Genomic DNA, 69,025 nt, shown 5'->3' on the forward strand with positions numbered 1-69,025 from the left:
TATCTCAGTTGGGGTTCTGGGCCCAGGCTGGCCATCTCCATCGAATGAGACTGAATCTTCTCAAATCTTCTTGTTCAATGTATGTACCAAGGTAAAAAACCTAGCCTGCATAACACTAATTGTATTATTGTATGTAGCTAATAAAAGTATTATCAATTTCATCTCATCAGTCGCTATAGCTTCACAGTAGTTCCCAATTTCTCAAACGCTGCATTCACATATCACATTCGAAAACAGTTATTCATATACATACATGCATGTTTTCCAAAATATCATTGTTACACATGAAATTAACCAATGCAATAACAATAACATATTTCTCTATTTATCTTCAATTCCTTATCAACCCTATGTTTTATGATTAACATGTATCAATCATTTGAATCAAGAAATAATTGTATTACCAACGGGTAGTTGAGTAATTCAATATTCCACTTTAAACTCACATGACATCAAAATGAGCATTTAACATCCAAATGTCATATAATTCACCAAAAACATATTTACACATTCATTTGTCAACCTAAACCTTGCTTTAGAAATACCTTTAAACAAGTACAATCAAGTTTCTTACAGCAAATAAGCAGTATATTAACACTCGAGATTAGCATTAGCTGAACGTTAGCTTCGCGTTAGCCTAGCATTATCATTTTTACGTCTTAGCACATGGCGACTCACCAAGACGACGTTCTAGTATGAACACGGTCGGACTGTCATGGACCCGCAGTCCCCGCTGGGATTCACACTTTTAAAATAAAACATTTCCCAATTAGCATTTGAATATTGGTCACATTTACTTCGACTCCAATATGTTTCTCACTCACCGAGACGGTATATTAGCATCAGCACTCATAAGAAATTGTCACGCAACCTTTCAGTTGAGCATCCAAGCGGAAAAGAATGAAAAAAAACACGGTGAACTTGAGATGGTGTCTCGAGTAGGCGGGACAACTTGACTTTGTCCAATTAGAAAGTCATTATCACCTAAGTGACATTACACAAGGGAAATAAAGTAATGTAGAAGATGCACACTTCCTCTTACCAAAATAAATGTTTTTCAAAGTAAAATGGTGCACTGAAATAAAATATAACGTTTTCTCTACTAGGTTACATTGGTCCATCCCTGGCACTTGACCCAATGTCTCGGCAACCTAAAGCAGTTCATCAGTCCACACCAAACTTTTCCTCTCACTGTCGGCCATAATTGCTTCCCGATTCCTCGCACTTGGTAACACAGTCCAGTCACCTTGCCGTCTCTATCTGTATAGGTGGTTCCCTCTACACAGCACAATCCTTATTGTTCATCAGAGGTGGTGATTGGCACAGATGTTCTCTTAGACTTCATTAGATGAAGCAGCTTGCATCAGTCTGTGCGGCTGGAGAATGTTCCTTTCACCTGTGGCCCTTTCTGTCGGATGTTGCTCCTTGGCTGATCAGGTCACTCCCAGCAAAAGGTATCAGGATCAGTGGATCAGCTTCCGACCAGCAGGTGGTGCTGATCCTGGACGAGCCCCCAATAAACTGTTACAGAGACCGGGATACGGCGCCAAGTAGCAGTTGTGTTCACCTGAAATCAGGCTAAAGTGTTTAGACAAAAGGAGCCTGCGACACTTCTTGACTGTTGTTCGCCAGGTCTCATCGGCTATCTTTATTTACACATTTCACAAAAAAAACACGTACAACAATCAAACATGTACAATTACCTGCTCATCCCATCGTCATCCGGTATCATCCATTCTGTATTATAATTGTCCATCAAGACATTTACATACTTATTCAATTAACACAACATCTTTATACACATTACACAATACACGTTATCTGCAACATAATCAAAACCACACCTTCGTTGTACCTATGTACATTCAAATTCCTCAATCCGTCTGGATTAAAACTATTATGTGCACCTAAAGTGCACTTGTTCACATTAAGATGCTAAAGAAGCATCTATGGGACTATGTAAGAATAATAATGCATTTTATTCTTTATGTGTTTCATTTTTATCATTAGGCCAACTTGCTTGGTGTGCTTTGCTTTCACATATGTATGTTAATTGCACACACACACACACACACACACACACACACACACACACACACACACACATAGACAAAACAAGTTCATAGTGTTCCAGCTCCTTTCGCTCCCCTTTCCCTTAGAGCTGGAACACCTTTGTTATCAGGGACACCGAAGAATAATAAAAAGAAAGGGGGCGCAGGAGCCGGGCAGAGGGTTTTAGGAACTGTAATCGTACACTTCCCTGCGCTCTCCTTGCAAGTAAAAAGACAATATTGTTAATGAGTGTCTTCTCTCCTCATTGTGTGCATTGTTTATGAATGTCTCACTTGGTGTGAACCTGACATTAAATTGGTCCTTCGAGCCGGATCCCTACATGCCGGAAGGTTTCCAGCTGTCGAGTCAACCTCCAGGTAAAGTCCATGGCCACGGCTCTAAGACCCTTTGTGGGACTGGTCTTTGGCTCCACTTTTGGGAACTGAAGGCTGACGGGAAGCCGGAGGAGTGAAGACATCTCTGGGTGAGTAGGAAACTCACGACACTCGTGGATGAGTGAATTGCGCGCTGGTAAAAGACCTTGACAATACTAGTCCCTGGTCAAGTAGTAAGACAGAGTAAGTCTATAAAACTGTAAGACAGAGTTAGTCTATAAAACTGTGAGACAGAGGGCCGTCTGATGTAGGATTAAAGGGGCATTACCAGTCCAAATAAGACCCAAAACCGAATATAGGCCTTGTGTGCGTCAGTATCCATTGAAACCAGACGCATACAAGGGAATACAGCCTGTGATAGACGAATTGATAAAAGCAGGTGTGGTGGTCGAATGTCCAGACTCTCCCTGCAACACCCCCATATTCCCTGTCAAAAAGGCACCTCCTTCTGTTGGATGGAGGATGGTACAGGATTTAAAAGCTGTTAACTCGGCTGTAATTCAAAGAGCGCCCTGTGTACCAGATCCACACACATTGTTAAACTCATTGCGACCTGATGCTGTTGTTTTTACTGTGGTGGACATAAGTAATGCGTTTTTTTCAGTGCCTGTTGATAAGGACAGTCAGTTTTGGTTTGCGTTCACATTTCGAGGAAAAAAGTACACATTCACGCGATTACCGCAAGGGTATTGTGAGAGTCCAACAATTTATTCACAGACAATGGCTGCTAGCATGTCCAAATTTACCCCTCCAGGAGGGAGCCAAATTTTGCTGTATGTTGATGATGTTCTTTTAGCGTCACCAGATGAGGAAACCTGCAGGACAGACACATTAGCTCTACTGCATTACTTAGCCGAAGAGGGACACAAAGTGAGCAAGAACAAGTTACAATTTTGCAGGAAACAAGTAAGATATCTGGGAGATAATCTCAGTGCTGAAGGAAGAACCATTTTAGAAGACAGGAAGACAATTATCTTGCAGGCACCAAAACCACAAACAAAGAAACAACTAATGTCATTTCTAGGTTTGACTAATTACTGCAGGATGTGGATTCCAAATTATGCAGAATTGATTGCACCATTATCTAAATTGATGTATGAGGATAACCTGAAAATGACATCAATGATTAATTGGACATCGGAGGCTGAGGAGGCCTTTTGTGAGGTTAAACGAATGCTTGTGTCGAGTGCAGCTTTAGCGTTGCCTGACGATACCAAACCATTTGTCCAGATGGTGGACTGTAAAGAAAAATTTATGATATCCGTGCTTTCCCAAACACATGGTGACAAATTGAGGCCTGTAGCATACTTCTCGTCTAAACTCGATAGTGTGGCGTGTGCGCTTCCTGATTGTGTTGGAGCTGTGATTGCGGCCTCTATGGCAGTAGAATGCTCTTCTGCTATTGTTTTAAGTTTCATCCGCTTACACTGAAAGTTCCGCACGCAGTGGCGGCCTTGCTCCTGCAGACAAACACGGTATTCTTATCACCAGCTAGACATTTATCATGCATGGCCATACTGTTGTCCCAACCACACCTCTCTTTGGAACGGTGCACAACTTTAAACCCGGCCACACTTTTGCCACTTCCTGATGAGGGGGTCCGACACGATTGTCAGGAACTGGCTGAAAAATCAACGAAATGTAGAATTGACTTGAAGGATTTGCCATTGGGGACGGGACTCACGCTATTTGTCGATGGGTCATCTAAAAAGGATGTTTTTGGGAAAACATGGACTGGCTACTCTGTTGTTACGGAAGAGGAAATTTTAAAGGCAGAATCACTGCAGTCGCATTATTCTGCTCAAGCTGCTGAATTGGTTGCACTAACAGAGGCATGTAAATCATGCCAGAATAAAGATGTTACAATTTACACTGATAGCCAATATGCATTTGCAACAGTACAAATCTTTGCACAATACTGGTGCAATAGAGGCATGATTACATCAACGGGAAGAGAAGTGACACATGCTCAATTACTCCAACATTTATTAGATGCCGTACAGTTACCACGCAACATTGCAATATGTAAATATGCCGCACATAAATCGGGGACAGACAGTGTGACATTGGGGAATGCTTTCGCAGACAAAACAGCTAGAGAAGCGGCTTTAAAGCCCTTCGTGGGGTTTTCAGACCACATTCCTGACATACAAATATTGAATACCCAAACCTTGATAGATATGCAACAGCAGAGTCCACAGACAGAACAAAAACTGATAAGGGGGCAACTTTGCGAGAAAATATTTATGTCAGCACAGAGGGAAAACCCATACTACCAAAAAATTTGTTCAGGTGGGCAGCAATATTAAGCCATGGGGTGTCTCATGTTTCGACTGGGAGAATGGTGGCTCTTGTAAACAGACATTACACGACTTATGGGTTTAACCTCTTCTCAAAGAAATTTTGTAGGGCTTGTTTAACCTGAGCCAGGCACAATTCACAAGGTAACTTGCGTCCAATGCAGGGTCAGTTTCCTGCGGCAACCTATCCTTTTCAGAGAATTCATATGGACTTTATTGAATTAAGTCAAAGTGAGGGAAAAAAGTACTGTTTGGTTATTATTGATGCATTTTCAAAGTGGGTTGAGATTTTTCTGACAAAACAACCATATGCGCTAGCAGTGGCAAAAGCGTTGTGCAAAGACATTATACCGCGATATGGTATTCCGCAGACAATTTATAGTGACAATGGGACACATTTTGTTAACAGAGTTATTGACAAAATAGGTCTGTTATTTCATATTGACTTAAAGCGTCATTGTTCCTATCATCCACAGAGTGCTGGTCTGGTAGAAAGGATGAATGGGACTGTGAAGAATAGGTTGAAAAAATGCATGGAGGAAACGGGTAGACCTTGGACGCAATGCGTTGATCTTGTTAAACTGTATATCAATATTACTAGTATAACTGGGCCTACTCCATTTGAAGTACTTTTCGGTAGGCCCTATAAACTACCGTTATTTACTAAACTCTGGGAACTGGATGATGAGGCGAATTTGGCTGATTACATGAGAAAGACTTTAGAGAAACGTGATGAACTTAAATTACTTGAGAACGATTGTATTTCCCAACAGACACAACAACTGGTGAAGCCAGGAGATTGGGTCCTGGTCCGGAGCATTAAGAGAAAACACTGGCACTCTCCCACGTGGGAGGGCCCATATCAAGTGTTGCTGACAACTCCTACTGCTGTGAAGCTTGCAGAGAGGAGCACGTGGGTTCACTTATCACATTGTAAGAAGGTCATATCTGCTGATTTCTCCTCCGGGGAAGGTGAGCAAAAGTCTGGCAAGAAGGTGGGTGCAGATTTATAGTATCTGAAAATACTTGAAGGTCAGTGAAGAATTTGACAGACACCAACCCCTTTTTAGTGGAGTTACAGCAGAAATGGCGATGCCAAAATGGCTTAAAGATGCTATTGGGTGTTTTGCAGCTGTACTGATGGTTATTTTTGTATTTTTATTCATTTGGCACCTGTGGGGGCCCTCGAGGGGGGGGTATTTGAATACCACTATGACAATTCCTGCGGATTTACATAGAACTAGGCGTGGCTCTTTGGCTTCATCCCACTCATTTGTTCCTTGGATTGTTTCCTGGGCTTATATTAATTCCATCAGAATTACTGTGGCACCCAATAGCACGACAGAACTGAAGCTTCCAATAGCAACCCTGCGGGGGTTCAAGAAAAGGTGCGGTAGTGTAATTCAAACGACGGGGAAGGGATACGAACAGTACTGGTGGTACCTCACTGGACGTGTTAGATTCGAGTTGGGATTCTTTGATCACTACACAACAGGGTGATTATTGGGTTCCAGGACAGGGCCGTGAGGCTAGATATTTTCATAATAAAATACTTCTTTCAAAGACGGGGTCGACACTCAATCTCAGGGTCACTGTGGGGGTTGGGCCTTTCAGGCCTCCTACTGCAGTTATTTTTAATTCATCTTGTTGGGGGTTTCTTTTGTGGGCTTATTCATCAGGTTTTGATCCATATTTTCCTATTGTAATTTGTGAAGACAGTACTATGTCTCCTTCTGAGATTCCTAGAGTAAGTTCATATGTTAAACAAACTAAGATAGTAATGAAACATGTTCCTCAAACTGATTTTGGCTGGGAAATGCAACAAATTACAGGTGTGATAGTTCAACATAACAATTGGATGTTGTTGGTAGAAAACGCTGCAGGTCGAGTCAATTTTAGTTGCGTTACGTGTCTAGGACCGAGACCGTTATTACGTATCATACCTGCGAAAATTGATCACAATTGTCTTAGGGAAGTTATGACCAAAACAAATCCGAATTACACTTGCACTTCCTGGGATTCAATTTATCCGCTGGCAAGGGCTGTGCGGGATAAACCTATATTTTCTGCAATAGTCGCTAAAAACAACTTTTCTTGTATGAATCTCACCGGTACAGGCCCAAATTTGGGGTCGATCAACGCCGCCTGGTGTGACACCTGGTGCGCCCACCCGCGCTTGGATGCTACACCTCTCATTCCGCGCAGTGACGTGTGGTGGTGGTGTGGTGGTAAACAATTATATGACACATTGAGAAATGCTTCAGGAGTTTGTGCACTTGTGTCATTGCTCTTACCTGTTACTATTTTTCCATCTACAGTAGAGGATATCCAGAGGGCAGCTCTGACGCACATTCCGCGAGACAAGTTCTTTAGGAATCGGCGTAGTGCTTCCTGGAGGGATGGAGATCCGACCTATATTGATGCTATTGGCGTACCTCGAGGTGTTCCAGATGAGTATAAACTGGTTGATCAGATTGCAGCTGGTTGGGAGTCCATTTTTATTTGGATCACGCCTAATAAAAATGTTGACAGGATCAACTACCTCCAATACAATGTGCAGAAACTGAGTAACTATACTGAAGCAGGATTTCTTGCTATCAAAGAACAATTGGCAGCCACCTCTCTCATGACGTTCCAGAACCGCATAGCGGTTGACATGCTCCTGGCGGAAAAGGGTGGGGTGTGCGCCATGTTTGGCGACCAGTGTTGTACATTCATACCTATAACAACACGGCCCCGGAGGGGTCCCTCACCAGGGCCATCGATGGCCTCCGCGTTCTCAACCACAAGATGAAGGAGCACTCTGGAGTGGACACGTCTCTTAAGAAGGAGTGGTGGGAAAAAACATTTGGTAGATACAAGGACTTGGTTTCCTCTGTCCTGGTTTCTGTTGCTGTGTTTGCAGCTATCCTCACGTTGTGTGGGTGTTGTTGTATTCCTTGTCTTAGAGCACTGCTAAACCGGTTGATCACTACAGCTATTGCACCTACGACGTCCAAATTAAACGATGTTTATCCGTTGTTGCTTTATCATACAGTTGAGAGAAATGATGACACTGATGACACTTGTTTTGATTCTCCTGTTGACATTTCGCTTTCTTTTCCAGATCTCTTTCCAGGTCTTGGAGATCATGAGTAAAATTACATTAACAACCTCGGGTGTAATTACATTTGTTTTCATGAGAGTGATTCGGTAGATTAAAGCCTTTGTGGAGGGTCTATTCGATGATATGAGGATTGTGCAAATGTAAGAGAAACAGGGGGGAATGTGATTAATGTTGTATATAATGATTCGGGTGTTGGATTTTTCAATCAGATTTTGCTTTATATTATAGTTAGTTTTATAATATAATAAACATGGGGGAAATGTAAGAATAATAATGCATTTTATTATTCATGTTGATTTTCATGATTAAGCCTGTTAGTTTTGTAGGTTTAGCTTTATACTATACACGAATAATGATGTATTTTAAGAATAAGAATGCCTTTATTGATCCCACAGTGGGGAAATTTTCATTGTTACAGTAGCAAAGATATAGGTCACACAGGGGCGGCGGCATAATGTGGCCATTAATGTATAACATTGACGGCAAACATTTAGAATCAAACCTATGTAGATATACGCAGTAACATGTGTATATACACATGTGTATACACACCAACCTACATCTACATAAAAAATATGAGGAACACTCATTTCGGCCTGTACATAGTACAGAGGAAAAAAATACTCTAAGTGACAGTGCTGCAGTGCTGTAGTGAAATGTAAGGAACAGCATTGGATAAAAATAAAACTAGACTAACAGTAGTGGGGAATGTTGAGTATTGCACGGTATTACAGTAGTGGGGAATATTGGGTATTGCACGATACGAGCTCAGGTGCAGGACTGCACAATTGCACTAATGACCGCCAGTTTGTAGAGACTACACAATGTTCTTGTTAAAGAGTCTGACAGCAGCAGGCAAGAAGGAACGGCGGAATCTCTCCTTTGCACAGCGAGGGTGTAACAGTCTGTCACTGAAGGTGCTGTGGAGTGCTGTTAGGGTGCCCTGGAGGGGGTGGTCCGGGTTGCCCAGCATTGATGACAGCTTGGCCAACATCCTCCTGTCCCCCACCGAGTCCACAGAGTCCAGGGAGCAGCCCAGGACAGAGCCGGCCCTCTTGACCAGTTTGTCCAGCCGCTTCTTGTCCCGGGCCGAGACGCCGCCTGCCCAGGTGACCACTCCCTGGAAGATGACCGATGCAACCACCGAGTCATAAAAGTTCCTGAGGAGTGTCCCCTGAACCCCAAAAGACCTCAGTCTCCTGAGTAGGAAGAGTCTGCTCTGACTCTTCCTATAGAGGGCGTCTGTGTTGTCGCACCAGTCCAGTTTATTGTTCAGATGAACACCCAGGTACTTGTAAGTTGAGACTCTCTCAACATCTGTTCCCCGGATATTCACTGGTGCAGGTGAAGAGTGCTGGCGCCTACCGAAATCCACCACCATTTCTTTGGATTTCCCCGCATTGATCAGGAGGCGGTTCTGCTGGCACCAGTCCACAAAACCCTGAGTAAGTTCTCTGTACTCCCGATCATCTCCGCCTGTGATGAGGCCGACAATCGCAGAGTCGTCAGAGAACTTCTGCAGGTGACAGGTAGGGGTGTTGTAGTTGAAGTCCGAGGTGTAGAGGGTGAACAGGAAGGGAGCCAAGACAGTTCCCTGTGGGGCCCCCGTGCTGCAGAGGAGCACGTCAGACACACAGTCCTGTGTCCTCACATACTGTGGCCGGTTTGTGAGGTAGTCCTGGATCCATGTGGTGAGGTGGTGCGCCACCCCCGCCCGCTCCAGCTTGTCTCCCAGTAGGGTGGGCTGGATGGTGTTGAAAGCACTGGAGAAATCAAAGAACATGATCCTCACAGTGCTCCCCGCCTTCTCCAGGTGGGAGAGTGAAGTGTGGAGGAGGTAGATGATGGCATCATCCACACTGATGCCAGGCTGGTATGTTCATGTGTTTAGCTTTATATTATATAAAAACAGGGAGGAATGTAAGAATAATAATGCATTTTATTCTTTATGTGTTTCATTTTTATCATTAGGCCAACTTGCTTGGTGTGCTTTGCTTTCACATATGTATGTTAATTGCACACACACACATAGACCAAACAAGTTCATAGTGTTCCAGCTGCTTTCGCTCCCCTTTCCCTTAGAGCTGGACCACCTTTGTTATCAGGGACACCGAAGAATAATAAAAAGAAAGGGGGCGCAGGAGCCGGGCAGAGGGTTTTAGGAACTGTAATCGTACACTTCCCTGCACTCTCCTTGCAAGTAAAAAGACAATATTGTTGTTGAGTGTCTTCTCTCCTCATTGTGTGCATTGTTTATGAATGTCTCACTTGGTGTGAACCTGACAGACTAACACATAGCAAAAGTATACAGACACGTTAATACAATGACGACACACACCGCAAAGTAGACGCCATTACACTGCTCGACGCTCGGCAAACTCAAGACGACGATACAAAGCAGCAATATGCTTATCATACACCTTACCGTGATTCAACAATGAAACAAAGCTATTGAACATACAACGTTGTTGTAATATTGATTTATAAATACTTTATAAAGTCTTACCCACCTGAAATCAGGTTAAAGTGTTTAGACAAAAGGGGCCTGCGACACTTGTTGACTGTTGTTCGCCAGGTCTCATCGGCTATGAGAAAATGGCTGAACTACAGTCGCAGGTGACTCAGGCTTCCCAGTGGTCTTACACTGCCATCTACTGACCAAATTGAGTACTCGTCGTCTGACATTTAAAACCAAAACAATGAGACGATAGATTTTAAATAAAATACTATCAAGTCTTGGCAAAATAAATAAAACCTACATCACTGTGATCACATCAGCGTAATGCTAAAAATCCATTACATATTCGGTGATGTGTATCAATTTGAGAAACCACTCATTACAACATGGATACTTTGTTTGATACATATTAAAATCTGTAAAAAAGAAAAAAAAAGTGTCCCATACACGAAGTTCAGATATCTGTGAAAAGTACAGCTGAGTCCAAACCTTTGTTTCCGCATTAATGGTTTATTTGAGTGTAGAAACTGTTGACAATACATTGTCTCTTGCACCAAATTTTGCATATCGTCGCTGTCCTGTGAAAAACATCCATCCATCCATTATGGATACCGCTTATCCTCACAAGTGTCGCGGGGCGCGCTGGAGCCTATCCCAGCTGTCTTCGGGCAGTGGGCACACTGAATTGGTTGATTGGTTGTCAGCCAATTGCAGGGCACACAGAGACAAACATCCGCACTCACAATCACACCTAGGGGCAATTTAGAGAGTCCAATCAACTTACCATGCATGTTTTTGGAATGTGGGAGGAAACCGGAGTACCCGGAGAAAACCAACGGAGGCACGGGGAGAACATGCAAACTCCACAGAGGGAGGCCGGGGCCGGGATCGAACCTACGACCTCTGAACTGTGAGGCGGACGTGCTAACCAGTCGACCACCGTGCCGCCCCCTGTGAAAAACACTTATCTCCAATTCTGGAAACTTTTTAATTTTCACTTTAATGTGATTTCTGTAACGCGGAAACATGATTCAGGTAAAAATAAGAAAATGGAAAAAAAAAATGGAGATAAGTGTTTTTCCCACGACAGCGACGATATATAACATAAGCATCTGTGAATCTCCATTTTCAATGAAAAAAGTGGTCTACATTTTTCAATGAAAATGGAGATTCACAGATGCTTTGTGAAAATAAGAGCTTTAAATTCTAACCATATGAAAATAAAACCTGTTCACCTTTGAACAACTTCATGTTTTTCATGTTTCACATTATACTTAAAATTAAGACAACAATTAAGACAATGAGTCTTTGAGGTGGGTTCCATACTGTCAGATGAATCCCAACAAGGTTAAAAACTAAAAAAAATTTGAGCTTCATTAACCTTGCTTGACAAGTGTAAATACGGGCCCAGCTGCCACTCACACAGGACAAACTCCTGTATCGCAAGTGCAAATACAGGCCAAGATGTCATGTTTATGTGTTTTCCTTGTAATTACGTTGAATAAAAGATGAGCCGCCACCTTGATGGGGAAGTCAACCCAAACCTTTTTTTCAAGAACATGTTGTATGCAGGCCCATGAGTTTGCGGAATAAGAGTTAATCCACCCGTTTATAGCCATCTCAGTGGGCGGCCATTTTGTCACTTGCATCGACTGAAAATGACATCACAGTTTCTCAGGGCTCAAGTAACCACCAATCACAGCTCACCTGTTTTCTGAAGCTGAGCCACGATTGGTCGTTATCTGATCCCTGAGCAACTGTGATGTCATGTTCAGTCAACATAAATAACAAAATGTCCGCCCCCCGAGATGGCTAAAAACGGTTGTTTCATTAAGATTAACTCATACTTCACAAACACAATATTAATCAGAATGGCTTGTGTCAACTAGTGGGCCGGTATAGAACATATTCTTGAAAAAAATGACAGCTATGAACTGTCGCAGATAGCCCAATATGGCAGCATTTGGGTTTGGTGAAATCGTCATCGCTGTCATCTTCACAAGGCCATGTAAGTTGCTGAAGAAGCAGCTGCATTGAAAAAAATTGTATGAGAAGGACTGTGTTATTCTTGCATACTTTTTGCATTCTTTGATCAAAGGTAACAGATTGATACTCATGATGTCACCTGTCGCAAGTGTCATGTAGGAAGTTGCAGTATAAGAACAAGACTGAAAAGTTAATGAACCCTAAAAGCAGGTGACCAGGTATGAACCATAATATTTACTACACTTATAAAATTAAAATATCAGAATATCTAAAAGTAACGGGAAAGGATCTATAGACAATACAATACAACAAAACAAAATACAACCTCATTTGTTTTGTAATCATCTTGTAAGAGTTACTAAATCCTACTACATTTTCATTGCGTAATTCAACATTAGACTTAAGTGAAAGGCTAACAATATACAAAATATTATACTATGACTGCTCTATCATCAGCAACACTAAAAAAAGTAACAACTCTACCACAAACCAGCTACGGTACTGGCCTTAAATGACTGTTTACTGTATTCTGATTGACAAAAATGAGGACACTTGAAGTACGCCTCATCTGATATACAATTTTAAACAATTTTAGGCTTAGTCAACATCCTTCATATTACTTGTTTTATGTTGACATCCTTGACGATGCCGACATAACAATAATCTCTCGTACTTTCAACTTTACAAACGTTAGGAATCACCCCGTCGCCCCGGAATGGGACAATAATTCATTTTTAACACTTCTGTTTCAAATGTTTGCCATTGAGTGAGAACGAAGTCGAATCTGGATCACTGCAGAAAGCCGAGGTGACAGCGTAACTAACAAGTGAGGTGTGCTACCGACGTACAGCATAGAGTTATTCATGGGGAGAGCTTGTACTAAGTTATGCAGTTTTCACGAACGCCACCTCGATAAAAGTTCAATGCCGCTATTGTTCACTAAGTCGGCTTACTGTGCAACGTGTCAAGGAATGACTATTACTCAATTTTAGGAACACATAGGGCAAATAGAGTAAACAAACTCACCGCGGGAGCACCAGTTGCGTTGGGAGACATTGTACGACCTCTTTTTCCGGTCGGCAAGATGAAGGATCAGACAAGCTACCGTTTCTAAGCTCTCGCGTCAAAGCCCCGAAATTTGCAAGGGAAGTTATGCCCTTTTTTAATTCTAAGTTTTCATTAATTTCTCTTAATGCTAGGGGTCTCAGAAATTCTATGAAAATAAAATCAACATTTCTGTTTTGCAAAAATGAAAAAGCACAAGAAACACATTCGAATGATATGGATGAAAAATTCTGGTTGAATCAGTGGGGAGACAAAATTGTATTTAGTCATGGTACAAATAAGTCGGCAGGTGTGGCTTTACTTTTGAACAACTTCCCTGGTAGAATTCTATCCACAAACAGGGACCCATTAGGTCACTGGTTAATTTGTGTCTTAGAAGCAAATGAAGATTTTCTAATTCTTGGAAACATTTATGGGTACAACAGCCTTAACCAAAACAAAAAAATGATTTCTGAAATTACTCAGTTCATGAATGATCTTTACCAGAGATATCCTACTAAAAATCTTATTTTTGGTGGCGACTATAATATGGTTATTGATTAATGGCTTGATAGATTTCCTTCTAAATACCAAAGTCATTTTTATAATCCTGTTTTGTTTGATTTTTGCAGTGTGTTTAATCTGAAAGATGTCTGGTGCTTTGCTAATCCGGATTCCCAAATTTATTCGTGGTTCAAACCTAATACCTCAGTTAAATCCAGGATTGATTTTTGGCTAATATCCAATATTGGCCCTGGATTTGAATCAGCAGTTTCAATTTCAGCTGCTCCTCTAACAGTTCATAATATGATTACGCTTAGTTTTATATCTTCAAACACACATTTTAAAAAAAAGTTTTTGGAAATTTAATTCAAATTTACTGAAAGATGAACCTTTCTGTCAAGAAGTAATTGATGCCATAAATGATGTGATTACAGACAATAATATTGAGACTTATATAGGAAAATGGGAGTACTTGAAATATAAAGTACGCCAGATTTCTATCACAAAAAGTAAACAATAAGCAGAACTAGTAAGAGAAAAGAACTTGAAATCATCAAAGAAATAAACAATATTTATAATAAACCTTCTATAAATGATTATAGCAGACAAAAACGTTTACTTTGGCAATCTTCATGAGATAACATTTACATATCTAAAGCCAAAGGAGCATATATTCGATCGAGAGCAAAATGGATAGAAGAAGGGGAAAGAAGCTCATCATACTTTTGTAGGGTAGAAAAGAGAAGACAAGAACGTAATTCTATAAGGACCTTACTGATAGATGATCAAGAATGCACTGACCTAACTTACTTAATTTCTAAAGAAATCTTTCAATTCTATAGTAAACTGTATTCATCCTCTTATTCATCCCGAGATGCAGATTCTTTCTTTGCACATGTTAAGGAATGGATCCCCAGAATTGATGAGTGTTTCAAAAATGTTTGTGAGGCGGAGATTAACATGGCAGAAGTGGAAAAAGCTATGAAGTGCTTAGCACTGGATAAATCGCCAGGATCAGATGGTCTAACAAGTCATTTTTATCTGCATTTTTGGGAACATCTTAAAAACCTCTGTTTACATATAATAAGAGAAATATCTGAATCCCTCACTCTCCCAACTACTATGAAGCAAGGAATAACTCATCCCTAAACTTGAAAAAGACCATAAAGTAATAGATAATTTTAGGCCTATAACATTAGTCAATAATGATTATAAACTTTTTACTCGTATATACGCAAAGAAATTGAAATCTGGCATTACTCAAATTATCTCAGACACACAATCGGGATTTATAAAAGGACGATCGATTCATAATAATTTACGATTGGTGTTTGACTTAATTGAATACAATTATTTAATTGAAGAAGAGGGTTTTATTTTATTTTTAGATTTCTTTAAAGCATTTGACACGATTGAATATCAATTCATATTCAGTACTTTAGAACTATTTGGTTTTGGAGAAAACTTCATTAACATAATGAAATTAATTTATAAGGATACGAATAGTACTATCATTCTACGAAAAGGTGCATGTCCAAGATTCTCGATAAATAAAGGCATTAAACAAGGTTGGCCCATTTCTCCCCTACTCTTTATCGCAGCAGCAGAAATGCTATCAATTCATATTAAAAATACAGAATTTGGAAAATTGACAGTACTCTGTAGACAGCTGGTGATTAGCCAGCTTGCTGATGATACAGCCATCTTCATGAAAAATAGTGACCAGGTCTCTAAAATTATCAAGGCGATTGATTTTTTTTCTAAAGCATCTGGTTTAAAACTGAACCTTAAAAAATGCACTCTATTTCCAATTAATGAGTCTCCTCTTAAAACAATAAATGATATTCCTGTAAAATCAACGGTTAAATACTTAGGCATGCACATTACTAAGGATAGTGACACTCTGAATAATCTCAATGTTTGGAACAATTTAGACAAATGTAAATCGCTTTTAAATCTGTGGTCTCAAAGGGACATCTCTATCATTGGTCGAATTTTTATTACAAAAATGGAATGCCTATCCAGGTTCATTTACCCGGCCTATTCTGTCACTATCAAAAAAAGCAATTAAATCAATAAATCAGGCTAACTTTAATTACATTTGGAAAAGAAAAGTACATTACATTAGAAAAGGTACGTTGGTTAAAGAGTATGAAGAAGGAGGCATTAAAGCCATTGATATATATTGTATTAACAGTACTATTAAAGTTAATTGGTAAAGATCTTTTTTGAAGAATGAAAACAGCTTGTAGTTTCATGTCCCAAATTATATTTTTGACCAATTAGGAGGTATTAACTTCCTCCTGAGATGTGACTTTGACATAAATAAACTCCCTATCAAATTGTCCACCTTCCATCAACAGGTTCTTTACTGGAGAATGATTTATAAACACAATTTTAGTCCCCACAACACCCCATTATGGAATTGTAAATACATTTTGTTTAGAAAGAAATCATTGTTCTATCAGAACTGTTTAGAAAGAGGAATTTGGTCAGTGATGCACCTCTTGGATAATACTGGAAACATTTTACCCTTTGAGTTTTTCTGTAATAAGTATAACGTGATTGACAAAACGCAATATAATAATATTATCAAAGCAATTCCTCAATCTGTTGTTGTGATGTCTTGGAATTTTTTTCAAAGTAAGGTGAACCCCTCACTACCTTTGCTTTTGGTGGATGGACACAATATCAAGGATCCTAATATACCTAATGTCATAATCCGACAATTCTTTGTTAAAGAACTGTATCCATTCTCATCAAACCGAATTTCAATTTTACACATTTTTTTTTCCAAAAAAGAAGTTCAAAGTTTGAGATCAATTTTTTTAAATTCCCCATTCCCCCCAAAGCAAAGAAAATTCATTATAAAATTCTCAATAGGGTATACCCATCGTCTGAATTTTTAAGGAATCGCTTCAACTTGGACCACAACTGTGTATTCTGTGATGAAGACATTGAAACAACTGAACATCTATTTTATGACTGTAAATTTGTTAATGCCTTCTGGGAAGATTTGTATGACTGGTTGTTCCCTAAATTGCCCAATCTTTCTACTCCGTCAAAAGAAAATGTTTTGTATGGTATTTCTGTCAAAGAGTCAACCCATGACCTAATAATTAACACACTTTTAATTCTCTGAAAATATTTTATACATAAAAATAGATATATCAAATCTCAACCTAAATGTTTTGTTTTTCATAAAGAACTGTGTCATTACTTTTCATCATTGAAATGTATGGTAAAGAAAAATGCTGTGACATTGTGTTAGATTAGTAGAGGAGCTGAACCTTGCTGAAAACCCCTTGCGTGCCCCTTCCTCTCTTCTTTTATTTCTTTATTGTTTATTCTATTTATTTTAATTTTATGATGGTGTTTTGTGACCCTTCTTGAGGCTTGTCTGTTACCTTTTTTGTTTTATAATAACATTGTACTACGCCAATACGTTTTGTACATTTGAAGTTCAATAATAAAAAAATAAAAAATAAACCCTTTTCTTCCGTGTCGAGAGTCACTTGACCAGCGGCGCTAAACCTGATTGGTTGGACGTTGGATGACTGGACACGGGAATCGATTGCTTCTCCTGAAATACCCGGATTGTGCATCTGAATTCTTATGACAGACTATTTTCTGACGGCAAATTTTCATGACGGCGTATTTTCTGCAGGCGAATCTTTTGCAGCTGAATTTTTTTTTGCTGACAAATATTTTGCAGCTGAATTTTTTTTTGCTGGCAAATATTTTGCAGCTGAATTTTCCATTAGAATTTTTTTAATGTTGAATTTCAGTGCTGAAAAATTCAGTGTTCGGAATTTTGATGGTAAAAAAATTCAGTGTTAGAAATTCAAATTCAAACTCCGATGGCACAGATTTACTTCCATACATTGCTTATTGCTTATAACGTTCAAAAATGGCGATCAATTGGCACCAAAATTTATGTGGACATCTATACTAATGCCCACTTCCACAAATCAAAAGGATTAACCTCTCCGTGGCTGATTTATATGAGAATGAGGTAATGTGGAAGTCAGCAGAGCTACATAGATTTAATTTAGGCTGGGACGAGCGCACACTGCTTCTTTGCTTAGAAAAAAAAAAAAAAACCTGCTTCTTTGCTGGTCACGGTTAGGACAAGGCATTAAATACCGGTCAGGTTATTTACAGAGACTGGAGTGGAAATGAGACGTGCACATTTATTTGGATGAGAAATGGCCCCAGATTTTCGACTTACAACACGCCGTCCAATTTGGAAGGTAACAGCCGAAATGGCACGTTTCAATGCAGCCATACTCGGCTGTGCAGTCAGCCTCGCTAGAAATTTTTGTTCGCTGTTCGATGAGGGCTTTCGTCACTCTCACGCCGCTTCACTCGGGCAGAAGGTGGTGGCTACAAGCAAGCAGGGACACTGCGCGCTACTGCTTGTGAGGCGACATGAAGACACAGGCTCATCTTCACCTCCACATGCTGGTCGGACAGTAAGGAGCTAATGTTGTTGTGCTAACGCCTTTTGTTTTAACGGACTGAAGCTAGTTGTTGCTATTAGTTGTCCCAATCGAGGCCGAGATGGCGGCAGAGGGAGCAAACGTGTTTGTGAGCACCTCTGAGCAGTGTTCCCTAAAAGATGGTATAAATGGAAAATAATACTCTGTAAAACTCACGGTAATTTGTATCGAATACTACTGTATTGGATATACAGGTATGTTGCATGTTGTTATTGTTGTTGGTCACTAGAGGGCATAGGTGCATTGCGAGCTGCGAACTCAGCCGGGAAATTATTGCAGGAAGTGACGTACCGGGAAGCGTTCTCTTGTTGAAATGGTTGCGCAGAAGAAAAGTGTGTCGTTTTCCATCCGAGCCATCCGTTCGTTATAGCCCTTTGAGTGGCAATAAGAGTAAGTTTAAGTTTGTCACTTTATTAGTCATTTTATTTTGCCTAATTATTTCATCGCTAATGACAGTGCTTTCTAATTTTCTGTTTGGATGGTGAATAATACGAACTACATGTGCCGTTGTGCTTGCTATTGCCTAAGTTATTATAATCTTACTTACAAATATTTATATATCTGTATTGCAGTTTTACACCTTTTTGTAATAAATCCTGCCAACTACAACAAACGTCTGTTCCTTGGAGGAAACGTTGCAAGAAGGAGTTAACCTGGCTGTGAATCTCAATAGAGAACAGGAGTTACATTGAGTGCAACAGTACAGTAAAATCTTAGCACTCCGCGAGGGACCACGGTGACGGTTGGTGGAATTTGATGCACATTCAACACTCATGGAACCAACACAAGCTGAAAACCAAAAGAATGAAGAAGGAACACGAAGTGGCAAAATGTCATGCTCTCCTCACTCACCCAAGTCCTCAGTGCATTCAGAAAAACTGTTTGTTCGATCCTCTGCAGGATCAAAACGGTCCACAGCTTCAAGTCGAGTCAGCATGGCCGCAGCACAAGCAGAAGCTCAAGCAGCAAGAGCAAGGCTATCTTATGCTGAGAGAGAGATGGACATTAAAGTGGGAAAGGCACGATTGGAGGCAACTCTGAATGTATTCAACCTTCAAAAGGAAGCAGATGCAGCCATTGCTAAAGCGGAAGTAATGGAGTTGGCTGCAGCACAGCTCATCGTCCCTGACCAAAGCAAAGTGACCAGTTAAGCTTTTTACCTCTTCAACAAACTACGGAATAAAAAGTGAGTGAGTACATAAACAAACACAGTGATACTGATCCATCTAAAAATGAAGTGACTTTTCAACAAAATAGTACCAATCAAGAACAACATTCACCACCAATGTACACACCTCTCCATGCTAAACGAGAGCCAGCTCATTACCCAGTACAGCCACAAGAGGGCACCAATCAACCACAACAAAGAGACTTATTTCAACAAGCTCCTCACACTGTGTTACAACCATAACAGATACCAGTGTCAAATCAGGCTCAAAACACTACCGATGAACTTACCAGATTCTTAGATAGAAGTCAACTAGTAATAGGACACAATTTGACGACAAGCCAGAGAGCTATCTAAGCTGGAAAGCCACATTCCAGAGTACCATCAGAGACCTTGCTCTTACACCCAGTGAAGAACTAAACCTCCTTATTAAATGGCTGGGCCCTGAGTCTTCTGAACATGCTAAGAGATTAAAAGCAGTTCATATCAAGCATCAGCCTGCTGGTCTGCACATGATATGGGTCAGGCTAGAAGAATGCTATGGATCACTGGAAGCAATTGAAAACTCCTTTTTTGAAAGAATTCAAAGCTCTCCAACAAAGAACCACACAAGCTTCGTGATCTGTCAGATCTACTGTGTGAACTGGAAGCAGCAAAACTTGATGGGTATCTGCCAGGTTTGAACTACCTTGACACCGCAAGAGGAGTAAGTCCAATTGTGGAGAAGCTTCCCTTTCAGCTTCAGGAAAAGTGGACAATGGTAGGATCAAAATATAAAGAAGACCATTATGTAAGTTTCCCACCTTTCTCATTCTTTGTGGAATTTTTGAAAAGACAAGCCAAAGCAAGAAATGATCCAAGCTTCACCACAATTTACAGCCCATCTAACAATCCTAAATTTAGTAACAAAAGAGAAAGAACTCAAGGTAACCACATAAAACAGTCAGTAACGGTACACAAAACAGATGTATCAGCAAACACAAAGGAAGAAAATGAAGACATCAAAAAACAATGTCCCATACATCATAAACCACACTCACTGAAGAGATGTAGAGGTTTCAGAAACATGTTGCTGGATGACAAGAACAAGGTAATCAAAGAAAACAACATCTGTTATCGCTGCCTTGCATCCACCACCCACCGAACCAAAGACTGCCATGTCACACTCAAGTGTGAAGAGTGTGACAGTGACAAACACTTGGCTGCTGTCCATCCAGGTCCAGCACCACCAGCATCTAAACCTCCCTCCTCTCCTGAAGAGAACGGCGGGGAGCAAGATCCCGCGCAAGAGTCTGATGTTACAGCTACATGTACAGAGGTATGCGGAAATCAAATCACAGGAAAATCATGCTCCAAGATTTGTTTGGTACAAGTCTTCCCGAAAGGTGAACCACACAATGGGAAAAAGATGCATGCAATAGACGACCAAAGCAACCAATCACTCGCAAAGACAGAGTTTTTTTAAGCATTTGACGTACAAGGCATAGCCACACCATATACGCTGAAGATGGCATAACCCAAGTAACTGTCAGAAGAGCCTGCGACTATGTAGTCCAATCATTGGACGGGAAAATGAACTTTCCACTTCCTACGCTGAGTGCAATGCTATCCCCAACAACAGGGAGGAAATACCTACTGCAGAAGCTGCCCTTCATCATCCCCATCTGAAATCATTAGCTTCGGAAATACCACCCCTTGATCCAGACGCTGACATATTATTGCTGATAGGATGCAACCTTCTCAGAGTACACAAGGTGAGACGGCAAATTAGCGGCAGACATAATGACCCATTTGCTCAGAAGCTTGACCTAGGCTGGGTCATTATCGGCGATGTGTGTCTCGGCTCCGCCCACAAGCCAAGTGAAGTAAACACTCTCAAAACACATGTGTTGGACAAAGGACGCCCAGGTTACCTCACACCCTGCTACAGTCATTTTACTGTAAAAGAGAACTTCACAAACAGTCAAAACAAAACTGTTTGCAACCCAATGCCACTCTCAAATCCATACGCCAGGCCCACACTTGAGAATCTTGGTGAAGCTGTCTTCTCACGCACTAATGAAGATATTCACCAAGCACACTAATTTGAAGACATGATCTTTCTGAAGAAGATGGCAATATTCTTCAAAGATGACACAAACAGTTGGGTGGCCACACTCCCGTTTCGTAGCCCCAGGCGCAAACTCCCCAATAACAGATGCTACGCCCACAAGCGGCTCATGTCTCTTCGACGTACGCTTGACAAGAAGCCATACATTAAGGCACATTTTGTTGAGTTTACGCAGAAAATGCTCAACAACAAACATGCAGAACAGGCACCACCTCGTGATGGAGATAAAGAGACCTGGTATCTTCCCATTTTTGGCACATACCACCCTCAGAAGCCTGGGAAGATCCGTGTGGTGTTTGCTTCTAGTGCGCAGTTTAATGGAGTTTCCCTCAATGATGTACTATTGTCATGACCTAAATAATACACTCATATGTGTGCTCCTTCGCATCAGAAAAGAACCTGCTGCAATCGTAGCTGACATCGAGCCGATGTCTTACTGCTTTAATGTACAGGAAGATCACAGAGATTATCTTCGCTTCCTGTGGTATAAAGATAATGACCTGACCAAAGACGTGGTGGACTATCGGATGAGGGTGCATGTCTTCGGCAACAGTCCCTCTCCTGCAGTGGCGATCTACGGGTTGAGGACAGCAGCAAAAGAAGCAGAGGGTGAATATGGAACTGACGCTCGAAACTTCATAGAACAGGATTTCTATGTGGATGACACATTAAAGTCCTTCCCAACAGTAGCTGAGGCTATCGATGTTCTATAAAGAACCCAGAAAATGCTTGCACTCTCTAATTTACGTCTCTACAAGATTGCCTCCAACAAAGTGGAAGTGGTGAATGCTTTCCCACCTGAAGACAGGGCGAAGGAAATCAAATATCTTGATCTGTGTATAGACAAGCTCGCAGTCCATCGTAGTTTAGGCGTAATTTGGAACACCGCATCAGACACGTTAACATTTGACGTTCCGCAAGAGAAAAAACCCTTTACTCGACGTGGTGTGTTCTCAACCACAAACAGCCTGTACGATCCTCTAGGGCTGCTCGCGCCTGTAACTATCAGAGGAAGACTTCTTCTCAGAGAGCTCGCCAGTGACAATCTTGAGTGGGACAGCCCCTTGCCTCAAGGCATGTATGACGACTGGAGTAAATGGCATGACTCTCTACAGCATCTTAAAACATTGAACATTCCCCGTACTTATGTTTCGTTCTCCATCTCAAAGGCCAACTTCATTGAACTCTGTGTGTTCTCAGATGCTTCAGTTAAGGCTATAGCTGCAGTTGCCTACTTGAGAGTTACACATGAAGATGACCACATCGAAGTTGGATTTGTCATGGGTAAGGCAAAACTAGCCCCCATGTCAGAACTCACAGTTCCGAGGTTAGAGCTGTTTGCTGCAGTGCTTGCTGTGGAAATGTCTGAGCTTCTCAGAGAACAATTTAAAATGAAGATTGACAAGACCACTTTTTACACTGACAGCAAAGTGGTGTTAGGATACATTCACAACCAATGCAAGGATTCCATGTGTATGTGAACAATCATGTCCAGAGAATCAAGCAATCATCACTGCCCTATCAGTGGAAGCATGTCCCAACAGAGAACAATCCTGCTGATCATGGATCTCGTTCTCTATCCACAGAGAAGATCTCCAGTACCACATGGTGGTTAGGTCCAGCCTTCCTGCTTGACAAAAAGAGTGACGATCCTGAAAAAGTTCTATTTGAGCTCATGATCCAGAGTCAGATGTCGAAATACGACAGAACGTAACAGCACTTGTGACCAAAAATAACTCCAAAGCCTTATTAGCTTCCTCACGTTTTGAACGTTTCTCAAAATGGTCCTCACTTGTCAAAGCAATAGCCTACCTATGTCACATCGCTGTCAGTTTCAAGTCCAAAGATGATAACGGATGTAGAAGCTGGCACCTCTGCAAAACAAGTCTCAGAGAGGAAACGATTAATCAAGCAGAATGTACAATTATCAGATGTGTTCAACAAGAGGTGTATGCCGAAGAAATCAAGTGCAACAAAACAACTTGTACTTGTACAAAAAAAACTTGTACACCAAAAGCAGCACTGGGCAAGAAATCGACCTTAAAAAAAATGTTCACAACTCTTTTGATGAAACATTGACTTACAAGTACAGTAGTTGAGTGGGACTTCATGTCCTGAGGGGGTCTGTATCGTTTTTACTGGCACAAAGCAACTTTGAGGAGGGTGGGATCAACTCTGGCACACAAAAAAAATACAATTGTCCTGAATTGATTTACGGCATACTCACTTCCTCCTTTCGCTATAAGGACGGCTCAGGATTTCTTCACGACACTACGCGCTGACACGCATGGGAAATGTGATTGATTTTTTGTCAAAACACTACCGGTTTTATCCACATGGCGCCGCCATAATCAACAAAAACTGACATATGACACAGTGTTGCTTTAAGGATAATTCTACTCATTTTATGTAAGGAAGATATGATCCCTGCTATGTATAAACCATATACTGTAGGCTTTTTTTACATGGGATACTCTGCCACATTTTTAACCTGCATATTTAAAGAATACAATTGGTCTGAATGGAAAATAAAATAAAATAATCTTAAAGTCAAGAACATTCAATTCTCAGTCACCGTCAATAGAATAATCATTTCACACTATAGAAATCAAACGATAATGACAGATCAGTCATTGTTCACCATACCATCCACAGCCGCAATTTCACGAAATAAAATGCACATATGGCCACTCCTCAGTCAGGTTTTGTTCGACTCTGGCCACCCCAGTGAACAATTTCTAGTTACGCCCCTGCTTTCCCAACCCACGTCAAATAAAAAGAAAAAGGACTGGATACTCAAGGGAAGGTTCCCGTTCTCCCAGACAAAATTGTATTTCCAATGTGGTTAATTTAATTATAAGTGTCCAATAGCAACAACAAGTCCGTAATTTCCAAATATCCATAAGTAACATTGTCAATTTGAGAGAAAAAATAAATAAGATATCATATATATAATATATTATTATAATAATAATTGACCTCCAAAAAAGGTGTTCATCATCATTCTTATTCCCACCCTCGAGTGTCTCAACTCAACTCACACAATAGCTTCTAATTATGGCTGTCAAGATTAAAGCATTAACTACAGAGATTAATTTAAATTTTATAATACACTAGAAAATTAACTCAGTTTTATTTACTTCCTGTGACATATTCCCTTTGCTCACTTTGCAGCCAAACTTAGAGCAGAGTTACTGTCACAAAGACGGGCCTTTACGTAGTTTTCCTTTAAACAGTTACTCGATGGCTCATTATAGAAATCCAAAATGATTTGCAAATTTTGCAAAGCCAAATTCAAATACCACATTACTTGTACGTCTTTGGTGCGTTGTATTTTACAGGAAAATAATAATAATCGGTGGCTCAAAGAAAAGCTATTAGAACAGCCTTTTAATCAAACTATACTATTCATTTTTTCATATTAATTCCAACATTTTACTCAAGTAAATATTGGTTCCAAGCCTTGTAGAAAATGTAGTTGAAAAATATGATTCATCGCCATTAATTATAGAAATTCTGCAATGAATTTGTTGTAAGATATTTGTTCTATATTTTACTTGTTTCCAATATGTGTCATTCAGCAAAGCTCATGGCCTATGTGCAAGCCAAAGAACACAGTTCCACAGACTCCATGCAGTTCCAACTCCATAAAAACACAATTATACATAATTTATTCATTTGTCAAATCCAAAACAAAACTATTCTGCTTCCTCTTCACGAAGCAAAAAAAAAAATTGTTTTCTTACAATTGTTTGTTCAATCCATTCCGTATTGTTACAATTAGGTTAATAATATCATGTCCAGGGCAACAAAAATATTCATACCATCAGCAAAGATCATTAGCTTCAGAATCCATGATATTTTGCAGATATCATATAAAAAAAAAAACAAATAACTTGGGCCCAAAAACTGAGCCTTAAGGGGAAGTCCACAAACCTCTATCATTTAATGTGATCAATTAATCAATTGCATTTATAGTGATCTAATGTTCAAATGTCTGGGCAACCAACATTGTGAGAGACCCCTCATACAACATTTCGTGCACATTTGTAATTACATGTTTAACCATATCAAATGCTTCTTGTCAGTAATAGTAATAATACAGCGGTCCTTCGCTACTTTGTGGTTCAGTTAGTGTCGATTCACTGTATCGTGGATTTTCATTTGTGACCATAACTTCATGTATTGCAGTTTTACCTCGCTATTTTGGCACATTTTCGTTTTCACCTTACACAGATGTCAGATGAAAAAAGAATAAACAAATATTAACAACAACAGAAAAGTCGACCTCTATTGTCAACTATTACAGATGCCGATCTATTGGTAATCTCTTGGAATCAGTGTCACTTCTACCCATAATCTGAGTCCGGTTACTTCGGAGTACAGGCGGAGTACCCCCTAAACTGGTTGCCACCCAATACAGGGCCCATGTAGACAAACAAACATTCACAGTTAAAATCATACCTAGGGACAATTCAGAGTGTTCAATTAAACTACCGTGCCTGTTTTTGGAATGTGGGAGGGAATGTGAGTACCTGGAGAATTTCCACACAGGCACAGAGGGAACATGCAAACTCCACATTGGAAGGCCGGGGCCGGATTCAAACACAGGACTTCTACATTGTGAGGCAGATGTGCCAATCTCCACTGGTCCGCCTGTACAAAATATTTGGTTAATAAATAGAAATTGGGAAAAAAAATCAGCAATGCTTTCGTCAACTTTGTACACCAGGTCCTAATGCGCAACAGATGTCATTTCTTCATCAGGTCATCAGTGGTGATTGTCACATCCTTATCAGTATTACATTCTGTCCTCATTTTCACAAACAAACCAATACGTCCACGCCTTTTATCTGCTGTTTTGTCTACATAATCCACCGTCCTCCAGCTCCTTGTCAAGTCCTGAACCAAATCTTGAAGATTGCCACAAATTGAAATGTTAACATTGTCTGTGACTGGTCATGTCCGGTGTGTCCTGCTATTAAAACTAAAAGTGAAAATTGCTATTAAAACTAAAAGTGAAAAGTGTCCTGTCTGTCCATCTCTCGTTTTTCCTTAGAGTAGCCCCCTGTGAAAGATATTTATATTTTTAGCCAAGTACCCCTCACCAGCGCAAAGCATTTTGATAGAAAAAAACACCACAAGAAATTTCCTCAGTGCACCGCGACATGCGCGGAGTGATATAATTTCAAGTGTTATCAGTTCACCTCGACTGCAAATAAATGCCGTTTACGCAATAATAAAGAAGCTGAGCTCCGAGACCGTCTCCAAGTTATTAAGGTATGAAATACACAACAACTTGCACCCGACATCCTGTCCTGTCCTTGTCTGATTATGTCAGGCACCATGGCAAGATCGGCATGGGACAAAACATCATAATCTATAACGCATTACATCGAGACCTTGATTGTATAAAGATTTCCGTCAAACAATGGGTACTAGACGTCTTAACTATAGCAAAAGAAAAGGAAGACATAAAATGATAGACCTGAATCACTGTTACCTCAATTTTCTAAAATACTTGAGAAACCTTTTGTCGTAAAAATATAATTTAGCAAATAACCACCCTGTTAGTCAACATCTGTAGCAGTGATGGAATTTGTAAAAAAAAATAAATAAAATAAAATAAAATGTATGACTGGTCTCCATCTGATTGTATTTTAGAGTGGCAAAGGCTTGTATTCCACTTGACAAGTTTATTTATTTTGGCCTGCGACTACACAGATAAGCAATATTAAAGTAATATCCTCCAATACACATCCATTAATTCACAGCACGCCTAGACTTCTCAATTAACTGTATCCATTTATTAAACAACCAAACCATATAAACAATTCACGTTTACCTGTTTTATCGTCACTAAAATATTAAATTATAAATTTGAAAGGTATAGCGTTGCATGCGCTTTGGGCAATGCAGCGCTTTCAACAGCTGATTCTCTGTGGGTGTATGCGAGATGATGTCATGAGCTACATTCAAGAATAACACCGTCCTGCTGAGTTAAAAATACGTCATTCAATGCTTATTTTTCAAACTGTGATTGATAACCAAAAATATGTAATTTTTTCATGAGTTGTGTGGCTGTAAGAAGAAGGAACGCTGCTGCCTTTAGGCACATTTAAAAAAAAAAAAGAAATGGAAAAATCACAACCAATGGCTCATGAGGAAACAGGCTTTTGTGAGGACCCTTTGCAGAAATTAAAGGGATCAAGAAATTGTAAACTTGGTGCGCTGACTAAAAAAAGGAATGAAATCACAAATTTGTTGGAAAATTATGGAAACTTGGAGTTGGTCCAAGGAAAGATGTTCAATGAATTTGTGAAATTGCTGAGTTCAATGAGCTAAATAAATCTGTGAAATCCATGTTAAGTGAAATATCAATTGGAGATATGGAACAGGATCAGGTGACATGGTACAAACCAAAAGCTGCGTCATTGGATGAGTTTGAAGCACAATTAGCCAAATGGTGTCAAGCAGCAAAGCAAGGGGCAGAGAAACATATGGATGAACCCACTGAACCACAACAAACATCATAGCAATGGCTCAAATCCCATTTGGATGATTCAATCCATCCATTGGACAGCATCTCAAACATGTCTTCAAAGGCCTCTTCAAAGCATTCATTCAGCTCATCAGGTGGACGTTCACATACATCAACAAAGCTCAAATTGCAAGCTGAAAGGGCAGCACTGCTTGTTAAAGCATAAGCATTGCAAATCAAGCAAGCACTGGAAAAGGAAGAGGCTGAAATTAAAGCCAGAAAAGAACAATTGGAAATGCAAACTGAGATAGATGCCGCTACTGCTATATTGGATGTTATTTCAGAGTTTGAAATGACACAGGGGATGGATAACAGACCAAGTGATGGAATGGATGAGTATTTTGAGCAACACAAAAGAAGTCTTAATTCCGCCTCTGATCAAGGGATTCAGAAGGAGATATCTAAACACCCCAGTGACATTACTTCAACATCGACTAGCACTAAACGTGCACATTTCAGCTGCCCAACAGGAAGAGTCACCAGCTCAACACAGAAGTGCTGTCAGTCAAGCCAGCATGCTAACAGAAAGCGGTCAAACCTCATATTACCCTATCACTCCAAAGACAAACAAAACTGAGGACATACCTGTTGTTGTCAAAAGAAAACAAACCCACTTCAAACTGTAACCACAACTGAAGAAGGTACTTCATGGCCAAGGAACATGATGGAGGTCACAGTTGGGCCTCATGAGCAGCGAAAGCAAAGATCACAAAAACCTAAAACTATCATGGTTGGTGGGAAGTCCGATGGAAGAGGCAATGTTGGGCCTGATGGAAACACTGAACCTGCCGACATAAACCGTTTCACAGATGTCTTGCAAAATCAAAATGTTATTACGGAAGTACTGATAAAGCAACAAAGGTTGTCATCATTACCACCTCAAAGCATCCCAACATTTAAAGGGGATTCATTGGAATACCGGTTCTTTATACGTGCCTTTGAACATGGTATTGAGGATAGAACAGAAAACTGCAGGGACAGGCTGCACTTCTTGGAACAATTTACCATGGGGCAAGCAAGAAAACTGGTCCGAAGCTGCCAACATATGGATGCTTCAACAGGATATAAGGAGGCCAAAAGACTCCTGGCAAAATATTATGATGATAAATTTCAAATCGCCACAGCCCACATTGAAAAGGCTCTCAGTTGGCCTACAATCAAGCCTGAAGATGCTGCAGCTCTACAAGCCTATTCAATATTCTAAACAGGATGCTGCAGGACAATGAGCAGCATACAGTATATGGAGGAGATGGATAATCCAAATACAATGAAAGCCATTCTAGTTAAACTTCCATATAAACAGAGAGAAATGGAGAAGAACTGTATTTGAGCTGCATGAGAAAACCAAACGAAGAGCTAGGTTTAAGGACCTAGTTGGTTTTGTAGATCAACAAACAAGAATTAGCTTACACCCTGTGTTTGGTAATTTAAAGGAAAAAACACCAGTTTATCTGAAAAAAAATCCTTCCAACCAGTCATGCACCAAACAAATGCTCGCATACCAAAAGAGAGGAAAAGTGGTTTCACTACAAGTATCACACCCATTAAAGAAGATTGTGGAAAGTGTGCAATTGCTGTTATCAAGTCATGTTTATTCTGTCAAGAAGAGCACAATTTGTAGTGAACTCAACAAAAAACACAGAAGGACAAAATTGAATTTTTGAAACGCAAAGGGATAGCTGCCTGTCACCGGGACATATGAGTAAAGTGTGTACACGGAAGATTTCCTGTCATGTATGCTCTCTGAAGCATCCCACCATACTCCACATTAATGGAAAAGTTGGAAAGAAAAAGTAAGACTGTGACGAGCACATTAGTGGAGACCCCTACATGGGCTGGAATTTCTGACTGCATCTTGGCTAGGTTAAAATGAAGAAAAGCAATCATGCTGTGTTGACCTACGCCTTTCTTGACTCAGGAAGCACTGCTACTTTTTCACCGAGGCACTGCTCAGAGAACTCAAGGTCAAGAAAAACTGACATCCTTCTCAAAACAATGAATAGAGAAGACGTTGTCAGTTCCTTCGTGATATATGGAATGGAGGTATGCAGTGTGAATGACAACTCACTGGTGGAACTTCCGGATGTCCACACACAAAAGAGGATACCTGTGTCCAAGGACAATATCCCACCCAGGAGTATGTGGATCAGTGGCCATATCTACAGCAGGTACATCTACATCGCATCACTACTGGCATTGGTCTCTTAATTGGTTCAAATGTTCCAAAGGCCATGGAACCATGGATGATAATTAACAGCCAGGGGGATGGTCCATACTCTGTGAAGACAACATTAGGCTGGGCCATTAATGGGCCTCTACAAAAGAAGTTTACCTCAGCCAATGGTTAGCCAACCTTCATGTCACACAGAATCCCCATTGGTCGACTCGATGATCTTCTGCAACAACAAAACAGATATGACTTTCCTGAAAGACAGCATGAGGAGCAGCTGGAGATGTCAGTAGAAGACTGTATTTTTATGGAACGTCTTTCCAAGTCAACCATAGTGGCTGACGGTCACTTCAGCATTCCTTTGCCACTTAGGAATGAAGATGTTAAGTTCCCCAACAACCGCTATGTGGCAGAGCAGCGGGCCCTCAGCCTAAAAAAGAAGCTAATCAAGTCTCCTCAGTTCTATGACGACTACACTAAGTTTATGGCTAGCGTCTTGGACAATGGATATGCAGAGAAGGTGAAAGAAAAAGTTCAAGTATACAACAAAAGAATCTGGTACATTCCACATCATGGAGTCTACCATCCCAAGAAGAAAAAACTTAGAGTGGTATTTGACTGTGGTGCATCTTACCAGGGCACCTCACTGAACTCTGAGCTGTTGCAAGGCCCAGACATCACAAATAGTCTCATCTGATTATATGAGATTTCGCCAACAACCAATGGCTTTCATACCCGATGTTGATGCTATGTTCCATCAAGTAAGGGTCCCAGAAGCCGACTCTGATTTAATGAGGTTCCTCTGGTGGCCTAATGGAAAACTGGATGACGAACTTAATGATTACAACATCTTCTCCGAGCTGTGCCAACTACGCATTGAGGCGATGCGCAATGGATTATGGAGATGATTGTTCATCTGAAGCAGTTCAAACAGTACTGAAGAATTTCTATGTGGATGACTGTCTTAAGTCTATGGCAACTGAGGATCATGCTATAAAACTCGTAGATCTCTCGGTACTGTGTACAAAAGGGGGCTTCAGACTCAACAAATGTGTCAGTAACAATAGAGCTGTCATTGCTTCAATTCCTGAGGAAAGGAGGGCCGAAGAGATAAAGGATCTCGATTTGGATCAAGATGTGCTGCCGGTGGAAAGGGCACTAGGGATTCAATGGTGTGTGGAATCTGATTCGCTGCAGTTCAAGTTGGCCATCCAAGACAGCACTTACCCGGATAGTTATTCTGTCGATGGTGAGTTCCATATTCGACCCTCTTGGATTCCTGGCACCCGTCATTCTACCTGCAAAACAGATTCTGCAAGAGCTAAGCAGAAGAAAACTTGGATGGGATGAATGTTGCCAAAAATTGGAACAAATGGCTTATGGAATTGGAACAGCTGTCAAACTTTCAAGTGAGGAGATGCATCAAGCCACATGGCTTTGGAGAAGTACTTTCGGCACAACTCCATCATTTTGCCGATGCAAGCAAAACTGGCTATGGTACTGTGACCTATTTGTTGTTGAAAGACATCAAATCCACTCTTTATTTATCATTGGCAAGGCCCGGGTCGCTCCATTAAAGCCAGTTACCATACCTCAATTGGAGTTGACGACCGCTGCTGCATTAGCTGCTCGAGTGGACAAGATGATGCCGGCAGAACTAGAGCTGTGCTCCATATTCTGGACTGATAGCTTTACAGTGTTAAAATACATCAACAACAGAACTACCAGGTTTCACACTTTCATTGCAAATGGAGTGACTGCCTACAAGCAATCTCTGATATGTCTCAATGGAAATATGTGAGCACGGATTTGAACCCCGCAGACTGTGCAGCCCGAGGCATCAGCGTAAGTACTTACCTGAATGGTAAGGACTAGATTTCAGGACCAAACTTTCTAATGCAACCCGAGGAGACTTGGCCTGTTGTACCTGATCACACACTTGCTACAGATGACCCAGAAATCAAAAGAACAGCTATTGTAAATACAGTGTCTGTGGAGCAGGATGTAATCAATCGTCTTTTAAACCATTTTTCTGTTTGGCACCGACTCAAAACAGCAATCGCTTGGATTATGAGAATCAAAAATGCGCTAAAACCAAAGTGTGCTAAGAATAATAATCCAAATCCAACCAAAGAGGATGCAAACTCTAAGGAAGAAACACTAAAATACCAATCTGAAGTTCAAAGAAAAGAACTGGACAACAGATCAATAGCCGTCAAGGAACTTGCACTTGCAGAAATTGAAATCATAAAGCTATGCCAGCAAAAGGCCTTTTCAGAGGAGGTTGTATCATTGCGTATGAGTTGTATTGTCAAAAGGAGCAGCCACCTCCATAAACTGTCCCCAGTTCTTCAGGATGGTGTGTTAAGGGTCGGTGGCAGATTAAGTAGATCTGCAATGCCATCAGAAGCTAAGTACCCAGCTATTCTCCCCAAGAATCATCCGGTTACATGGCTCATCATCAGAAAGGTCCATGAGGATGCAGGACACAAAGGGCGAAACCACACTTTATCTCGGCTTAGAGAAAAATACTGTGTTCTAAGCGCAAATGCAGCCATAAGAAAGCTGGTGGCTAAGTGCGTCGTTTGCAGAAAATTGAGTGGAATCAGAGGGGAGCAGCGCATGGCAGATCTGCCTATTGAACGTGTGAGCCCAGATCACCCTCCCTTTACTAATGTTGGTGTGGATTTCTTTGGACCATTTGAGGTCTAATGTGGTCGAAAAAATGTTAAAAGATATGGAGTTATTTTTACATGTCTCAACATAAGAGCTGTTCATCTGGAAGTGGCACATTCATTGGACACACACTTATGCATAAATGCCCTTCGAAGGCTCATTGCACGAAGAGGTCAAGTTAAGTTCATGCGCTCAGATAATGGCACAAATCTAGTCAGAGCGGAAAAGGAACTCAAGGAGGCAATTTAGGGTCTCGATGATGCCATCATTTAGGACTGTCTGCTTAAAAAGGGCATCACATGGACTTTCAATCCACCATCAGGTTCCAATCATGGTGGTGTTTGGGAGAGGCAGAACAGGACTGTCAGAAGGGTTCTTGCTGCTATTCTACAACAAGAGACTCTTGATGAAGAGGGATTACAAACCTTGTTATGTGAGGTGGAATGAATCATCAATAACAGGCCTCTCACCACTGCTTCGAACGATCCTCATGATCTAGAGCCACTCACACCCAATCACCTGCTTCTCCTGATACCTCCCGGTATATTCAATCCTGAAGACTGCTATTCCAGACGCAGATGGCAGCAGGTACAGTACATGGCCGAGCTCTTCTGGAAGAGGTGGACAAAAGAGTATTTGCCCGAATTACAGGCAAGGCAGAAATGGACCTATAAAAGGAGAAACTTTCTGAATGGCGATCTTGTTCTCATCATTGATCACACTGCGCCTCGCAACTCCTGGATCCTCGGACGGATTATACACACTATGCCAGACTCCAATGGACTAGTTTGTCATGTTCTTGTTAAGACTCGAAATGCCACGCTATGCAGGGCCATCTCCAAGATTTGCCTGTTGGTGGAAGCCCCTGACTAGAAGATGTACCCCTTCGTACCAAGAGTTGTATATACTGTACATATACAGTATTCCTTTTTTGTTGTTGTTTTTGTTTCTCTTTTTCTTTCCTTCTTTCTTTGTGAACATTAACACTGGTACCAAGAAAGAAGATAGGTTTCCTTGTTATGGATATACAGTATATGGACTTTGAAACTAAGTGTTATTTTGTTGTTTTTGCTAGGTTGTTAATTAACTAATGTTTGTCGTATTGGCTCCTTGTATTTGTAATTGAAAATTATTTTGTTTTCCTACAAGAACAATTAGGGGCCGATGTCCAGGAGCCATATTTCTTGAGTTTTGTATTTTGGATAGCCCCTTTAATTGCTAACACTTTATGTTGTATTTCGGGCATTTATGGTTAAATGTTTTGTTCATATGCACAACTGGGTCTACGCCTCTTCCCAGTATTCCCATTTCCCGACACTATATCCGTCCAAGTAATTGTCACCAGGTGACTCGGCCCTAGCCTGACCCATAATTGACGCACTGATTGGCAACAATTAATCCCAACCAGATGCAGGTGTGCAGCCTGGGCCAAGGGGACTGTGATTGGAGGACAGGGTACATGAGTTGTGCTCTTAAACCCCTCTCTGTCAAACAGCGCGGGAGTGACACAGGTGCAACACGACGTGTGAGAGGGATGAAGTGACTGCTGGGCTGCACTGCACTGTCCATGGGGGAGGGTGATTTTTTTGAACTGAGTACCAAACACTCGATGAGTGGCGGAGTTCTTGCCGACCTGCAGGTTTGAGTCCCCCACTTCCGAGCCGCTGCCCATCTGCCATTCCCTGACGTGCTTGCCTGCCTTGTGTGGACGTGGACTGCGGGTGGTCCCTCATGAACTCTTTTTATTTTCTTGTTTTTAAATGCATGTTGTGGTGTGAGTTTTAATGCGACGTTGCTGTGAGGTCATCACCGCAGGCTCTGGACCAAGGTGGCACTGGACAGGGATGGCAGCTGGATTGATTGGGACCTTAAAGTACCCATTGAGTGAGGGGGGAAAGTGGCCTCCAAGAGCCCGGCAAGAGACTACGGTGCCCAACAGTGCCTTCTATTCAAAGAACTGGTGTCACTAGAATAAATAAAAGAAGCAGATTGCTAATCCTCTGTACTCTATTGACATGTTTCATTCCTTGGGGCAAACGGGTACACAGCGGTTGGCCTGGCACAAGTGGCGTTGTCGGCAGGATTTTGCCCCGAGTGTAGTAACACGCCGTCAGTATGACAGAAGAGGCACCGGCACATTGCTCAGCAGCACTGGAGCATGGCCCAGCAGTAATGCCGGTACTCATGGGAGCCCCATGGGCACCTAGATTCAGTGGCCTGAGTTCGGAGAGGACAGTAGGAGAATGGGTTTCGCAGACCACATACCTGGCCAGCCTTCAAGGACTTGGTGAGCAACAACAAGTTCAGTTTGTAGTGGGCTCGCTGGACGGCGAAGCCAAGAGGGAAGTATTGGCAGTTGCTGAGGGCGATCGCAACACACCTGAGAGAATTTTCGATATCCTCAAAGGGCTGTACGGGGTCAACACACCAACAGCAACCTTGATAGCACAGTTTTTCAACTGTAGACAAGGGGCTAAACAATCACTACGATCCTTCTCATTGCAGATTAGAGGAGTCTTTTCCAGACTGAAAAACCGAACTGATGCTGGCTTGGGCGAGGGTGATGTCCTGGTGCGTGACCAGTTCCTCCTGGGCCTGAGAGAGGGGCCCATTCGGCAAGCCCTGAAGCTGCAGCTCCGGCAGAATCCAGCACATACATTTGAGGATGTCCGGAAGGAGGCTCTGGCACTGGAGATGGACCAGGTGGAAAGTATGGACCAGACTGTTGACTTCTAGTGGCGAGTTCCATGGCTCCAAAGGCAGGTAAACTAGTTGATTGGAAGCAAGAGTTAAGGGAAGAAATTCTGAAGGACGTAAAAGCAAGTGAGTTGTCGAAGACGCTGCTAGCAGAGCTTCGTAGCAGCCGACCGACAGATTTAACCCGGGACAGGTCCTTCTCTGATGATACATGGCGGACAAGAACTCCATCAAGCAGACGACACCACTCTAGATTTCATTGGGATAACCAAGGACAGCCCATCTGTATCCAATGTGGAGTCGCTGGACACATCAGCCGTCACTGTCCTGCCCGGCCAACCTCCCAGGTGGATTTTCAGAGCGCCCGGCCACTGTGAGGAGAGTGTCCGGTATAGCCTCCACAAGTTCCTCATCCCACACATGAAATGCCTTAGTTGGACAATGTCCAGTAGTTGAAATTAGAGTTAACAACCATCTCTGTCTGGTAGACACTGGCTCACAAGTTACTCTGTTTGCTGAAAGTCTGTGTAAAGAACTGTTTGATCAACCGCAAATGCTTGGGAGCCAGACTCCCTGGCTGACTGTACGAGGAGCTAATGGACTAGATATACCATATGTGGGTTATCGATTGGCTGATTTCCAGGTGCGTGGAGTCCAGGTGCCAGATAAAGGGATTGTCATTGCTAAAGATAACTGTTTGGGGGCTCATCGGGCCCTGCTAGGAATAAATGTCCTTGCTGTATGTTGGGAGGATCTGTTTCAGTGAGACAGGCTGACAAGATGCTGCACGAGAACCCCAGAAGACAGTGAGTGGGAGCCAGTCATTGCTGACTGCCGCTATGCCATCACCATCCCAGGTCACAGTGAGTCGCTGATCTGGGCCAAGCTGCCAGCTCGGACTCATGGATCAGAGGACTGGGTGGTTGTGGAGCCACATGATGGATACACAAACGTCCAGGTGGCCTGTTCGCTCTCCACAGTCCACGAGGGATGTGTTCCTGTGAGGGTGAGAGACCTGCACCCACACCCAGTGACAATTCACAGACACCAGGGGCTTGCCTAGGTAACGGCTGTAGGCCTTGACCAAGTGAGAGAGAGAAGAGACATCGATTGCACGCTGGTTAGTCCAGGTGTGGTTGAGGTGGGGGTGATACAAACTGGGCTGGGGGCTGATGTGCGAACTACCGAAATGCCTGGGCATCTATCCTGTGACACGTTACAGGGCGAAGGCCTGGACGCGAACCAACAGCAACAGCTACAGCAGTTCCTGACTAGGTGGCAACATGTCTTCTCTGCCCATGAGGAGGATTATGGGTGCACTAGTGTTGTCAAACATCAAATACTTACTGGTGATGCAGCCCCTATCCGTGAGCGATACCGCCCGGTACCCCCCATCCTCTACAGAGAGATTCGCACATTACTACAAGGTATGTTGGAGGGGGGCGTCATTCGGGAGAGCAGAAGTCCTTGGGCGGCCCCTATCGTTTTGGTACAGAAAAAGAATGGGGCATGGAGGTTCCTGCGTAGATTACAGAAAGCTAAACAATGTGACCCGGAAAGATGCTTTTCCCCTTCCCAGAATTGAGGACTCTTTAACAAGTTTGACCCAGACCGCGTGGTACTCTACCCTGGACCTTACCAGGTCCGGGTGGCAGGTCCGGGTGGAAGATAGTGACCAGGAGAAGACTGCATTTACAACCCCCTTTGGACTGTTTGAGTGGGATCGGATGCCTTTTGGTCTATGCAATGCCCCGGCTACCTTCCAGAGGCTCATGCAGCGGTGCTTAGGGGGGCAACTAGCAGAGTCTACACTCGTATACCTTGATGATGTGATTGTCTTCTCCCCAGACTTTACCACCCATCTGAGCCACCTAGAGGAGGAGTTCAGGGCCATGGAGCGGTTTGGGCTGAAGCTGCGTCCCGAAAAATGTCATCTCTTCCGGAAGGAAGTAAGGTTCCTGGGGCATTGCGTTAGCAGTCAAGGGGTGGCTCCTAACCCTGAGAAGATTTCTGCAGTACAGGCATGGCAGACACCAACAACAGTCAGGCAAGTGGGGTCTTTTCTGGGGTTTATGGACTATTACAGACGATTCATCAAAGGCTTCTCTAAGATCGCCAAACCACTCAATGAGCTACAGGTGGGTACTGGACGCCCAGGGGACGGCGGTCCTCCATGATAGTGTGGAGCTCCGAGTGTGATCTTGCCTTCCAAAGACTCAAAGAAGCGCTACTACAGGCACTCATTTTATCTTATGCAGACTTCACAAAGCCCTTCATTGTTTACACTGATGCAAGCAACTGTGGGTTGGGAGCAGTTCTGGCACAGCAACAGGGTGAGGCAGAGAGAGTCATTGCATACGCCAGTCGGAGCCTTCACCCGGCCGAACCGAATAATTCAAACTACAGCTCTTTCAAACTTGAGCTCTTGGCTATGAAGTGGGCACTATCTGAAAAATTCAAAGATTACCTAATGGGGGCAAAAGTCACTGTTGTGACTGACAACAACCCGCTGGTCCACCTGCGCACCGCTAATCTGGGGGCGGTGGAGCAGCGGTGGGCAGCCCAGTTGGCAAATTTTGATGATCAAATCCAGTACCGTCCAGGCAGACACCATATTAATGCAGATGTGCTCTCCAGGCTTCCATCTGCAGGCGGCGGACCCCTCAGTGTTGCTCCACCACCGGGAAAGACTGAGCTTCTGGTTGGGATAGTTTAGGCTCCAGGAGCAGCGGAGGACGCTGCCCCCACATCCTGGGGCTGGGACTCGAACCATTGGAGGCAAAGCCAGGAAGAAGGTGAAGACCTGATGGCAGTCTGTCGGTACTTCGAGCAAGGAGTGTGGCCGACCACAGCCGAGTGGAAGGGAATGACTCAGAGGGTCAAGCAGCTACTTGGACAGTGGGAGCGCTTGAGTTTGAAGGAAGGTGTATTATGTCGGTTAGTCCAAGACTAGCTGACAAATACAGTGGTTGCTCAAATAGTTGTTCCCAAGATCCAGGTGCAGCCGCTCCTGGTTGCCGACCACTCCCAACTGGGCCACCAAGGCGACATCTGGAAGGGGTGAAGTTAACTATCGTACATCCAGGGGTCATTATTTTATGTGACGTAGTCAAAAGGTCAAAGTAGTAGTAGTATGTCAGGGTATGTTTAAACATTATTTGATATATTGTATTGTATGTGTTAAGTGTTGTTTTATGTTTTAAAGGTTAGAATGTATCATCTTACCTTGGCCGGTGTGGGTAGCAGATCTGATCGGGTCCTTTGCGCCTGCCGAAGACGTCACGCTTTAAAATATATTGTAGCGACTTCAAAGAACACGCCGTCAAACGTAGTTTAATTATGTTTTTATTCGTCCAACCGGCTACTGTGGGCCACATACGACGCCAATACGATAACCGTTCAGTCAAAAAAGAGCAACGTCTCTCCTGTTCGTCTTCCGCTACTGTCGCTCGCATGCCCTCCCATCCAGCGAGCCGCGCGATGCATTCATTAACCTAGGAAACAACACAACTTGGCAAGACACAAATTCGACCACAACACAGATAACCCAATTCGTTACACTATTTCTGTAATATATTTCTTTGCATCAATGTTTGCCACCCCATGGCTGTTCTACATTCTGACTGAAGACTTCCCGTCACTTTTCGTGGCTTTCAGAATCGGATTGTGGTAAAAAATGCTGACTGAAGACTTCACGTCACTTTTCGTGGCTTTCAGAATCGGATTGTGGTAAAAAATTATTTGGAGGAAAACACGCTTTATTAGAAATACTTCATGTTAGAAATCTCACGTTTTATTATTAGTAATGGTTGGCATTTGATAAATTCATTGAGTTTCGACATAGTGCTGAGATGTCCCACACTGTGAGCAGGCATTGAACGCTATTCGAGCGCTAAGTGTTGATAGTAAGTGACTTTTTTTTTCTCTTTCCTCCTTCGACACAGCTCGTAGTTTGTTCGTGCCAGCAAACTCAGTAGTTGCAGATTGCCCGTGTTTCACCACATTTGTTGTTGTGTTTAAATGTTAAAAGGTGACTTTAATCATTCAAGTTCGTGTCAGGTAACTGCTGTACATAATAGCCTGGATATTTTCTCGTGAGTGATGTCACGTTGATGAACACTAGTAAGTTATTTTGGCTCATATGCTAACTATTTTAGTGATGAAACGTGTGAATGTGTATTGTACTATTCTAGTGATAAAACGTGTGAATGCGTATTGTATGTATTGTTTGGCTGATTAATTTCTCAATACAGTGAATTGTAATGTTTAGGCAAATTGTTAACAAATGGATATGCATTGGATGATGTTGCTAGTTTATTCTTTGTCTGTGTTGATACAGACCACAATAAATAAACGTGTCAAGTGGAATACGGGTCTGTGTTTTCTGACAGGATCACCCACATTCATACCTTGCCACTCTAAAATAGGGTCAGCTGGAGACATCATACCAATCATATGATCCTCTCCGTTTTACTTCACATTATGTACAGTTCATACAATCTTGCAGCCCGACTACTACATGTTACTACCAGTAACATGCCAAGCCTGTTTACATTAAAAACACCGTATCGTATGATCTAATGTTTATCCTGAGCATGAGTAGTCAAATGTTATCAAAGTCATAAGATTCCCCCCAAAAGCAAGGAAAAGTATCTTAGGTATAGTTAATAACAACAGTCTACCTATGAAAGATCTATCCACAATAATCCACTAAACAGGATGAAGTATTTTTCATGAATGTAACTGGAAACTCTAAAACTCAGTCTCTAGGGTGACATTATGTACTGGCCTCACAGAACCTTTCTGCTAACCAGCTAGTTAAACACCTCCACACAATAAGTCACTGACGCCAGAATGGGTTTAGACCTTCCCTTTATATGGCGTGTGTGAAACTGTAACAGATAGAGAATGAAAAATGAACGAAATGTACGCAAGTTTACTATTCACAAACAAAATGGCGGCACAATGTAAATAGTTAACTTCTTAATTTGTAATTTGCAAGCTCGACTATCTAACATCAATCGATTATTAATTACTTAAATATACTCACAGGGAATGCTGTTTTATGGACTTAAGCGTCAGACACAACTCAACTTGTTTTGCGTATTGACTGTACTCGTATGAGCAGGAAGCTCTTGTTCTCGCGCCGATTGTTTTCACTCTCTCTTAAAGGGGCAGCGCACCATTCAAAACAAAGGCTTAAAGGGGACTGAACCAATCAGTCTCTTAACAATAAACTACTGAAATAATAAGTAAAAACTCTCGCCGTCTGGTATCTTAAGGATACCACATAACTTAAGTACCACCCGAACATAGCAGCACTATCTCTGAAATTGGTCTAAAATAGGTCTTAACAGTCCCTTGAGAAGCAACTCTTAACTTCAGCCTTTCGTATGATCCCATCTTCACTGGGAACAGTCTTCATTATTACGCCCAATGGCCACTCATTTCTTCTTGTTTGTTTTTCTTTGAGAAGAATGACATCTCCCTTCCTTAATGTTTGTTGTTTTGCGACGCCATTTCTGTCGAGAGTAGAGGCTGCTCAAGTATTCCTTACGCCATCTCCTCCAAAGGTTGTCCGCAAGGAACTGAATGCGTTTCCAATGGCTTTTCAACATTTCCTTCTCACTGACGTTGTCACGGATTTGAGGCGCTGCATGCGTTTTTTGGGTCAGCAGCATTGCAGGTGACAAGACGTGAGGATTTTCTGGGTCTGATGATACTGGCAACAACGGACGTGCATTTATGATGGCTGTTACTTCTGCAAGAAATGTAGTCAGGATTTCATGAGTAAGTTGAACACGACCAGCTTGCATCAGCATGTTGTCAAGTATCCGGCGAGCCACACTGATCATCCGTTCCCATGCTCCTCCCATCTGGGACGAATGTGGTGGGTTAAAGATCCACTTGCACCTTTGGTCCTGCAAGTAATTCTGTACTTTTTCTTCCTCTGAAACATGTGATGTCATTTCCTTGTGAGCACCCACGAAGTTTGTGCCGCAATCGGAACGTAACAGCTTTGCGGGCCCTCGCATAGCAAAGAAGCACCTCAGGCCATTGATAAAACTTGAAGAGCTTATCTCCTCCACGACTTCAATATGGACGGCCCTTGTGCATAAACATGTGAACAGCACTGCCCACCGTTTACTGTTTGCTTGTCCCCATCTTGTTCGTCTTGCAATTACCTCCCATGGGCCAAACATGTCCACACCCACATAGGAGAAAGGGGGCTCTGTTTTGAGTCTATCTGGGCAAATCACTCATTATTTGCTCCTCAAACTTTCCTCTCAGTCTTTTACATGTCACACATCTACTAAGAACTTTGCCAATACATCGTCTCCCTCCGACGATCCACAAGCCACCTTCACGAACAGCACCTTCGGTGAAATGCCTTGATGGTTCACCTTTTCATGGTGATGGCGCACTAAGAGGAGAGTGCCATGGTGCCTGACTGGCAAAATGATGGGATGTGTTTCTTTAACTCCCAGCTCTGCACGAGTAATACGACCACCAACCCTCAATAGCTTGTCTTCGCCAATGATGGGGTTAAGCTTTAGGAGTGCACTGTTTTTAGAAAGATTCCGTTTCTCAGCAATGCATTGCATTTCATCCGCATATGTTTCAAGCTGTATATTTCTAATGATTACAGCCTCTGCTTGTTCTAACAGTTCAGGGGTGATAGCAGTTTTACAGATATGCCATCCAGAGCACACTCCTTCTGGCTGTAGGCTGAGTGAAGCCTTGGGCGGTATGAACAAGGTGTGACACGGCTCTGTTAAGTGACTTCCATGTGGAGAAACGCTCCCAACAATCTGAACACAGTGCAGCTTTAGTGACGCTTGTGCAAAGTGTTTGTCCCTCTGGGCGCACCTCTGTGTCAATGTCAGGGTCCAACAAGTCAAATCGTTTTGTTGCTCCAACTGGATCTCAGGAGAACGCTGAAGGAAGGATGGGCCCGTGAACCATGTTGTGTTCTGCAGCGCAGCGGCTGGGACTGATCGTGAACCATGATCAGCAGGATTCTGGTTGGTTGCAACATAATGCCATTGCTCAGGAGTGGTTGATTCCCTAATACGGCGGACACGATTGTTTACATACACATAAAAGCGCCTAGACTGGTTGTGGATATAACCAAGGACAACTTTACTATCTGTGTAGAAACTGATTATTCTCTATTGAGTGATTAATCTCATCACATATCAATTCTGCCATTTCAACTGCCATTACTGCGGCACAGAGTTCGAGCCTCGGAACGGTTATCTCTGGTTGTGGAGCGAGTCGTACCTTGCCTAGGACGAATTCAACCTCTGTCGTGCCAACAGGAGCTATAACCTTGAGGTACGAGACTGCACATATTGCTTTCATAGACGCATCTGAAAACAAGCATAGTTCTGTGCTGTCAGCTCGGGATAGTGACATCTTGGTATATGGACAGGGAACACGGACCTCATTGAGACATTGTAGGGACCGCTGCCACATCATCGATCTTCCTTTCATGTCCTCTGGTAGGGATGAGTCCCACTCTGTGGTTTGAAGTGAAAGTTCTCTTGGTGGGAGCCGTTCTTGAATAATCACTGGTGACAAAAACCCAAATGGGTCAAATACACTGTTGACAGTTGAGAGGACTCCCCTGCGAGTGTATGGTTTCTCAATGTTTGGCATGTGGAACGTGAAGTAGTCCTCCATTATGTTCCACTTCACACCAAGGCTGCGTTGATCTGGGAGATCATCCTTAAAAAGATCAAGATCCTGAAGATCTTTAGCACGATCCTCCGCTGCAAATGCGTCCATTACTGTGACCTTGTTGGATGCTATTTTCAGGAGACGGAGATTCAAATCTGCCAACATTGACTGTGTTTGTTTTAGGAGGTCAATGACTTCGTGTTCTGAGGGGACAGATTTTAGAGCATCATCCACGTAAAAGTCACGTTCAATGAATTCACGAACATCATTCCCATATTTGGCTGCTCCTTGTTGTGCGGCTCTCCTCAGACCGTAATTTGCCACAGCAGGTGAGGGGCTGTTGCCAAACACGTGGACTCGCATTCTGTAGTCAACAAGTTCATTCTGTGGATTGTTGTCTTTGTACCAAACAAATCTGAGTACATCCCTGCAGTCCTTGCGCACCAGGAAACAAAAAAATATCTGTTGGATGTCAGCAGTAATTGCAACTGGATACTTCCTAAATCTCACAAGCACACCTAACAAGCTATTGTGCAAGTTAGGCCCTGAGAAGAGTACTGCTCTGAATGTGATTATTATAGCGAAATCCAGCAGTATACCATCCCAAAATAACTCATGATGATTCTACACCTCCACACATCCAAACATGTCTGTAAGATTTAGTGACAACATTAAACAATGTCCTGTAGAATATAATTATCCATCCATTACCTATACCGCTTCTCCTCACAAGGTTCGCGGGGCGTGCTGGAGCCTATCCCAGCTGTCTTCGGGCAGTAGGCGGGGGACACCCTGAATTGGTTGCCAACCAATCGCAGGGCACACAAAGACAAACACCCACTCACACTCACACCTAGGGGCAATTTAGAATGTCCATTCTACCTACCAAGCATGTTTTTAGAATGTGGGAGGAAACCGGAGTACCACGAGAAAACCCACGCTGGCACGGGGAGAACATGCAAACTCCACACAAGGAGGCCCGGGGCTGGGATCGAACCCACGACCTCTGAACTGTGAGGCGGACATGCTAACCAGTCGACCACCGTGCTGCCTAGAAAATGATTACATAAAAATGATTACCTTAACCCATCTCAGATGTACTCCGTCCGCGTTCTTTTTTCAAAAAGAAGGTTGCATACAAACTTTCGCACCGCCGGTAACCACACCCCTATCTCTGTTTCCACACCCCTACAGGCTAATTAAATTAATCTAACATTTTAGGTTTTCCTCAGACCAACCTAACATTTTAGTTTAGTCCCTTCACACATTCACACTACCTCGAATTCTATTCCTAATGTTTTTTTAAAGTTCATAAAAACACGCTTTTCACAGTTTTTTCTCCAGCACGCTTTAGACCCAGAGTCCCATCTCATTATCACACCAACCCTCTGCAGCAGAATCACAGGTATGCTTTTTAAATTATTTTATAGATCGCTCACACAAACTATACATACAATTATTCAAGACTTTGTACCTGATTGAAAACTATGTACCAGTTTCTCATTTTTTCCTTCCAACACTCTCTCTATGACCACTCGCTGACCCCTCTCTGACCCTCCAGCATGTGCATGTCCTAAACATGCCCGGACATATCCCTCATGAACCTAAACCAAGGTCACATTTTATGTTTAAAAAAACCTTGGATGTCTGCTTTTTTATCACCTACTGATGTTTAGTAAGATAACCTCCCGTGCAATTGCGCCTCCCATAAAAACACATTGGCCAATTTTAAGTTCAAATCCTGGAGCCTGTATTTTTATCCCTCTACAAAAAAACACATGTTGCTTATTTACTGGGGGTAGACCACCTCGTGTGTGCGTGAAAGGATGCATCTTCTTGTTTAGAATCCTGAACGTTCAAATTCCAAGAGTACCCTTTTTTTACGATCCTCCAGAAAAAACATAGACCGTCCACACTCTTTGACCAAACTCTGTTTTAAAACAGGACAGAAACCTTGCATACAACAAATGTGAACCACATGGAAATACAGGTAAGAAGAAACACTTTATCTAATAAAACAACCGTTGCTCACATAATGCACATATCAAATACATTTTATACCAAACCATTTTCCAAAACCAAAGGATATGAACCCCCTGCTTAAAACAAACGCCCAGCCTTCTAAACACACTCTGCTGCTGCTTACAGTGTGTGTGCGTGTGTGTGTCTGTGCGTGAAAGGATGCTACCTTCACCCCCATGGATGCACGCTCACCCCCTCCTCCCCCTCCTTCACACTCAGCATTCCCCCCATGGATGCGCGCTCACCCCCCGCCCCCCTGCTCCTCCTCCTCCTCCTTCTTCTCACTTCCCAAGGTAAGATGATACATTCTAACCTTTAAAACATAAAACAACACTGAATACATACAATACAATATATCAAATAATGTTCAAACATACCCTGACATATACTACTTTGACCTTTTAAGAATAAGAATAAGAATGCCTTTATTGATCCCACAGTGGGGAAATTTTTGACTACTTCACAGAAAATAATGACCCCTGGATTAACCCCAAAAGCCATAAATCAGGATTAACATCAAAGAGTTTTGAACACAAACCGCCTGATATAGTTTTTTTACGCCATATGTGGCGGTGGGCCGTTTGAAGACGGACATGCTGGTCTACAAGGTGAGATCCGAAGGAAGGCCGGGCCCAGACCGTATGCTGCATCACAACCTGCTTCGCCCATGCCCCAACTATCCGGAGGAAGCCCAGAGAGCGCACGGGGAGGTGACCGCTCCACCCAGACCAATGATGGCCTGGGCCTGGGTTCCAGGGATGAGACATGTGGAACAGGGCCGTGGGCTGGAAGATGGGCCCGAACTCCAACAACCCAGGCGAGCAAACCAGGGAAGACCCCCAGAGAGGTATGGTGAATGGACCTCTTGAACACATGTCCTCGGGACGAGAACATTTGAGTGGGGGAGGATGCCACCAGGTGACTCGGCCCTAGCCTGACCCACAATTGACGCACTGATTGGCAACAATTAATCCCAACCAGATGCAGGTGCGCAGCCTGGGCCAAGGGCACTGTGATTGGAGGACAGGGTACATGAGTTGTGCTCTTAAACCCCTCTCTGTCAGACAGCGCGGGAGTGACACAGGTGCAAAACGTCGTGGGAGAGGGCTGAAGTGACTGCTGGGCTGCACTGCACTGTCCATGGGGGAGGGTGACTTTGAGTGACGGAGTTCTTGCCGACCTGCTGGTTCAAGTCCCCCACTTCTGAGCCGCTGCCCATCCGCCATTCCCTGACGTGCTTGCCTGCCTTGTGTGGACGTGGACTGCGGGTGGTCCCTCACTTGAACTCTTTTTTTATTCTCTTGTTTTTAAATGCATATTGTGGTGTGTGTTTTAATGTGACGTTGCTGTGAGGTCATCACCGCAGCCTCTGGACCGAGGTGGCACTGGACAGGGCTGGCAGCTGGATTGATCGGGACCTTAAAGAACCGCAATACCCATTGAGTGAGAGGGGAATGTGGCCTCCAAGAGCCCGGCAAGAGACTCCCACGGCGCCCAACAATGCCTTCTATTCAAAGGACTGGTGTCACTAGAATAAATAAAAGAAGCAGATTGCTGATCCTCTGTACTCTATTGACGTGTGTCATTCCTTGGGGCAAACGGGTACACAGTGGTTGGCCTGGCACCCCCAACCGGGTCACATAATCACGCGTCAGGTGTGTCTTTGCCAGGTACTGGCGCAACAAACAGTTTTCGAAAGCATCCAGATATTTGAGTTTGCCATATGCTGCCTTTCTTCTTTATTATTTATCACTCAAACGCATGCCATTGGGGCAAGCAAGTTTTGTTTAAACAATGCTGTGCTCGTGAAGATCGCCACGCAACAACATCGATCAATTTAAGTTGGACTATAGGAGGAGCGAGTCAAACTGCTTAAAGAGCCTGGGAGCACCAAGGCGAGGTTAGTCAATTTATTTAAATTTAACCATCTGCCTACACAATACTTGAACAACACACTTTTCCCCTAGCGTTCGCAACGATTTACTTAATACAATAGGATGCCATGCCCAAATATTCACACCTGTTCCCTGCGCCCCCTAATGCAGCACAACCAAGCTCCTGCAATTACACTTTACTACTGGCTAGTATCATATTTTGAAGATACCGGTACTCATTTATCGTACCATTTCTGCTTTGCAAACAATATTTTGAATACTTACCTTTTTTCTTTTAATAAGCCACTATTTATCTTCCTCATAATCTTATGGCCACCGAGGTTTCAAATTATAGCGTCCAAACTTGCTCGTACACACATCAGGGGAAAGAGAGAGAGAAGTGTGTTTGTGTTGGGATAAGCAAGAAGAAAAAGCAATAAAATAATACAACCAATGATTAAAATGCTTTTAATAATTTGAGCGGATATTTACCGGTACATGAATGTTTCTATCGAAATAATGAATACTTATAATTGAGCAGGTTTTATCAGGAGATTTGAGTGGCAAGTGCTTATGTCACTGAAAAGTCCTTCCAAGTCACACATCCAAAATGAAGACACTCTGACCCGAGCAAGGCTCATGGATTGCTTCTGGGGAACATAAACTCCTTTATTGACCTTTATTCATGCCAATGGACCCCTAAAAATGTAACTTAATGCAGCACAATATGAAGAGTCAACTTAACAATAACATACCGAAAGTGGGGAGCAAGAAAAGAAAACAAAGGTTGTAGACCAAACAAATGGCCCCTCATATCAGCTGAAGGGGAACAGAAAGACACAGTGAAATGGCAAGTGGGTGGGGGTGAGGAAAAAAGACAAACTGGTTTGGGAAACGGTTGGTTTGGATAGAAACATAGGGACCCTATGAGGACCCCAATCAGGGCCCCTGTGTTTTTCCACTCCTATTTGTCATTGGGCATTGTCTGCCACCATTTTAAGATGGTCCGCCATTTTGTGATCACCTAACTATGACTCAGCACAAATTTCACTTCCTCATATCAACGTTTACATAAGTATACTGTATGCTTCCCTTCACTATTTTTGGCATCCTTTTACAATTCTTACAGTTTCTCCACTCCTCCAAGGCAGTGGTCCATCTAATCACACTCACTTCAATCATGCGTCAAAGGTGCGTGTATCGCTTTAATAAAAAATCATGTGAGTCAAATTGTGTTTATAAGGAAACAAACTGTATCGACATGTTGTGGGTTTGTTGCATGGAAATTGGTTAGCAAAATCCCATACATAAATTACATGTTATCTCTAAATGCTATTAGACAAATTTGTTATATATTACATGCTCATCTGAGCCTTTACACAAACAAGCAGATTTTGAACTCTTCTCATCAACAACTTCACTCAGCAAACAAATGGAGCAAATACAATATACAAAGATAATATTTTAAGTTGAAAATTAACAATTGAATAAAGATTTTAATATTTCACAAGATAATGTTGGGTCAGAGGCGGCACGGTGGTCGACTGGTTAGCACGTCCGCCTCACAGTTCAGAGGTCGTGGGTTCGATCCCGGCTCCAGCCTCCCTGTGTGGAGTTTGCATGTTCTCCCCGTGCCTGCGTGGGTTTTCTCCGGGCACTCTGGTTTCCTCCCACATTCCAAAAACATGCATGGTAAGTTGATTGGATATTCTAAATTGCCCCTAGGTGTGATTGTGAGTGCGGATGTTTGTCTCTGTGTGCCCTGCGATTGGCTGGCAACCAGTTCAGGGTGTCCCCCACCTACTGCCCAAAGACAGCTGGGATAGGCTCCAGCACGCCCCGCGACCCTTGTGAGGAGAAGCGGTACAGATAATGGATGGATGGATGTTGGGTCAGCATGCATGCTGTTACAACACATTTTCATATTGTTTACCTGCATTTTTAGATCTACAGCAGAGGTCACTATTGAGTGACCAGCGCAGTGTCACAGTGTCAATACAATGTTAACACAGTTTGTTAAATGTGTCGATACACACGTTGAGGCATCATCATCCCATCACTAAACAATCCCTTTGTCATATAGCACAGTCACTCCCCCTCCTTTTATTTCTGTTCTCCTTTTATCACAGCTGTGTCCAACACACAGGCTCGTAGCCTCACCGCAATGCAGACCAAACTGTTATGACGTAGCTCGAAGGCCACAACATAGAAGGGGAACACACCGGGAGTTATGTTAAACAAAGATATTTTACTAACTCAGATTAGACCAAATTATAAAGTGCCAATTAAAGTATATACAGAATGTAAGAAGGTCATCAGTGAAATCAGTAGTGAAGGAGTGCCTAAGTGTTGGTGCAAGTGTTGAAGTGTAGAACAAAACATAACGCTAAATGAACATAACCAGTCCAAGAGCTGAGGAACCTGGGATACCTGGAAGGGGTCACCAAAAGCAAGAGAGAGAAGAGAGCGGGACAAATTTCTATGCAGGCTATTTGAAGGAGAGAACTCCTGGAGGCCACAGGTGCTCTGCATCGGTCATTAGCCTGTTGGAGAAAGCATAGGTGAACTGTATAGCACCCTCAAGAGGATCCCAGGGGCCGTAACAAAACATTTCAAGACGTCCATTCCACGTCTCCCCACCTCAATCTGACACTCAAAATTTAGAATTTAACAAAAAAACGCTTCGTCTCCATGCTACTTGATACTAATAGTATTCTATTATCACACAATTCACAGAAAAGTCAGCAAAAATCAAATACTCATACGAGGCGATTAGAACATAACGATCAAATAAAACACAAAATGACTCAGAAGGCATGCGCAATGTGAATGTAAAAAGCAACTCAAAATAGACAATTTAACATGCAAGATCACAATTATTGACAAAGGCAGATAATCTTCCACCACTTGATTATTAATTATAACTGGCAACCCAGACGGTCCTTGATCGCCCTATCTCGTGAACTCTGTATGTACGTCACAAGCCTTCGCTAAGGGGTCGCCCGCAACACGCTGCTAATCAGCTGTGCGTCCGTCAGAGGCCCTCAACGGCTCTCTGGTGCCCTCGGCACTCCCAGGCCCTCATGGTGGCTACCGGTGGTCAAGCAGTCACAACTTCACTTTCACTAAACTACGTTAAACGAACTGTATAGCAATCACACCAACAAGCGCAAACAGGACAACTGCATGATTAAAGCATTTTATACAACACTGCTTAAGTAAATTACGTCAATAACAACAAGCAAGAAACAAACATTTCAACCAAAACACAGCAATAACTTCCTGAATTTCAGAGCATTTATCTAACATTATTTCAGGCCACGCTCCTCAACTCCACAATATCACAAAACCAGAATTAGGATATTTGGTATAAAAAGGCTCTCCCTTACCTTATTTATTTTTATTTTGCCGGCTGTCTGTAATATTGTAGGAGCTCAGAGCAGCCAATGGACCCACCTTGAGAGATCACGTCGGAAGGTCACCATTTGTTGGAGTGTTTTGTAGGTCTGGAGTCCATAAGCCCAATTAGCAATTTACAAAACAACTACTTACTCAATGCGTGTTCGTTTTATCTTTCAAAAAGGTATCCAATGTAAATACACAAGTCGATTGGATTTTCTCGTCAGTTTTCTTTACCATCTCTGAAGTTCGGGAATCATACAATAATCAGATCGAGGCAGCTTTTCCATCCTTGCGAATGCTCTAACCCGAGACGGGCGAGGGCAGAAAAGGGGCTCGGTCTAACATGCAGCCCTCACATTTATACTGTCTTCAAAATCTAAACATAATGTGGGCTGGTCTCCCTGGCTGGCCCTGCCTATGGGGCTGATCTTCACCAGTTGGTCCCGTGCTCAGATCAGGGCACGCTGACTCTGAGACTTAACTGATGATTATGCGATGTGTAATTCCCATTTTGGTTTTTGGTTAACCTGTTGCCTAATACAAAGCCATTCATACAGATTTAGATCCTTCAGCATCTCTTCAAAGCAATTAACAGCTGTACAGAAGAGTTTGACATCAACCATCATATATAAAAAGATATAATTTCCTATATTTGGAGTTGAAGGATTTGTCCAATATTAGCATAAGGCATTAATTACTGACGGATGGCTGAATATTAGCCAATATATTAGCCATATGTTGATCAGACGGTAATTGCATTACACATTTTTGGTCATCACACAAAAACCTCTAAATGTAAACATAAGCAGTCGATAACAATCAATAGAAAGGAAAGAAAGAAAACTATTTGTGTCTTGTGTAACACACACACCAACAGGCCTTTACATAAATGCACGCATACAGCTTTGTCTAATGTAATGGAATGTGGCTTTGAGGGATATAAGGGTTGCGTGCTGGAGCCTATCCCAGCTGCCTTCGGGCAGTAGGCGAGGGACACCCTGAATTGGTTGCCTGCCACAAGACAAACAAACATACACACTCACAATCACACCTAGGGGCAATTTAGAGTGCCCAATGAACTTACCATGCATGTTTTTGGAATGTGGGAGGAAACCGGAGTACCCGGAGAAAACCCACGCAGGCACAGGGAGAACATGCAAACCCCACATAGGGAGGCAGGAGCCGGGATCGAACCCACGGCCTCTGAACTGTGAGGCAGACGTGCTAACTAGTCGACCACGTGCCGCCCGTGATTAATCATTAAAGTAAAAAATATCACTAGTAAACACCTTTACAAGTAAAATTGATATGAAATGTTCACACTTAAGGGTGAACATTTCATATCAATTTTGAATTAACAGCATTTATCGTCTTCTCTTTTTTTACTGACTTTACATCAGTCGGCTTCAATCGTGTTATCACGTTGTGGGTGCTCAGCAGAGTGCACAGGCTTACTCATTTCTGGAACTATTTTATATCTGTGTAATTTGTGTTGACTTTGAAGCACTTCTTGCATGGAACAATAGATGCTGTGAAATTATGAGTATTTACTGATAACCAAAGTCTTTATTGCATACTGTATTCAATTAAAATGGAAGACATGTTAGAAAAAAAAAAGGTTCCATCTAACATGTTGATTCACTGACATTTTAGCTTACTGAAGTAAAGACTAAACTTTAATAAGTTACGTGAATGTCCATGACCAGTGACAAAAGAAGCAACCAAGCACAAGATGTTTGTTCTATGCTGTCTCCCGAACCACAGGATAAAAAAAAAAATTTTTTAAATTGAGAGCAATATAAAGACTTAGGTTTATCGTTGTAACGTCAGTTGATAGTGAGCACATCACTCTGGATTTCATGGTTGAGTTGTGTCTGCAGGTCGCTCAGCTTCTTCTTGAGGACTGCCAGTGCGGACATTACAATGGTCTCAGGCCGTAGGGAGCCGCAAGACTCCACATTGTAGTAGAACCTGCAGAAGGAAAAGGTTGATGATTTGTGATTTGATTCCCAATCATGGCTATGCTCGGATACGATAGATGCCTTACTCACCTTTCCGGTTTTCCATTTGGGTCATAGGGAGCCTGGACTTCATCTTCCTCAATTTCAGAATATTCACTCTTGGGCCTACAAGCAGCATTGGCAACAAAGCAGGAAAGGGAGAAACAGAAAAACTTTTAACGAGTCAACCAACCATAGTAATGATGATGATGATGATTTTTCTGCAACGCACCATTCCTCGGGTCGGGGGTAGACTGTGTGCCTCAGTGCATTGTCTGGGTCATACTCAAAAGCCACTCCTGCTGTCGGGTTCCACTTGGCATGCTCCTTGCCAAATCCTTTTTTCGCATAAGCTCTTAGCCGCAATTCCTGTCCTTTGCGAAGCTTCACGAGCAAAATTTCTATGAATGGGAATACAATTTGAGAAAAAATGATTCCACTGATTAACAACAGCCAATTGTTTGTGTGGGTTAGTAATATGATGTTAATTCCAATATAAATCTGATCAAATTAATATAGTAATTCCTCCATTATCGCAGGGGTTACGCTCCCCAGAACTCCATGCGAGAGACTAAAATGTGCAAGTCATTCAGCAGTTTACGGATGTAAAAACTCTTATGATGAATAAAATGATTGGTCCACATTTTCCCTAAAGCCTGGTTCACACGGCAGGATAATTGGCCTGATTTTAGCCCCGACTCTCTTCTCCCAACAATCGTAGGTTGGGGCCGACACTCGTAATGGCTCCAAAAATCATTTTAGCAGATAATCCTGCCTGTGTGGTGTGTTTAGCCTGATCTTGGCCGCTCGGAAGGTCATCCGACCTCAAATCGGGATATTCATCATGTTAGATTTTTTTGACCCGAGGACAAAACAGCACGCATGTACAGCCAATCAGAAAGCGAGGTGACGGGGCAGGGAAGAAGCGCGCTGGGAATCCAAAATGAAAAGTCATGACGCCACAGAGCCCAACGTCTTTTCATTTTCTGTCCCCCCCCCCCCCCCCATTAAATAATCCACAAACTAGCGCCACCATCAAGACACGACCTGAGACCCCTTTTGCTTTTCATCTGCCATGTTTGTTCACTTTGAAATCTCGTTTAATCTCGAGGGGTTTTGCGAGATTTTCCGTTTGACGTGAGAATATCTGAATGAATGTGGTTCGTGTGTGATGTGTCGATCTTGCCGTGTGGCTGCACACCACACATGGTACGTTCAAAACTATAATATGCATGATTTTTTTCCAGTCACGTGGGGTCTTGTCAGAGTTTGGAAGTCGGCCAACAATTTTAAAATCCTGCCCTGTGAACCAGGCTTTACCTGGACACGGGTCAACAGGGCCCCACTCTCGAGCCAGGCCTGGAAGTGGGGCTCTCTGACCTGAACCCAGTTTGGGTCCCCCTACCCATGGGCCACCACCTGTGGGAAGGGCCAAAGGGGTCATGTGCCCTATGAGCTAGGCGGCGGCATAAGAGCCCAAGCTGGTGTGCGAGGCAGAGAAGTTCCGACTAGATATAGTCTGAAGGAGGCAGTTGATCAGTACCATCCCCACCAGCTTCACATTTCCAAGTTCTTCACATTTCAAAGTCGCGAGACACTGAAAAGGAAGGTGGGGCCTCCTTTCTTACTTCCTAGTTTTCTTTCTTCCTTCGTTTTTTCCTTGCTTGCCCTTTTCCTTTCTACTTTGTTTCCTTATTTCCTTCCTTACTGTGTTTCCCTCCTTCCTTGTTTCACTTTTTGACTTCCTTCTTTCATTGTTTCCTTGCTTCCTCTTGCCTCCTTTTAGTGATTTTTTATATCATTCGAGGTCATTCAATTTCATTCAACATCATTCTGTATCATTTAACGCATTCCACAGTTTTTTTCAGCTTTCTTTTTCGACAACTTATTCACATTTGCACCATTCCATTCAAATTCACAACATTCAGCTCATTCAACTCACATTAAGCTTTTCAACACACCCAAAATTCCTACTTCTCACACATTCAACTCATTCACCCTTAAAAAAGCCAGACAAATTTCACTATTCATTTCCAGTGGTCCAGTGTTACTGCCCTCTGTGACCTGGAGGTGACCCCAAATGACCCGGAAGTGAACCCAAAATGACCCGGAAATAACCCCAAAGTGACCACAAAGTGAACCGGAATTTACCTGGAAGTGACCCGGAAGTGACCCTGAATGACCCGGAAGTGACCCCAAAGTGACACGTTTCAGTGTCATTCCAAAACATTCCACAATTGAATGAACTTCATTCCACTTCATTCAGTGTCATTCAACTTCATTTAGTATCATTCAACTTCATTGCACTTCATCTTCATTCCATTTCATTCAACAACATTCCACTTCATTCCGCTTTATTCAATTTCATTCCAATGCATTAGGCGGTTTCTTCTCAGCTTCCTTCGCCTTCAAATGCAATTTCTCCAGAAATTGCATTCTCTAGTTGCATTATACATTTATGGTCATCACACACAAACAGCTAAATGTCCTTACACATAAGCAGTCATATAACAATAAATAGTAAGGGAAGAAAGAAAACTATGTGTATCTTGTGTAACGCACACACCAACATTAGTGCACGCATACAACTTTGTCTATTGGAATGGAATGTGTATATCTGACAGGGGTCTGAATTCTGTTCTGTACTTGTCTGACGCGCTGCTGTTACGGTGGCTTGACAGTTGAAACACCTGAGTCTTGAATGCGCTTTGATCAGTTTTAATAAAACAGTGGCTTTCGCGGATACACTCTGGATGGTTTGATGGTAGCACAATAAGGCATAATGAAACTGTAGCATAGTAGCGAAGCGTATTGCAAAGCGTAGCGAAGCATGTAGCAAAGCGAAGCGGTCAACAAAAAATATGGCTACCCAGCCCAACTCTCAGGTTTCTTGCACCATTTGAAAAGTCAAATTTAATGCTTTTTAAGACCTTTTAAGACTTTTAGAAATATAATTTAAGACCAAAACATGTCGCAACAATTTCTGTTGAAGAAAAAAAAATATTTCACTGTAAACAATTTTCTTCAAATAAGGAGACTAATATAAAAAAAAGGACACCTCCAACATTTAATGTAAAGCAGTTTCCATTGTTAATAAGTCCTCACAACAGCCTTTCTCAAGCCAAAAGGTTGAAAAACATCCATCCATTATCCAAACCGCTTATCCCCACAAGGGTCGCGGGCGTGCTGGAGCCTATCCCAGTTGACTCCGGGTAGTAGGCAGGGGCTCACCCTGAACTGGTTGCCAGCCACAGGGCACACAGAGACAAATATACGGTCACACTCACAATCAGAGCTAGGGGCAATTTAGAGTGTCCAATCCGCCTACCATGCATGTTTTTGGAATGTGGGAGGAAACCGGAGTACCCGGAGAAAATCCACGCAGGCACGGGGAGAGCATGCAAACTCCACACAGGAAGGCTGGGGCCGGATTCAAACCCACGATCTCTGCACTGTGAGGCGGACGTGCTAACCAGTCGACCACCGTGCTTGAAAAAAATATGCACATATAATATAAATATTTGAAAAACAAAAATGTCACGAAAAAGTTGACAGATGTCTATTACTTTTGAACATCCCTATTTACAGCTCATTAGCCATTACGTGAATGTAAACTGTTGACAATAGTTATTTACGATAACACCTATTTATTGATTTTGCCCCACTGCCCCATCAACAAGGATAATGGAATGCGATTTAAAACAATAACGTTACTTACACTGAAATGGTGTGGAGTGACCCATGAGCAGGAAGAAGCGCCGGGATTAGCCGGACCCCGCTAGCTGCTGCCACAGACCGCTGTTGTTTTTCTCCTCTCATGTGCGACTCGAAAAAGTCTTTTTGCAGACTTTGTACCGGGCACTGTAGGTATTTTCACCAGGGGCCAACCACCTCTTAAATAAACCATCTTCCATCCATTTTCATTAAATTTACACTTCCCCATCTCTGCATTCGCTTCCTGCTCACCTCTACAAACGCGACTAACCAGTAAATGGCATCAAGTCGCTGAGGTTGCGTACAACGTACCGTATTACATAAATGAATCCCCAACTCTCGCATTTAGTGCGCAGTCATTAATAAAACAAATACACACCATTAGAAGTTTTACGGTGGACTACAGTGTTTCCCCGGCATTAAAAGCAACGTCTAGAAATTTAATACCAACTGCAATTTTCCCATTAAATTTAAGACAATTAAGACCTTGATTGTCGGGATTTTAAATTTAAGACATTTTAAAACTTTTTAACGACCCGCGGCAACCCTGTCTCTCTACCGTGCAGCTGGTAAGCACGCCTATTTAAAATTACCCGGCATTTACCACTTACCACGCAAGCACCAGCCCGCTACCATAGCAATTAAACACCACGTGACATAACACTCAATTATGGCGCCTACAAGGTCTGTATGAAAAAATTATGTCAGCACTAAAATTCACCCCCCTAAAAGAATCTGTAGTGATTTATGGGCTTTTTTGTGATGACTAAAACCGCAAATTAGCCCGCCCACTTTTCATCTCAGGCTGTCAACGTCATCAGAGGGAGGTTGATCCGTGTTGTTCCTTGTTTTGATTTGTCAAGTTCTGTTGTCACCTAGTGTCTGAAAGTGATTAATTGCCACTAAAATTCATTTGCACATTCCTACTCTTGTCCATTTCAAACTGAAAATATAAAAGCTGGTGGCACAATATTTTGTTTCTATTAACATCAAATGTGAGCTCCTATGAGGAAAAAACATTATCACCTTCACAAAATCAAACATATTGCGATGATTGTTTTTTCCATCTTTTTTTTTTTAAATTACCGGGTAGAGTGGACAATACCAGGAATGTGCATATGAATTTTATTGACAATTGATCGTAGTTTTCGGACATTTAGCGATGCAAACGCTTTGTTATTTTCCCCTAGCAGCCACGCAGCTGTTGGCTCCTGCTAGCTCCCGCGGCTAGTTGAGGCAGATTTAGCTTTCGATTGCTAACAGTCAAAGTTAGCAGAAGGAGATCTTATTCTTATCATCCATCGATGAGGATTTGTGTCTCGGACGGGCAGCACTCGCCACCACCGGACAGCCGGTGTTTTGCCAGAGATTCCACTCTGCATCACCGGTGCGGCCACTCGGCATCACTGGTGCGGCTATTAAGTGGCCGAATCGACAAAATGATGGAGGTATAAACTTTGAACAGACATGGGGCTACGTTTCACGGATATCTGGCTGTCTAGGCAGCCAAGATGCTCCGTGTCTACCCTTAGCCGTGTTTGCCACAGCTGGTCAGCCAGCCAGGAGCACCGTGTTTGCTACAGAGGAGGTCTTGTTGCGGCGAGCACTTTAATTCTGTCCAGCCGGCGAGTGGGCCGGCCTGCGTGTCTCAATTTGGAATAAATACAAGCCTCGGAGGTCGGCTTGTCGAAATGTTAAAGTTGGACTTTAAGAGCGCCGGACCACACACAGGGGTGGATCTCGAAGAAAAAGTAAGTCAATATAACACTTTGAATGTAATCTATAACAACCTATGAGTAATTCAGCAAACGAAAAAGCTTCTCGGAACGCAATGTAATGTGTTTGAGTATCTTGGTGACTTATCACATGACAATGTTCTGACATGAAGTGCACCTCAGCTGCATGTAGGCTGCTCATTTTGGTCAGACATGGAAAGGCTAATCGTTTTATGATGTTTTCAGAGGTTGAAGTGGGCCTAAGTAGAGATGTACACATATATTGGGGCCGATTGATCCCCATTATTTTGACAATATTAGCAATGTTATTTACAAAGACTTTGAATGACAAAACGTAATCGTTCCCCGTCGTGACGTCACACAAGGCATGGAGGGAGGGGAGGGGGTGTGGTCAAATGACTCATTAATGGTAGGCGTTTCTGAACACGTTAGTTTTGTACTCATTTCTCCAAAACAAATAATAATAATAATGATAAAAGTTAAAATGCAAGCTAATATTTTCCTGATAAAAAAAATACATTAATTGAGCTTATTATTGAAAAATAGACCGTCTCAGCTCTCTAATCCCTTTAAGTTGGTCATGCTTTTGTTTTGTTTTGTTTAACCCTATTATATTCTCATTCTTTGTTCCTCTTTCAACCTTAGTTAGTTTGCTCATGACGTATTCAAAATCCCATGTAGATTTAGGAAAATAAACATTCACCTCATAAAACTGTATTGTATACTGTGTATGCTTAAAAAAGTTATTAACCTCTAAGTAGGGGTGGGCGATATATATCGTCATTGATATCATCATCAATCTTTCTTTCACAATGTGCAATTTTACATTATCGAGTATTAATACTGCCTCAAAAAGGCGAACGAGTCAGTTGATGGGTGCAAAGTACGAGGAAATGCTGAAATCCTCATTCGGCAAATCAGTGTACATTGACAGCAGAGGAGGAGGAAGTCATAATCATTCACCAAATCAGCGGGCAGGACCCAGTCACGTGACTGTTCACATTGCAGCCGAGCTATGTTTCAAATATGGAGGAGTGTCCAGCGGGGAATCATCGCAAGTCTGTAGTCTGTAAATGGTTTAGCGTTGACAAGACTGATGTCGGTGGAAATAACATTGCTAGATGTGCCAAAATAGTCACCGTGAAGAGCAATTCTGTTCCACCACGAGCCATATAGCACGCTAAACAAAATCTTAGTAAACACACACACTCAGAAAACAGTCGCAGAGTTGAGTCAACACACACAAACGCACACACGCGTACACACAGTACTTTAGCGAGCAAGTCAAATGTGCCCGGACGTTCGGTTAACATTCAGTTTACACGCTTCTAGTCTTCATCATTCATAACTAGCCTGCATTCCCGAGGCATGTTGCACAAACTACGACGGCTTATTAGTGTGATGCCAGGATACACCGAAAAATGAATTAAGTCGAGTCTATATATCACAGTGATGAATGAGTGGGAAAATGCACTTTTAGGTAAGTTGCAGTTTTGTTATTCAACTTTATTCCGAATACAGTGGCCAATGTATGAGAATGGGTGTTGTCATGATGACGTCTTTTTTTTCCTCTCTTGCTGGGTGACATCTATCGTCACACAAAGCACAAATCAAATAAGTTTTGCTTATTACTCATTCTGATTGCTGTAGTAAATCTTTTTCTAAATCTGATTGTTCTAGTAGTTAGGTGGCAGTGGTAGATCAGTACTCAAAATGTCATTATGGGATAGTATGAGACATTTAAATGAAATAAACATTCTCCAAAATCAATGTAAGTCTAGACATATCTTTAAATTTTACATGGTTAAATATTGCCACAGAATATCGTTATGTTTGGAAGAAGCTATATTAAGCAATTTAAAATATAAACAAGAGCTATTGTTCACTAACGCTGTCAATCCATAATTGTTCTGTGAAACATGCAGATTTAAAATATTTTTTGTAGACTATCATCAAATTATTGTTAAAGTTTTTTTTTAGCCAATATCGCCCACTCCTACCTCTAAAAGCCCAACCTGAAAATCTTTAACTGGAGGCAGGGGACATTTGAGTCTCGAGTGGACCATGTTTCGTGCCTCCATTGCCTTTACCCTCCACATTTTCTCTACTTCTCCAGCCAGTATTTTTCCAGCATTTCGTGTTCCTGTTTCTGGATTTGTTGCTATCATCCGGGATTGCTACATTCTTCATGACTGCTGTCTTCTGATGTTCATCCACCACCACTATGTCAGGCTGGTTGGCTATCACCAGTTTTCAGTTACAATCTGGATGTCCCACAGGATCTTGGCCTCATGTTCTCAACCACCTTTGGAGGTGTCTGGCATCTTGATTCTGGGACCTTTAGTCCATATCTGGTACGGATGTTCCAGGACACTATTGCTGCAACATGGTTATGCCGCTCCATGTATACCTTGCCAGCAAGGATCTTAAACCCTGCTGTGATATGCCGCACCATCTCTGGAGGTTCTTTGCACAGCCTACACCTGGGATCCTGTCTGATGTCGTAGACCCCCAGCTTCTATTGATCTTGTGTTTAGGTCCTGTTCTTGCGCTGCAATGATTAGCGTCTCAGTGCTGTCTTTCAGTACAGCCTTTTCTAGCAACTGGTATGCTCCCTCGATGACTTCTTCAATTTGACGGTGCTACATGCCATGCATGCATGGCCTCGTTTTTCCATGACAGTCCATCTCCTTACTTGGCTTCTGTTGCATGAGGTATTTACTAAGCTGGTCGACCTTAGGGGCCATCATATTTATGTATTCTTGGAGGCCTGTTGTTTCCACCTGGACAGTGCCCTGGTGACTCATTAGTCCACGGCCACCGTCTTTCCGCTTTATGTACAGCCTTAGGATGCTGGACTTGGGGTGGAACCCCCCGTGCATTGTAAGGAGCTTTATTGTCTTGCTATCAGTGGCTTGCATCTCTTCCAGTGGACAGGGAATTACTGTATTTTCCAGACTATAAGATGCACCTTTAAATAGGCTGCACCTACTCTATATTTAAAAAAACAAAACAATGAAAAAACATATATAAGATGATCCTTTATATACGCCGCACCTATCTTTGTTGAAAAATTAGGTATTTAATTCATTTACAGAACGATTTTGAACTGTAAATGTATGGATTTACAGTTTTGGATTTGATGGAATCACACCTCTGTTATGCCATTGCAACCCCCCCTACATGGTTCCCACCCTTCTAAATACTTGTTACACAACAAATTTAACTTTAAAAATGCAAAATGAAGAATAAATACCAAGCTACAGGCTGTGAGAGGAACGTGAGCTTCTTGATGTTGCTGCCGCTTCCTCAATCATTGCCTCCTTCTTCTTTGTTGCCTCCTTCTACTTCTTTTAACTCATTCACTGCCTTAGACAAATTAATTCATTTAAGAATATAGCCACACCCACTGCTTTTGACAAATTAATTCATCAGACCGTTGTTTTTAGCTGGGCGGGTAGACCAACATACGGGCCATCTTCTCTGAAGTTTTCAAGGGGATCCAGCATGAGAAAGCAATTTTTCCCTACCATTGGTTTGGCACCACTGTGGTGGATGAGTCATCAACCAATGTGAAAACAGGAAAGGAAGAAAATGGTGGGGGGATAGGGCGCCTAAAACGGGGAGGTCTTACTGTACAAAGGATAATTACAGATGGCTGACGCCCACACAGAGTATATTCGGACCTAAATGGAAGCCAAAGATGTCGTCATCTTTGATGATGGTGACCAAAGAAAAAGGAAAGATGACGAGCCGCGGTTTTCAAGAGTAAATTCTAACAAGGGCTACCATGCCCAAAAGAGAGACTCAAGACTCCACCCCGACAGTAGCGAAGGTACATTGCTAACTGCTCGCTATCAAAACACCTCGTCCTTCAGTCACACGCATGCCATTATTCTGCTATACTAAACATTTGTTGCCAGTACTAATGTGTGTATAGATCGTGCACCGGCGTGTACATGTGGAAAAAAATACATAACGCCGAACAGGGGGTGCCGCTCGTAACGTGATCACGGCCAAACCGCATAGCTAGGATTATCACTAGGGATGGGAATGTCGACTAATTTGCCCGCCGACTATAAGCAAGAAAACTTGAAATTGAATACATATTGAATTCAAAGTTTACAATGCAAATACTTTGTGTATTTAGGGGCTATTTTAGCCTAAACATTCAGGACAGTTTGTTAATTTAAATTCTATTGATGTAACACCACTGACTGAATAAAGGTGAACAATTGAAAGAGAAATACATTTCTGATACATTTGCCAATGCAATGCGTGGCATTTATTATGAATAATGAAATGAGTAATGGTACTAACTCCCAGTCCAGCAGTGTCTCATTCGCCAGCACCGGGTTAGCTGCATTATGATGCACACAGGCGACGACTTTATTTTCTAGTGCCCACGTACCCATCACATTGCGCAGGTGAGCAGCCAAGTTTTCAGCTGTGTGTCTTTCCTCTAAGGTGCATATCTGAAGCACACAGCTGCGGAGATGTCCTTCGTCTACATATGACACGTTATAGTCATGTAAGATTCGGTGGCTATGGATGTCCATCCGTCTGTAGTTATGGCCACATACAGTACATACATACATACTATCCATACAGTAGTTGACCTGCTCAAACGCTCGTAGCATCTCCTCTTTCATTTGGTTATGGTTACTCTCGAGTTGGGGCGTGATTGTTTTGCGACTTGGCACTCAGTACTCAGGCTCGATATACAGCATTAATTTTTCGAACCTTTTGCCCCCAACAAAAGAAAGTGGCAGCATATCACGGGCAGTCATTTCACTAATTAATTGGGTAATCATTGCTGTGCGGTGAGCATCACAGAGCTTGTTTACAGAGGCAGAGGCGTGAGGAACAAAATGCGTGATACTTAATGCAGCGTTTAACCGAATAGTAAAATACTAAACATTTAATAAATCGTAGACGGTTAAATGACTAGTCACGCACATCCCTTATTATCATCCAGTCAAACGTTTGTAGAAATGATGTGAAAATGTGTATAAAGTGTAGGAGATTCTGGCATGTGTGTGTTGAAGGAAGTTAAAGTTTTTTCCATGCATGAGGGTAAGCGGCATATAAATTGGTTGGGTGGATACTGCCACAATAAAAATATTTTTGAATAATTGTATATACAGTGATCCCTCATTTATTGCGGTTAACGGGGACCAGAGCCCGGCGCGACAGGTGAAAAACCGCAAAGTAGCATCTGATTATTATCATTATGATTATTATTTTATATTTATATTAACGTTTTATATTGGGGGGAATTTACGCCTCTGTTACGCTGTTGCGAACCCCCGACACGGTTCCTCCCACACTTCTAAATTCTTAGTTAGTTATATAGTTATACAATAACTTTAACTTTAAAAATGTATATAGTTATATAGTAATACAATAACTTTAACTTTAAAAATGCAAAATGAAGAATACATACCAAGCTGCAGGTTGTGAGAGGAATTGAGCTTCAAATGCGGCAGCTGGCGATTACGATGGACCATTCGCTAATAACTACGTTAAAGTTTTAGTTTTTATCATAAAATTGACTTACCTTAACTAGAATGCCGTAGTGCATTTTATCCAAAGGTACAATACTGCACTTTTAAACGCTTGTCGTTGTCGTCAATGTTGTTGTGCAAAGTGAAAGTAAAAACGCTGCTTCTTCTTTGTTCCCTCCTTCTTCGTTCCCTCCTTCTACTTCTTTTAAAAACGAAGATGCAGCACGGTTGCCGGAGGTAATTATGCCTTAACTTTCTCTTTGCACAATAACATCAACAAGATCCTTTGGATAAAATGCAACACGGCGTAGGTAGTTAAGGTAAGCTGTTTTAAGACAAACTTAAGACAAAACTAACAAACACTTTCACACTTTATTTGCCGATGTCTCATCGTCCTTGCCACAACTGGTAGACTATCCTGTGTTGTTGTGCTCAGCGCGCTCCCTCACAACTTATGAACACAGCTGTTTATTATCTTCTTATTCGGCTTGACTCAGACTAAATGAACGGCACAATTGAATAACGTTACGAGTTTCCGAACATAACGTTGTTTGTTTCGTCGTCATTAGTGCGCTGAGCACATTCGTGCTTGCAGGGTGGTCGAGCGGGCTCTGCTCACAACATGTAAACATAGCTGCCAAACAGCACATTTGAATAACATTATAAGTTTGCGAACAGAACGTTGTTAAAAAGTGCTGTTAGTTTGTTAGCGTGGACGAGACTAGCAAGTGGCTGCGATGATGCGCACCCAGTTAGCTCACATACAGTACACAAGCGGATATAGTAAATCCACTTCCACTTATGCTCTTGTTGGTCGATCTCACGCTGGGAATCAATCACGTGCCTTTTATGAGTGCCTGCGGGTATGTACAAAGCCTCAGAGTAAACTGATTTCCATAGCTGGGCAGCGACTCTCGGTCACACACACACACACACCCACACGCACACACCCCCCCCCCCCCCCCCCCCCCCCCCCCACACACACACACACCAATGCGGACTAACCGGTCCGTGGTAGAGAAAAATGGTTGGGGACAACTGCCTTAATCTACTTTTAATATTTGACTTTACACACAACAAGTGAATGAATTGACGTTAGCCTTGACGTTAGCTCAACCAAAATAACTTATGCCTTAAGTCAGCCCATTTGCGCCACGAGTTACGTGGAAAAATTTAAGCACAATACTTCTGCCTTCAATTTTCACTGGAGTTTTCAGAGTCATGTCTTCACTCGCCAGTTTAGTTTAAAAAAAGACTTCGCAGGGCAAACCTCACGTCACTCAAGTCACGTTGGGTCACAGTTATAAACTCCAGAAAAGCTTTAAAATCAATCCATAAGATTGCGAATCAATATTGGATCAATCCATTTTGAATCAATTTGAATCAAAATATCATATTTTTTTTTAACCCAGCTCTATCCAAGAGTATGATAGTTAGTATCCTAACATTTTGATTTAATAAAAATACAGAGGTTCTTTTTTTCTGCTTCTGTTGATGTTTTAGGTTTAAGTAGTGGTTTCAAGATATATTATGCAGGAATAATGGCACGTTCGCCCCCAAGTGTGAAGGAGTTGGGATGAGAATCAGCACCTCCAAGTCTGCGAGACTGCGACCATGGTCCTCAGCCAGAAAAGTGTGGAAAAATTATTGGAGTGCCTTCTCCCTGGGTCCGGGATCAGATCCTGCCCCAAGCAGAGGAGTTAAATTATTTTGAAAGATCTTCATTTACTGGTCACTCAAGCCACTGAAATTAGGTTCTTAGGGTGGCTGTCCAGGCTCTCCCTTAGAGACATTGAGGAGAAGATGGGGCAGGGGTGGGCAAACGTTTGGACTTGAGGGCCACATTGGGATGTAAAATTTGACAGAGGGGCCGGGCCAGGAACATTTGCATCGTGTGTTGGCAACTCCGCGCACCTTCCTGTATGTCTCGATTCGGTGGGGGAAAACGGACCTCTCAGTGTTCGAGCTGGGCAGAGGTGGACGATGCAGCCGGCGGCGGACCGAAAAGTCTTCCCCTTCACGTTCAACCAAACATGCCAGCAAGTGCGAGGCTTCACCATCGCTACAATCCACTTGATAAAGCGGATTCATTTGGTGTGGCGGCGGGCAAATCTCGCTCGCTTCCAGACCCGGAAATGTATACCTGTATTTACGGTAGCGTGTACAATGGCCTGCGCTCTGCGCGACTGAATGATGTCATCACTAGACAACACCAGTGCAGAAAGACAGTGGGCGTGGCTTGTCAGACACACTGCACTCCCACAAACGTCCACTAATGGTCAGTGCGTCATCTACCGGAGAAACGTGGGCACTGCAGGTTCAAGATGAAATCATTGAATGATTCAGATTTATTTTTTTTAGTTGGTCAAGTTTGGTGGGCTGAATTAAAAAGCCCCATATACGGCCATATATGGCCCGCGGGTCGTAGCTTGCTGAGCCTAAGATATTTCAAGACGTTGCTCCTACACATTGAGAGGAGCCAGATGCCACTTCCCTGGTGAGGCGTCCCAGGCAAGTACCACCAAGGAATCAACCCTAGGGAAGACTCAAGACATGCTGGAGAGACTGTCTCCTGCCTAGCCAGTAACACCTCATGATCACCCCAGAAAAGACTGAAAAAGTAGAAAATCTGGACTTTCCTGCGTAGGTTGTCGTCCCAGATATACGAAAGAAAATGGATGGATAGATAAATTTCAAGTTTACCATTTCGTTCAGCGTAGTCATTAGGATCGTTGTCTCGACTCCTGGATGTGACCTGAAAAGAGACACTATTAGTGTTAAGGAATACGCCCACCTCCAATTGGAACACTACAACTAAGTGGTTAAATGACCCACTGGGATGACTCTGTGGTTGTTGGACAACAGGTCGCGTGAGGTGACATTGCGTGTCTTTTCATCTGTACAACGAACATCCAATGTCAGCTCAACAGAGCACTCTGGGCAGAATTCATCACAGGTGCAATCCTGAACAAAAATAAGAATATCACAATAACAGGAAGGACATTATTTATGTGGCCTAACATAAGAGGGAGATTCATGAAATGTAAATATTTAAAAATTCACTGAATTACATAAAACTACTGAAAAATGAACCTTGTTTTTCCACTGTGCTCTAACAACTCTACTGGAAATGTCAATGGTCTATATTGAACCCTCGCCATTCTCTGGGATAGGGACTGGGCCCGCCCGCGAAAAACGAAAATCGGCGAACCCACTGAAATGCGCTGGGTGGAAAAAAAAAAAAAAAAAAAAAAAAAAAGGGCAGTTAGACATTCATAATGGAGGAAATATAGAAAAAAAAATATGGCAATAAATTGAAAAAAATAATCTGTGAATAGGAGAAAAAACAATTCCACAAATACCGTATTTTCTGGACTATAAATCACATTTTTTCTTTTCATAGTTTGGGTGTGATTTATATTCTGGAGCAACTTGTGTGTGAAATTATTAACACATATCTGTATATCACCTGTATATCATTTCACATGTTATTGTAACCCACATAAAGAAACAAAGATAAACCCTTAAAACTATTAAAATGCATGAATAATTTAAACAGTTAAATCTAATATTTTGTTCAATAAGTAATTAAAATAGTATGATAAAAAGACAATTTGCCGTGCCTGTGGTCTTGCACACGTACGGAGCGGAGAGCGGAGAAGACGAACAGAGAGATAATTACGACTGAATACATAAATACTTTTGGAGACTCGGAAACATTTTACTTGGTCGGCGATAAATAAAAGACTTATGTCGAGACGTTTCGAGTCTGTTAGCCGTTAGCGGCAGATGCGTGCCCTTTTCGGCGTTGTGTACGCTCCGGGATTGAGCGAGTTGTTGAGCTCTGTGGATTGGATTGGATTGGAGTGCTATTAAAGCCACCTTGTTGCCTATCACTGTGTCCGGTCACGCTCTTTGATTCGAGTGACTGTTTGGATGAGGCGCTCCGGTGAATCCCCCCAAATTCAGATACAGTCGTAACTCTTCGCAACATTACCGTAACTTTCCTGTAATTCTACATGGGTGACGTACGTAACACATAAGCATACCGTTCAGCCTGTTGTTGCCTCGATTCTATTTTTATTTTAAATTGTTAGTTATTTGAATATTTAATGACATGTCTGTTATTGGTGTTGGATTTTATCAAATAAATTTCCTCCAAAAATGCGACTATACTCCAGTGCGACTTAAATGTTTTTTTCTTTTTTATTATGCATTTTATGGCTGGTGCAACTTGTACTCCGGAGTGAATTATAGTCCGGAAAATACGGTATACGAATCTGTGGGTGCCAAACTGCGAATCCACTGTAAATGAGTGTCAGAAATGTATTTTACTTCTGTTGGGAAAAGTGTAAAAAAAAATACAGTCAACCCCTGCTATTCGCGGGGGATAAAGACGGGGGCCAACCCACAAATGTATAGTAGGGCTGGACAATTATGGGGAAATAAAAAAATAATCAAGATTATTTTGACTGAAATTGAAATCCCAATTAATAAAAACAATTCATTGACTTCAAAACTCACTCAACTACTAAAACTCAACAACTCAAAACTATCACCATGGCCTCAGCCCATTCATCCCTGCATGATGAACAAGTACAAAATGACTGAATAATCATTCTCCAACAGCCACACCTTTGATGCCTTACATCTTTGCACAGATTCAAACTGAATAAAGGACAATCAGAAAATACATTACTAAGTAAAATAAGAATATACTAAAATAAAAGCACTTAAGAAACAATAAAAAAAAAATACCAACAGTCGATATGTGCGTGCGATATGTGCGTGCGTTGGCCTCTTCGGGGAAGTGTTGTGCCGTGCATGGCAATGACCTATATAAAAAGAGTCTTAGCAACCCGCTCGACAGGCCTCATCTTGCAGCCTAGCCTGCGTGACGCGCGCTATGCGATAGTACCCGTGTGCCTTATTGCGTTTCCACGTTTCTTTCCTACAGCCTAAATCAGGGGTGCCCACACTTTTTCAGCCTGAGATCTACTTATGACATGACGGAGTTAAAATGATCTACCGCCCACTAAAAATGCAAAACACATTCATTATAAATACTGTATATTGAGAATAATTTTTATATGTACCGTATATGCTGGTGTACCTTGCATGACTGCATCAACTTATATACAGCATAGCATAATACAACAACAAAAATGTTTTGTAATTACCTTACTCTGATGACTTGCACTGAACGGAATTAGCCAGGATTGCATAGTCCGGACAGTAGCAGCTGATAGTCAGCCTCAAGCAGATTTGCAGCAACAACAATCCGCCCATTTACTCCATTCGGCGCATATAAAACAAGTAAATTTTTTTGCACACTATGCTTATGCTATCAATATTGCTGTCTTGGTAAAGTTCAAAAA

At 42.3% G+C, this 69,025-nt stretch overlaps 2 protein-coding genes and 2 long non-coding RNA genes across 5 annotated transcripts in view; 3 read left to right on the forward strand and 1 right to left on the reverse strand.

Annotated features, from left to right (window-relative positions):
* Window positions 1-279: 279 nt before the first annotated feature.
* Window positions 280-10,051, forward strand: LOC147148039 (endogenous retrovirus group FC1 member 1 Env polyprotein-like). The gene is made up of 2 exons (XM_086027244.1): window positions 280-2,536; window positions 5,521-10,051. Exon 2 carries the CDS (start codon window positions 6,471-6,473, stop codon window positions 7,539-7,541), a length of 1,071 nt encoding a protein of 356 aa, XP_085883370.1. The 5' UTR covers window positions 280-2,536; window positions 5,521-6,470; the 3' UTR covers window positions 7,542-10,051.
* An 8,612-nt stretch (window positions 10,052-18,663) lies between these two features.
* LOC147148040 (uncharacterized) lies at window positions 18,664-25,324 on the forward strand. Its single transcript, XR_015086649.1, has 2 exons — window positions 18,664-18,737; window positions 18,920-25,324. It is a non-coding gene; the product is annotated as an uncharacterized LOC147148040 (long non-coding RNA).
* A 20,874-nt stretch (window positions 25,325-46,198) lies between these two features.
* Window positions 46,199-46,986, forward strand: LOC147148041 (uncharacterized). Its single transcript, XR_015086601.1, has 2 exons — window positions 46,199-46,401; window positions 46,483-46,986. It is a non-coding gene; the product is annotated as an uncharacterized LOC147148041 (long non-coding RNA).
* Window positions 46,987-52,236: 5,250 nt separating this feature from the next.
* The window catches only part of polr2c (RNA polymerase II subunit C), a 31,685-nt gene continuing 14,896 nt past the window's right edge, over window positions 52,237-69,025 (reverse strand). For both annotated transcript variants that reach the window (XM_086028965.1, XM_086028966.1), the window contains exons 5-9: window positions 66,483-66,611; window positions 66,351-66,402; window positions 52,923-53,091; window positions 52,742-52,816; window positions 52,237-52,661 (exon numbers count right to left, since the gene is read on the reverse strand). In XM_086028965.1, coding sequence (XP_085885091.1) covers window positions 52,517-52,661; window positions 52,742-52,816; window positions 52,923-53,091; window positions 66,351-66,402; window positions 66,483-66,611 — 570 coding nt within the window. In that variant the 3' untranslated portion in view covers window positions 52,237-52,516. The remainder of the gene's footprint in view (window positions 52,662-52,741; window positions 52,817-52,922; window positions 53,092-66,350; window positions 66,403-66,482; window positions 66,612-69,025) is intronic.

This window comes from Filicampus tigris, chromosome 4 (genome assembly GCF_054856515.1).
Source record: "Filicampus tigris isolate MCC_2025a chromosome 4, RoL_Ftig_1.0, whole genome shotgun sequence".
NCBI lineage: Eukaryota > Metazoa > Chordata > Actinopteri > Syngnathiformes > Syngnathidae > Filicampus > Filicampus tigris.

Excerpts from the sequence above, each read along its gene's own strand:
- LOC147148039 (XM_086027244.1), top strand. The coding sequence starts at position 6,471 with ATGTCTCCTTCTGAGATTCCTAGAGTAAGTTCATATGTTAAACAAACT.